General features: G+C 52.4%; 1 protein-coding gene across 7 annotated transcripts; it reads right to left on the minus strand.

Moving 5' to 3' along the window:
• Window positions 1-31077: 31077 nt before the first annotated feature.
• On the minus strand, window positions 31078-58804 carry MAB21L3 (mab-21 like 3). 7 transcript variants are annotated; one of them, XM_080647438.1, is made up of 9 exons: window positions 58623-58804; window positions 58183-58356; window positions 46804-46914; window positions 45195-45433; window positions 41266-41406; window positions 39553-39844; window positions 37340-37518; window positions 36667-36861; window positions 31078-31860 (listed from the first exon to the last, which is right to left on the minus strand). In XM_080647438.1, the coding sequence occupies exons 4-9, from the start codon at window positions 45273-45275 to the stop codon at window positions 31504-31506; spliced, it is 1245 nt and encodes a 414-aa protein (XP_080503564.1). In that variant the 5' UTR covers window positions 45276-45433; window positions 46804-46914; window positions 58183-58356; window positions 58623-58804; the 3' UTR covers window positions 31078-31503. The 7 variants fall into 7 exon arrangements, with proteins under 7 accessions (XP_080503564.1, XP_080503563.1, XP_080503566.1 ...); XM_080647437.1 differs by lacking the exons at window positions 58183-58356; window positions 58623-58804 and having other exon boundaries at window positions 37334-37518; window positions 45195-45280; window positions 46804-46875; XM_080647440.1 differs by lacking the exons at window positions 46804-46914; window positions 58183-58356; window positions 58623-58804 and adding an exon at window positions 45497-45621 and having other exon boundaries at window positions 36667-36801; window positions 45195-45401.
• Window positions 58805-60948: the final 2144 nt, after the last annotated feature.

Here is a 60948-nt window from a genome sequence, read left to right on the forward strand (position 1 = left end):
GTGTCCCCCAAATATCACTTGTCAACAAAATACATGGGAAACGGAATCCCGTGACATTTAAAGCCATTTAATGCGAACTTCAATTTGTATTCCTCCGCAGCGAGTTACTTCAAACACGGACTGCGGGAAGGAAGTGTGTCTGGGCAGCTCACGCTTTGGAACACGTTGGTTCTTGCCAGCACCCAGGGACACAATCTGGGCCTGCTTGACCTAGGACCCCACCCGTCCCTCCAGGCCTGGCCAAGACCCGCATCAGGGAAGGCAGAAGGGTTCCCTAAGGTGAACTGCATCTGCACTGGAGTGATGGCAGCTGGGGGAGGCAGACAGATAAATCAGCCTCAAGTCACCCACATAAATCAGCCTCAAGTCACCGACAGTCTACGCATCTCCTCTTCCCGGGAAGCAGCAGCAGCCTTAAAAGTGTGTCTGCAGTGATCATGTCAACCGGAGCCTGCCCACCTCACATGGAATCCAGAACCACGGCCATGTGTGGGAAAGCGTGTGCGCGCACAGCAGGGAGGAATGGGGGCAACCCAGCTGTTGGGGCACGGTGCACCCCAATGGCTATTCACAGCCTAAAAGATGGATGTGCACTTCCGCTGGAAACAGGAAGGGGGCCCCTTTTGCGGTGCTAGACCAGAGGTCAGTCAACTACAACCCGTGCTCTTTTTGCACAGCCCACGGGCTAAGAAGGGTTGTTACATGTCCAAGTGGTTGAAAAATCGAAAGGCGACTATTTCATGGCATGTCCGAGTGACATGAGACTCAAATGTCAACGTCCATAAAGTAAAGTTTTCTCGGAACACCGCCCACCCCTGTGTGTCTACCTGCAGTGGCCTCAGTTAGACCAGAGCTGCAATGGGGACCGCATGGCCCACAAAGCCCACACTGTGTCACAGGAAGACTCTGCCCGCCCCCCGCCGAGGCCTGCAGCTCGACGTCGATGAGAACGGCCTGTGCCAGGCTCTGGGCTCCTCCCTGGGCACCCTGAGGAGAGGAGTGCTGCCTCTGTGAGGCCCAAGGGCTCAGGACCACACGGGCTGAGCAGCCAGGGCTCTGTGTTCCCAGAGATGCCCTGGCCACCCTGGGACCCCCGCTTGGTGGAGGGACCCCAGCTTGAGGCCATGTGGCCCCTGCAGAGGGTCCTAGTCATTCATGACCCCACTGAGGGCACAACACGGAGGCATGTGCAGCGGCGCCCCGGGGCTGGGTACGGGCTGGCTCTCACATCCAGCTGCCGCCTGCGCCAGCCTGTTCTGAGTGGCTCTTTGCAAACGGGTGTGGGGAGATCCAAGCAGGACAGGTTGAAGTCCCTTGGGCCAAATCTCCAACAGTCCATGGGGCACCTGCCCTCGGCGTAGAGCTGTGTCCCCTGTTCCTCTGGTGGATTGTTTTATTGTTGCAATATTGCTGCTTTATTGTGGGCACTGCATGCAATCTGCTCTCTCCCTCTCACTCCCCTCCCGGCCTCGGGACAGGTAATGCCTCCGTCCCTGGGTGGACTCACTGTGTCTCTGCTGATGTCACCTTTGCTCAGAGGCTTCTCCTAGGGGGCAGAGGCAGAGCTAGCAACATTGAGCACCAAGCATGGAGCCGGAACAACAAAGGAGTGAATGATAAAATAACATTCAAATGCCAGCGGCCTGCGCGTACACCTGGTGGGTGCAGAAGCAAAGGACCCTTCGGCTCAGTGCGAGGGAGGAAGTCTAAACTTCAAGTTATACAGGCCCAGCCTTCTGCTTCTTTCAATGTCCACCTTCCCCTCCCTGCGTCCCCTCACCCCCTCCACCGGCCCTCCGCCACCCTGCGCTGCTGCGCTAAAGGGATTGACGAGCTGAGCTCAAAGGTAATGGGTGGGGCTGACTTAGGTGTGGAAAGTGAGCCTTAATGATAACTAAGGAAGTAAACGAAACTTCGGCCCTGGCTGGTGTGGTTCCGGTGGTTGGGCGCTGTCCCGTGCACCGAAGGGCTGCCGGTTAAATTCCCGGTCAGGGCGCATGCCCCAGTGGTGGGTTTGGTCCCCGGTTGGGGTGCACGCAGGAGGCAGCTGATCGATGCTTCTTCCTCACATCGATGCTTCTCTCTGCTCCCCAGTCTCCACTGATACCTGGCTGCCCATTCCACGGAGAACAGAAGACAACCTCCTCCTCGCGTGGGACTTGTACCTGGGGCTTCCTTTCGGGGACTGGGAGTGTCCTGCCTTGCTCCTTTTTAAGGCCGACCCCTACACCTGCGCACTCGACCTTCAGCTCTCACCTATCCAAGACCATCTCTCCAAAAACTGCTCCCCGCACCAGCAAACAGGCACTATTTTCCATCCCAAAACAACACCACCACCACAGAAAGCAAAACAAAACTCCCTTGACCTCAACTGTTACCTCAATTCTGTTTCCCTTTACAACCAAACTCTGGCGATCTCTGTACCCGCCCTCCTCACTCCCTCCTCTTCCTTCTCTCTGGAACGGCAGGCCCCGCTCTTTCATTGCTCTTGGCAAGGTTAGCTCTTGTCCTGGCGCTTAATTCCAGTGGCGATGTCTCCGTTCCCATCTTACTCAGCCCACTGGCAGCATCGACACACCTGCCGCTTCTCTCCTGGGACAGTCGCCATGGTTCTGACCACTGTTCTCTCTGGACGTTCCTTCTCCGTCTTTTCCCGCTGGGTTCTCTCTATAGCACTGACCGCTGAAGGTTGTGGAGTCCTGGAGCTCAGACCTGTCCATCTACACCCTCACTCTGTGTAGCTTCATCGAGTGTCGGGACTTTAAATGCCACCTACATGTCATGACTCCCTAATTTACACCTCCAGCCTAGATCTCTCCACTAAAGGGCAGATGCATGGAGCCCAGGGCCTACCTTCCATCTGCAGATATACAGTATAATGGGCATGTCAACAGTAGCACCCCCAAACTCAACTCCTGCCGCTCCCCAGAAACACACACACGTGGATACCAAGTTCTTCTCCCACTCACAGCAAAGGGAGACTTCATTCTTCTAGGTCCTCGCACCAAAAGCTCCAGGTCATCCTTGACCCCCCTCTTCTCTCCCACCACATCCAAACCATCAGCAAATACCATCACGTCTACCTTCACAATGTCTCTACCTTCTGACCCCAGGTCGCAGCTTCTGGAGCCCTGACTCTGGTCCAAGCCACTCTCGCCTCTTGCCTCTACTCATCTCCCTGCCTCTTCCCTTGCCTCCCTCTCCCCACCCATCATCCATTTTCAACACAGCCAGCCAGTGTGATGCCATTAAAATATGAATCAGATTATGTCATTCTTTTTTACATATACATATATATATATATTTCTTTATTGATTTCAGAGAGGAAGGGAGAGAGAGAGAAAAAAAAAAAACATCAATGATGAGAAAGAATCATTGACCAGCTGCCTCCTGCTCGCCCCCTACTGGGGATTGAGCCCGCAACCCAAGCATGTGCCCTTGACCAGAATCCAACCTGGGACCCTTCAGTCCGTAGGCTGATGCTCTATCCACAGAGCCAAATGGCTCACTCTTCAGCTTGAAATCACACCCAGAGCGAAAGCCAAGATCCTCCTGCAAGAGCACTGGCCCTGGATACGTCTCTGACATCACCTCCTCCCTTTTCCGCAGCCACACTGGCCTCCTTGCAGTTCTCCAAACACAGCAAATGCAAGTTCACCTTTCTACTTGCTGTGGCTCCACCGGGTACCCCACCTGCGGAAACCTCTGGGTCCAGCGCCTTCCCTTTCTGCTCCAATGCCTCCTGAGAGAGACAGACACCCCTGACATCCTTAAATGAAACAGAACAAACCCCTATCTGCATGTGTACCCCATCACTTTCTCTTCCCCTGATTCCACCTTCATCTTCCTGCAGCACGTACTACCACCTGATGTATTATAGACATAGCTGCTTATCATGTGTCTCTCCTCCCAGGAGGTATGCAGCATGAGGACAGGGGACTTGAGCCCATATCGGGACTCAGTAATGGAATTTGTAATGGGAAAAGGAGCTCCCATAATAAACCAACTAACTGGCAACTAAGTTATACTTTGGACTCTTATGAGTTGGACTAGTGGTAGTCCGTCCTATATTTCCAGACTGAGCTCCTGGATCGTCAAGGCCGAGAAACAGACTCTGGACCAGGGGTCCTCAAACTTTTTAAACAGGGGGCCAGTTCACTGTCCCTCAGACCGTTGGAGGGCCGGACTATAGTTTAAAAAAAAAAAAAAAAAAACTATGAACAAATTCCTATGCGCACTGCGGGCCCGGGACGAGTCGGCTGCTAAGCAGGACAGGCAGCGGCACCCGGCGGGCCGGATAAATGTCCTCGGCGGGCCGCATGTGGCCTGCGGGCCGTAGTTTGAGGACCCCTGCTGGACTATGCTATCCCCCTGTAGGTGCTGTCATGCCTAGAGACCCAGCCAGCCAGCCCCCCTCATCTTGGCTCGGATTCCCCAAGTCCTGGGTCCTTAGTATGTAAAGACACTTGTGGCCAATTCTTTTTGCGATGCACTTAATTGCTCCCTGATTGATCGAGTTCACAACCATTCCTTTGTGTACGTTGTTTTCCTCCAAGCTGGCTGCACAGGTACGCACCCACAAAGAAACGTGCCGAACATACTGCCCCCTCTCCTTTCCTGCCGCAAGGTAACACACACTCAGTGACAACACCTGAGAAGCCAGACTAGGACCATTCCGACGACGGTGTCCAGTTGCAGTCAAACCATGTGCACCTTGACAAGCAAATGGGTCGCTCTACCAGCAGGCCTCCCTCCTTCACGGCCAGGGAGGCGACTTCCTCCTTTGATGTGCGCCAGTGTTTTCCTCCTCCCCAGACAATGATGTTCTTGGGTTAAAAATAGAAGGAGACAGCATCCTGTGCAAATGGCAGGGATTCCCACGCGGAATGGTCTCGCTTGGAGCCCTGCCCGTGTGGCATTTGACACACGCCTGCGCGACCTAGAGTGACCTCGCAGGTGACCTTTCCCCTCTTCTGTGAAAGACTGCATTTCAGGTTTGGGAACAAGCCAACAGATCATGAGATTGGCAGGAAGAGACAGAGGCACCCGACCAACCGGAAATGAGGCAGGGTGGCGGCCGCCCCCTGCTGCTCCCCGCCACTGCCACCAAGAGGGATTCAACTGAAGAACTGGGTTGGAAGCGAAGGCGAGGGGTCTGGGATGCTGAAAGGGGTTGGGAAGGCTTTTATTATCTTGCCAGCGGTAATGCACAGGTGACCCTGGGTGGGAGCGAGTCACCTGAAAATAAGGCGAATTCCTTTCACGGGGTGAACTCTCCGGTGAACGGATCATTAATTCTCTACCCCTTTCGGCAAGAAACTAAGAGCCAGTTGGGGACATTCAGTTTTGAGCAGGTAGCTGAGCTGCGTGAAAGAAGTAATCAACACCGGAATGCCAAATAGCAGGTTCACCCTGACTGGCACTGGGCCAGACGCTGTGAGAATGGCCTGGGGCCACCGAGTGGGCGGGGGAGGCGTGAAGGAGAGAAAAGTGAAGCAGCGGGTGCCCCTGATGGTTAAGCTATGAGGGTTGGGTTTCCTTTACTTGTGCTGGACGGTTTTTAATAGATGGAGGACTAGCCTGAGCTCAAAGTGCTTCGTAAACTGCAAGAGGCAACAAACAAAAATCATTTAGTAAATTTAGTTACGTGTTTTCTTTGTCCCTTTCTTTCTCCTGAGCTCTAAGGGCCCTTCTCTTGCTGTAACTCGTTTCCTGAGCCTCTCTCTTCTCCAGCTCACTTCTCCTACCTCTGTGACTTTCTGAATAAACCTCCTCTTCTAGTTTCAGTCTTGGCTCTGAATTCTTCTCTTAGCCAGAACTCAAGGACCCAGGTTGCTGAACCGAGGTCCTATCACTGGTAACAACTGGTGTGTGTTTTGTTTTTTTTGCCACCAACATAAGCATTAACCCCACGGATACTGGGTCACAGGTGGCCACTGGGTGACAGATGGCCACGAATTCTCTGATCCTCCCAAAGGGACGTGGGCTCTGTGTCCCCTCCCCCCGATTCCAGGCGGCCCGGTGGCTTGCTTCGCCTGCAGCAGAAGTGACGCTGTGCCAGTTCTGGGCACAGGAAATGGGTGTTTGAGGCAGGGTCAGGGTGAGGTAGAAGGTGAGGAAGAAATTGGAAATGCTGGGACTCCAAAGAAAGATCTTTCCTAGGGTCTGGCGGGGGGCTTTGTGTCCTGGAACTCTTGGTGTTAGAGCCCTGACGGCCACCTTGCTGGAGGGACTGTGTGGGGAGGCGTTGAGTCTACATGGAGAAGGAGGTGCCCATGGAATCTATCCCAACAGCCATCCCTACCAAGGAGCCAGCTGTGTGAGTAATATTGTTTTGGATGCTCCGACCCAGCCCCACCACCAGCTGAATACCATCGTGTGATCCCAGTCAATGTCACCTAGAACGGGAGAGCCACCCTGCTGAGCCCTGCCCTGCTCCCTGGTGTACAATATCACAACACACAGCAAGACAATTGCTGTTTAAGTCTCCGAGCTCAGGGGAGGCTGTTACACAGCAACAGGTAACCAGAACATGGTGCACACAGCGTCATTCTCGTATGCGAGATTCTGTGCCACTTAACATGCAAATATTTGACACGTGGCAGAGGAAATATATACAAATACACACGTACATCACATGGGCTTGTGGATGTGAGTGACATTTGGTGCTAGTTCCACTGAATGTGATTTCTCGAGTCGATTAAATGGCCTGTGGATACATTTCTACAGCCACACGCACAACCACTAAACACGGTGCCTCCTGGGCGGTGGCGCCCAAGGGCTGCGACCCAGCGCCAAGGGCAAGGGCGGGCTGGCTAAGGACGTGGGAGAGCTGGGAACTGTAATGACGGCACTGGGAGGTGGCGCCCTCACACAAAGAGGGCTTTGTCTGCTCCCGAACACAGTGCGGCCATTTCCCGGGGTGAAATGTTCAGTTGGGGAGAGATTTGCAATGTGAAAAGGGGGGTTTGGTTTCCTCCTCTCCCCAACTAATTTCCACCTCTCGGATCCCAAGGGAGCTTTTCAGGCAGCAGAATGAGGACACGTGCAGAAGCGCAGCCTCTTTTCCTGAATGTGCTTCTTATGCAAAGGCCGCAGGAGAGAAGCTGCCCGCTGCTCTACACGTTAATTCTGCCTCTACACCCTGCCAAGTGGAAGCGCAGGGAAAGACACCTTGAGAACTCTTTGGGTTCCATCTGTTTTCCATTTTCACCTCAGGATGCCACACTGTTGGGGTTTTTTTTTTGTTGTTTTTTTTTAAATCTTTATTCTCTACATGAAGCATATTTTGTTTGTTTTGTTAGGAATTTATAATTTAATTGAGAAGCTACACACAATTTATCTATTCCCAAATAACTTAGATAATAAAGAATGCTAAATATGAATGAGCATAAATAGTTTTGAGAATAAGTTAAGCATATTGTGAAAACCATCCTCTGTTGAAAGGGAAATAAAGAAAATGATGATTTCGGTCCATTTAGACATACAAGACACTTCAGAATGATCTCACCATCTTCAAAATGCCGCAGTTCAGCCGGGCGGCCCCGAGCAGGGGGGTCAGGGGCATTTCGAGAGGCCCCTTCTGCCCAGCCGGCGTGGCTCAGCGGTTGAGCATTGACCCATGAACCAGGAGGCCACGGTTCGATTCCCGATCAGGGCACATGCCGGGTTGCGGGCTCGATCCCCTGTGTGGGGCGTGCAGGAGGCAGCTGATTAATGATTCTCTCTCATCATTGATGTTTCTGTCTCTCTCTCCCTCTCCCTTCCTCTCTGAAATCAATAAAAATATATTTAAAAATAAATAAATAAAAATAAAGAGACCCCTCAGAGGCTCGGTGGCCCTGCCCCAGGCCACAGTGCTTCTGAGGCAGCAGGGGGAGGGGGAGGGGGAAAGGGAGGGGGGGAGGGGGAGGGGGATGGGGAGGGAGAGGGGAAGGGGAAAAGGAGGGGGAGGGGGAGGGGAAGGGGGAGAAAAGGCCTGCTCCACGGACTCTTTCAAAAGATTTTGTTTCTTCCTGAGGCCCTTCCACTCCCCCGTCTGCCCTCAGGCGGAACTGGCCAGGCACTCGGTGCTGGTGGCCCACCCAGTGTGACTATCCACCTCACTGTACTGCCTTGCTCCGTCAATTCCCGATTGGGGACACACGGCAAAAGGAATAAGGAGGAACGACTGACTGACTGAATGAATGAACGATATGCTTGGGAACACAGTGCTTAGACAACGTTCAGTGCTGCCCTGCCGGCCCGGTGGGTGCTGGGTGAGGGCCTGGCAGTGCTGACTGCTCCCCACTGGTTAAGTCCCATCGGGGCTGTGGTTCTTGCTTCCCTTCCTCACCTCAATTTCTCAGGCTCTGCTCCTTGCCTGGGGCCTGCGGTGACCACAGTGGCCGCCATCTAAATTAATGATGAGAGACAGCAGCCTCTCCATCCTCAAATCCCAAACCGAGTTAGGAGCGAGAGAACAATAATCATTTATCATTCTAGTGAGCCACAGCCAGCCTAGGCCCCAGCCCAGGAAGGAGATGGAGAAAACATCCCCCCATCCACCCCCACACCCCCGCCGAGACTAGAGGTACTAGCAGGTGGGAGGGAGGTCAGCACAGGCGCAGGTGGGGCTGAGGCCGGCCTGGTGGGGTCACCAGGGCTGTGGCAGGAGGCGTAACTGAACCAGCCCTGATCCCTTTTTAAAAATATATTTTTTTTATTGATCTCAGAGAGGAAGGGAGAGAGAGAGAGAAAGAAACCAATGATGAGAGAATCACGGATTGCTGTCTCCTACGCACCCCCTACTGGGGATGGAGCCTGCAACCCGGACATGTGCCCTGACCTGGAAGCAAATGGTGACCTCCTGGTTCATAGGTTGACTCTCGACCACTGACCCACACTGGCCAGGTGCAAGCCCGGTTCTCAGGGCACAGGTGGGACCCGCCTGCAAGCTCCATCCTCTCTACACCCCGCCGTCCCCAGCCCAGCCTCTGGGTACCAGCTGTGTTCTCCTCTGTGCCTTCCTTGTTCTCCCACCGCCCCACCCTCAGCTCCAGCGCCCCCTCTCCAGGTACCTAAGGAGGATGGGGGACAGAGATCCCCATGACTGCAGGGAGGTGGGGGTCAGGGAAGAGGGGGCCAGGGCACGGGGTGTACCAGAGAGGTGCTTCCTTTGTTGTCCTCTTCCCACCCCCTCCCCTGGCTCCTCCTTCTTTCCTTTCCTCTCCCCCTCCCTTTCCTCCTCCCCTCTCCTTCTCCTTCCTCTCTCCTTCCTCTGCAGCCTCCCGCAGCCTGGGCCGCCCCAGAAGTCTGGTGTCACCACCCTCGGTCCCAGCTCCCGCTGATGTTTTCTGGCTCTGCAGTGAGAGGCAGCAGGAAAGACAGCTGGCAGCCAGCCCTGGCAGCCATGGCCCAGGAGGCCTGCGCCTGCCGCCGGGACCCGCGGACCCACTCCTGGGGTTCCACAGCCCGCACTGCCCTGTGTGCTCAGTTCAGGCTGGCCCCCAGCCCCAGGAAACCAGACAGGCTTGATGGTCCCCAGACACCGCCCCCAGAGCCCCTCGCTGGGGAAGAGAAAGGCACCAAAGCAGAGACGCCTTGCCCTGTCTCCACGTGCCTCTGGGGAGGGACACTCCAGCCCGGCTCAGGCCGCTCGCTCAGCCCACAGCGGGGGCAGGGGTGTGGGTACCCGGGGCTGGGGCTGGGAGGGGGCCCCTCACACCAAGTCTGCAGGTCCTCGGCCAAGGCCAGCCCAGAGCAGAGTCGTATCCAGACTCAATCCCGCACCCGAGTCTGACGTGTCCTCTGCTGCGGGGTGGGCTGCGCTGCGGGGCACGCTGCTCTGGGAGAGACAATAATCGTGATCGGAATTGTGGTGGAAAGCGCTGCCTTACCATCTTGTTAAGGTTTATTTTTAGAGCCTGCGTCTGCTGGCCTTATCACCAAAGACAATTCTGGAGGGGTCTCTGCTCTGTGACCTTTAAGAACAGTCTCCCGGGGGGAACGGGTCCTGTTGTGCGTGCTGCCAGCTCACGTGCCCGGACAGGGAGCAGCCCCGGGCTGGGGCCACCAGGCTTCCTGGGTGCGCTCACAGAGCCAGGACAGCGGGGTTCCTTTCCGGGCGAGAAGGCACTGCCTCTCCCCAATTCCAAGCCTAGAAACCCTACCCCCTGTCCTTTCCCCTCCCCCTCCCCCCCTCCTCCCCCCAATGCCCAGTGGACCCTGGGAAAGGCCAGACTGGCCTCTGGGACGGTCTCATAGTGACACGCCATCACAGGCTTCCTACGGGCCGGGCGCTGTTCCCATGCGCCACCAGTGACTCCCTTAATTCTCACCACAACCCCATTCCCACCCCCATTTCACAGATTAAAAATGGAGGCACAGAGGGCTTCAGCAGTTTGTCCAAAGTCAATTTCTCCAGAGCTTTCTGATTGTTTTCCTCATCATAGGAGAGCCCCGCCCCCTGCCCGGAGGCACCCCACTGAGCCCTCCTGGCTAAACAGCAATGGGGGCAGTCCTAGAGGAGACCTGGGCCCCAGCGCTGAGGACAGGGGAGGAAGCAGGTGCGGGGAGGAGGGGCGGAGGATGGAGGAGGCGGAGGCCGAGCAGGGCCGCTGCAGAGGCAGTGACTGTGCATCTTCGGCTGGATCCGTGCCAGGAGCTGCCTCTGCTGCCAGGCTGCTGAACCATCGCCCTGCCTCTTGGACTGCCAGCTCCTCTCCTGAGAGCCACCAGCAGCCTAGCATCTCCCTGTCCATCAGCCTCCAGAGTCACGGGCTCCAGCAGCCCCCGCAGCCCCAGTTCACCAGCCGCGCAGGGCAGTGCGGAGGCTGTGAGTGAAACCCCGACCCGGCAGGAGCCTGGCAGGGGCTCCGAGGGATGCTGCTCCCACGGGAAACAAGGAGAGGCAGAAAGACTAGCGGAGGCCCCACCATGACGGGTGCCCACCTGCCGTGGGTGAGGCTGGTCAGAGGCTGGGGGGGGGGGCAGTGCAGAAAGTCATGGGCAGGTCCTGCCACGGCTCTGGCGACTCCTGGGCACTGTCCTTTGTGTGGCTGAAGCACTGCCTCTGAAGCAAACGTTTGCCCACTCACTTCTGATGTGGCCAGGGGTCAGTCCACACAGCGGGGACAGAGCAGGAGAGGAGAGCAGAAACCAGTGTGGGCCCAGGGAAAGCTGGAGGGTCCATTCCCTGCAGGACTTCCCGGCTCACAAAGAATCAGCTGCCTCCCTCTACAGGGGGGCCCGGGTCGCCTGGGGGCACTGCCGGGGGCACGCGCGCGCGCGCGCACACACACACACACACACACACACGTGAAGCACACCTTCATGAAATACACATCTGATAATGCCGCTCACCAGCTGTGTGACCCTGGGCAAGTTACTTAACCTCTCTGGGCTCCAGTTTCCTCAACTGTGAAAAGAGAACAATGGTAACAACCACCTCCTGGGGCTCTTGTCAGAACTGAACGAGTCCATCTGCCAAAGGCTGCAGCAGTGCGCACCCCGGGGCCCTCCAAGGAGGGCAGGGCACTGGTGAGAGGACCGAGGCCAGGGGCAGGCGACAGGTGGCTGATGAGGGGAGGAGGGCGGGGTGGAAGAGATAAGTGGTCTGAAAAGGACTGCAGACCTGTGTCTCTGTGCTGTGAACTCGGATATGCTGGAGAGAAAATAAATAAGAGCATGGAACACAGTGTGCTCGGAACACAGGAACATTTTCTCGTTATTATATAATAATATAGAAGATGATGTCCTCCTCCTCGGAGCAGCCCAGAGCACTTAGAGATGGCACAGTCAGGGCCCGGCTTGCACAGGCCCGGGTTAGAGATGGCACAGTCAGGGCCCGGGCTAGAGATGGCGCAGTCAGGGCCCGGGCTAGAGATGGCACAATCAGGGCCCGGGTTAGAGATGGCACAGTCAGGGCCCGGGCTAGAGATGGCACAATCAGGGCCCGGGCTAGAGATGGCACAGTCAGGGCCCGGGCTAGAGATGGCACAGTCAGGGCCCGGGCTAGAGATGGCGCAGTCAGGGCCCGGGTTAGAGATGGCACAGTCAGAGCTGATGGCACAGTCAGGGCCCAGGTTAGAGATGGCACAGTCAGGGCCCGGGTTAGAGATGGCACAGCCAGAGCCCGGGTTAGAGATGGCACAGTCAGGGCCCAGGTTAGAGATGGCGCAGTCAGGGCCCGGGTTAGAGGTGGCACAGTCAGGGCCTGGTTTGCACAGGCTAAGAAAAGCTGTCCAGGATCAAATGCGTGTCTGGTGCAGTGAGGACTTGATACTTTCCTCCACTATTAAAGCCACTCGATACTTTCCTTGCAGGAGAGAGAGAGAGAGAGAAGCACGTGCCTCCCGCCTTGCCCTCCTGGGCTCTCAGATGCAAACACTTGTGCTGGGAGCTGGCCCCCAAGCGCCTTCAGTGAAGGATAGATGGGCCACTACCATTTCCTGAACATGGCAGCTGGCATCGGGAACCCACCGTTCTAACATTTTGGCCTGGATTTCTGCAAAATCCAGGTCTCACATGGATGTCATGAGACAAGTACAACCACTGTATTCCTGGTGCTTAGAGCCAGGCACATAGTAGGTGCTCGTGGCTTTTTGAGGCCTTCCCATCGCTGACAGCATAATCAGAGCCATGACCCTGACAGCAACAACAGTGCCCAACATCGGCTGAGTGCTGATTATGGGCTGGCACACTGCTGCACGCTTGAGTGTATTATCTCATTTAATGCTCTCAGCAACCCCGGGAGACAGGCAGATGAGGACGCTGAGGCACAGAAAGGTTAGGCTGTGTACTTAGGGCCACACAGCCGTCGAGTCAAGTCCAGGCATTTAGCTGTGAGCCACTCAGTCCTCTCTCCAGCTGCAGCTCCTGTCCATTTCTCTCTCTTCTCTGGGCAAATACTTAATTCCTTTCCCAGATTCCTGCCACCCCCTTCTGGAAGGCTCCCCTGATCTGAACTCCCTCTGCTCCCAAGGCCGAGTGGGGCGCCCCTCTTTGGTGCCTCCATACACACGTGCACGTGTGTGTGACCCCATCATTGCACACACTGCACTTGCTATTGGGGTGCAGTTATTTTCTGTCCCACACATAGCTATCGCTCCCTCAGGACCACAGTGACCTCTTACCCATCACGGCCTCACCAGCACCTGGCAGGATGGTTGGGACTTGCTTGTGGAGTTGTGAACTTGACCTTTAAAGGGCCAGAGGGTAAACACGGACTTTGCAGACCACATGCAGAGCCTACCACTTCCTCTCCTCCTCCTCCCCCCGACCCTCTGAAAACATGAAAACCATCCTTAGCACGAAGATCACACGAAATCAGGCCTTGGGCCCAGCTGTGCCCGTGGTTCACAGTCTGCCAGCTCCACTGCCACGGGGCACATTTCCCAACAAAAATTACCAGTCAAAGCCATGTAGTGATTTTCTTGTGAGGGCCACACAGGCATCTCAAAAACGGGGTAGAGGGTGGGCAGACATTTTTGGTTGTCACAGGACCGGGGCAGGGGGAGGGTCAGCCACATGTGGTGCCTGCCCCCAGGATGCTCGTGCCCCGGGCAGCCCTGCAGAACAGCGACTGCGACTCACCCAGGAGCACGGCTACCCATTGGCGCTTCCCTCCGCTTCCCGGCAGCAATGACACCGCCTTGGGAATTCACAGAAAGGAAAGACATTAGAGGAGCAATTCCCTCTCAGACCCCATTATTTCGGGAGGCAGGAGAGGAGAAATGAGATCACACGCCTTGAGGCAAGGCCCCTCGTGGTTCTCCATGGGCCCCCCCGCGTGGCGCCAGCACACGCGGCCTCTGTGTCTGTGAATGTCGTCCACGGTGCTCTGAGGCGTGGCAGAGGGCACTACGCATCCAATTAAGCGCTGGGAATACAATGCTTGTACTTGTCTACGGCATCCGCGTGAGGCCTAGAACTTGCAGAAATTCAGGCCTCAAGTGCTATGACGGTGGGTCCCCTGGTGCCAGCTGCAATGCATCAAGACTGCTGTAGCTTCTGTCTTCTGAGTGCCCAGAGCAGCGCTGGCCCTGAAGAGCTGATGTCACCTGCGGACAGCCGGCTTGTCCCTCTGTCTACCCCACTCCATCCCGCTCCACATCTGGACTCTGCGCACGTCACGACTGAAGGATCTCAGGGCAAACCCTCACATACTCTCACCATGAAAGCACATCCAATATCAGTATACGCCATTCCTCACGTGCTTGCAGGCACTTTAGAAAAATGTGCCAAGTCCAAGAGGGTTCCATCGCCTCTCAAATAGCTTTAATCAGTGTCTCCCCGCCCCTCGGCCACAGAGACCTGTTCGACCTGGACGTGGAAGACAGGATTCAAGGCTCCTTCCAGCCCTTCTTAGCAACGGGTGAGTTCTTCACTCGCGTAGCATCTTCACTTTCCAGCCTTTTTTCTGGGTGTGATTTTGGTAACCCAGGACAGATGAGGCCCGCTGAGGAGCTTTTACAAACTATCGAGTACCACCCTATCTAATAAAGAGGGAATATGCTAATTACCATCACTCCGTCACAAAGATGGCTGCACCCACAGCTGAAGCCAAGTTCCTATAAGGAGCCTTAACAAGCAATCAGCAGGGACCTGAGGCTACGCCCTCCCCCGCCCCCATAGGGTTTGACAGGGGACCTCAGGCCACATCCCCCACCTGGCAGGGCTTGACGGGGGACCTCAGGCTGGGGGATCTCAGGCCACACACCCCACCCCGGCGCCAAGCCAGGGAACCTGAGGCCATGCCCCCCACCCAGAGAGGCTTGACGGGGGACCTCAAGGTGTGCTTGGCGTCCTGGTTCTGGGCTAGGGGACCTCAGGCCACGCCCCCCCCACCAGGTGGGGCTTTACAGGGGACTTCAGGCCACACCCCCCACCCCAGCACCAGGCCAGGGGACCTCAGACTGCATCCCCCGCCCAGCGGGGCTTGACGGGGGAACTCAGGCTGCGCCCCCCACCCAGCGGGGCTTGACAGGGGACCGCAAGGTGCAACCCTAGTGCTGGGTCAGGGAACTCAGGCTGCGCCCCCCACCCAGTGGGGCTTGACAGGGGACCTGAGGCTGCACCCCCCTGCTGGTGGGGCTTGACGGGGGACCTCAGGCCGCGCCCCCCACCCCAGCACTAGGCCAGGGGAACTGAGGCTGCGCCCCCCTGCCTGGCTGGGCTTGACAGGGGACCTCAGGCCGCACCTCCCGCCTTGGCACCAGGCCAGGGGACCTGAGGCCACACCCCCCACCTGGTGGGGCTTGATGGGGGACCTCAAGGTGTGCTCCCCGTCCTGGTGCTAGGCTAGGGGACCTCAGGCTGCTCCCCCCACCCCAGTGCCAGGCTGGGGGGCCTCAGGCCACGCCCCCCGCCCCAGCACTGGGCCAGGGGACCTGAGGCTGCGCCCCCTGCCTGCCAGTCCTTGACAGGGGACCTCAGGCCATGCTACCCACCCAGCCGGGCTTGATGGGGGACCTCAAGGTACACCCCTAGTGCTGGGTTTGGGGAACTCAGGCCGCGCCCCCCACCCAGCGGGGCTTGACAGTGGACCTGAGGCTGCACGCCCCCACCTGACAAGGCTTGACGGGGGACCTCAGGCCATGCCCCCCACCCAGCGGGGCTTGAAAGGGGATCTCAGGCCATGTCTCCTACCTGGCGGGGCTTGACGGGGGACCTCAAGGCACGCCCCCACCCCGGTCTGGGCTGGGGGACCTCAGGCCATGCCCCCCATCCTGGCACCGGGCCAGAGGACCTGAGGCTACATCCCCTGCCCGGCGGGGCTTGACAAGGGTGGGACTGGCCAGGTCTGGATCTAGCCCAATGGGGGCGGGGGCTGGCTGGGTCTGGGTCTCACGCGATTTTGAGGTGCATGTGGGTGGGCAGGGACTTGACTCTGGGTCCCGTGGTGAGCCCCAGACTCTGACAGGAGGAAGGTTTTCATATACATTTTACTCATTTTCTTTCATCTCTGACACTTGCATTATAGAGAAAGGGCAAATAGCAATATTAAATTATTTCCTCTAATTAATCCCCTTTTAATGTGCACGAATTTCGTGCACTGGGCCACTAGTAAAATATAAAATCCCTTAGGAGGTCTTCTTTTGGAAATGAGTCGATCTGGTTCTTCCTGAAAACCCTTTCTGCCTGCCCCACGATCTGCCAAGGAGTAGCTTTACTGTCTGGAGTCCTTGACTCCTGTTTCTTAGCTTAATTTCGGACAAAATGGAAGACGGGACTACATCTGTGAGGGAAGCAGAACACTCCTTCTTTGCTGTTGTCCCCTCACCTTCGCCTCTGCGGGCCCAGAAAAGACTGACCATACCCGTTTCTCCAAAGGCTTTCGGAGAGGCCTTCAACTCTTGGAAGAGCCTTAGTCTAGAGCCGTGGTCGGCAAACTGCGGCTCGCGAGCCACACGCGGCTCTTTGGCCCTTTGAGTGTGGCTCTTCCACAAAATACCATGGCCTGGGCGAGTCTATTTTGAAGAACTGGCGTTAGAAGAAGTTTAAGTTTAAAAAATTTGGCTCTCAAAAGAAATTTCAATCGTTGTCCTGTTGATATTTGGCTCTGTTGACTAAATGAGTTTGCCGACCACTGGTCTAGAGAGTCCGATTAGTTCACGCCCCAGAGGAGTGTGAGTTGAGCAGGCCGTGTGTGCCGTGTGGCAGCAGGCTCAGCTGGGCTCGGAGAGGAGAGGTGTCCGTTGCCAGGCAAGGTTCCCTCTAACTAGAAATGGCCCTCCCCCAAGACCTTCATAGAAATCCTACCATTCTCAAAGCCCACCTCACACTCTTGACCTTGACCACCTCAGTTGCCGCGTTGAGCTGCACTACAAAGATGCATGTATTAGAGACGAGCATGCATCCCACCTGTTTGCATGAGCATCTTGGTTTCCCTCCTGGACAGTCAGGTCCCTGAAGGTTGGAGCTAAATCTCATGCAGCCGTGGTGCCCCAACAGCACCTACCCTAGTACTCTGCACACAAAAATTGTTCAATAACTAATTCAGTTTTGTAAATAATGGCTACTTTAGATATCTACTGTTTCCCTAGGTTTAATGGCTATAAAAGCATCTGTCAGGAAATCTCTAAATACTTGGAAATTAAACAAAACACTTAAAAAATCCATTATTTAGAGAGGAAGTCTCAAGGAAAATGAGAAGCTATTTTGCACTGAATGAAAATGAAAACATAACATTTCAAAATGTATGGGTTGTACCTACAGCAAGGCTTAGAGGGAATCTTATAGGATTAAACGCTTATGTTAGAAAAGAAGAAAGGTATCAAATCAGCTTACACCTTAAGAAGCTAGAACAGGAAGAACACAATTAATCTAAAGCAAGCAGAAGGAAGGAAACAACCAAATAAGAGCAGATATCAATGAAATTAAAAACAGAAGGACAATAGGGGATGCAAGGAACCCAAAGGATGGTTCTTCAGAAAGATCTATAAAATTGATAAACATCTAATAAAAAGGAGAGAACACACATAGTACCAATATTTGGAATGAAAGAAGGATATCACTAATTGGATGCTGTAGACATTTATCAATGAGATAATAAGGGAATTATTATAACCTACACACATCTGCCAATTTAGATGAAATGGACCAATTCCTCGAAAACCACAAACTACCAGTTCAGTGATGATAAAATAGAAAATCTGAATAGTCCTATACTAAGTAAAGACATCGAGTTCATAGTTAAAAACCCTGTAAAAAATAAATCTCCAGGCCCACATGGTCTCACTGGTGAATTCTAGCAGACATTTCAAAAAGAAATAAGAGTAAGTAGAAGAGGAACACACTGGACTTAGCAAGGTGATCACTCTGTAAGGTATATAATCTAGTCACTATGTTGTACATCTAAAACTATTATAGTGTTACTAGAGGCCCAGTGCACGGATTCGTGCACCGGTGGGGTCCCTCGGCCTGGCTTACCAGGATTGGGCTGAAACTGGCTCTCCAACATCCCCTGAGGTGTCCTGGATTGCAAGAGTGCACATGCCAGGCCGAGGGGCCCCCACTAGTGCACAATTGGGGCCAGGGAGGGACCCTAGGAGGGCTCCAGGGCGTGTCCGGCCCATCTCGCCCAGTCCCAATCAGCTGGACCCCAGAAGCAAGCTGACCTACTGGTCGGAGCGTCTGCCCCGATGGTCAGTGGGTGTCATAGCTACTGGTCAAACGGTGGGTCAGAGGGACAATTAGCATATTAGGCTTTTATATATATAGATATGTCAACTGTAAACAAAAATTTAAAAACACACAAGAAAAATTCTCCCTAGCTTATTTTATGAGGCCAGTGTTACCCTGATACCAAAACCATACAAAGGCAGTAAAATAAAAATCCAGAAAAATCCAAATCAATATCCCTCAGAGCCCTGGCTGGTGTGGCTCAGTTGGGTGGCTCAGTTTGTATATAGCCCTCATAAACATAGATGCAAAATCCTCAGCAAAATATTAGCGAATTAAATCAAGTGACATATTAAAATAAAAGTATACCAGGACTAGCGTCCTTCAATGAGTCAATGGAGCCATGACACTTTTCCATATTCTCACTGTGGTGATGGTTACACAAATCTATACAAATCATAGAACTGCATAGGCACACACGTACATGCGCGCGCGCACACACACACACACACACACACACACACACAAACACACCAGTCAATTTTACTGTAAGTTAATTCCTAAAATAAAGTTTAAAAAGCGCGTTGTGTGTGTATATGTGTTAGCTCTGTGATAATGGTCACTAGCATTCGTACTATCCTTTCAACACAAAGTCCTTTCAAATACATTTCCCAGAGCTTTCTCCACAACAATCATGCTGGGTGTGGATTACTGGCCTCTTTTTTCACAGGTGGGAAAACGGAGTCTTAAAGAGGTGGGATGTCCTCACACATATCAGTGAGCAGAGCCAAGCCACAGCCCACAGGGTCCCGGCTAATTGAAGGGGCCAGGAAGAGTGGGTGATGTGCCAGCGACACACTAAGGAGAATTGTGCTAATGAAAAACGGTTAGTCTCTGTATCTCTCTTCCCGTCTTTCAATTCAATTAATATTTATCATATATATGGAGGGGTATGTGTCCAAGCAATTATGTGTATCCCCTCTTCATCAGAGAAGTGGATCTTGATGGCCAAGGGCCATTTTTAGGGGACTTCATTTTAAAAGAGAGTAACAGCTCAAGATACGGCAGGAACTTTTGCCAAAACCCTGGAAGCCATCGGGAAACTGTGAGCAAGCGAGGGGCGAGTGCGCTTCCCAGGGTCACCAGCGCCTTCGGTACCCGAAGGCAATCCCTCTTTGTTGGCTTCGGGGGCGTGGTTCTGGCTGTGACATCCCGAGGCTGAGTCATTCCCTACCATTCCGGCCCCACGGGAATACGTCTGGCGTGGGGGATGAGTGCGTTTTGGAAGGCACAGGAGATGTAAAACTGAGTGTGAGACTACGTTGGAGGGAGCCGTGGGCTAAGGGAGAAGCTGGCGGGGCCTCCACAGGCTGTGTGTGGCGGGCAGAGTCCGGGCAGGCCAGGTATCGCAGACTGACACTAGCAAAGCATGACAGAGGTGATCCCTTTATTTTTACTGGGAGCGTGAGGCATGGGGCATGCTTTTTGGGGAAGCAACTGTGGGCTCCTGTGCCTGAAGCAACACACCCTAATGGTTGAAAGAGGTGCAATGCTAGGACATACTCCAGGAAAGGGTAGGAGGGAGCCAGGTGCTTCTCCGGCAGCCTGAGCTTATCCCGGGAGCCCAGGAGCCCTTCTTCCCTGAGGATCCAGAAGGGTGGATTTTGAAATAATTTTTTAAAATATCCCTGTATCCAGAAGGCTGCTTCTTCTGGGACAGACAGCCAGTGCAAGGTCCCGGGATGATGCTGAATGAAGCTCATGATGGCGAGGTGCTTTCAGTTTAGCTTAAGCAGCAATTTCTCAAACGCTGTCTCATTTGGTTTCCCAGTTCCGTGAGGCAGGTTCTGTGACCCCCATTCTACAGGTGAGGAAGGTAAGGCTCAGAGAGATTAAGGAACGTGCTCCACCCTCTCAACAATGACGTGGTGGAGCAGCGACCAAATTCAGGCCTGCCTCCTCCCCTGCCCTGTGTCACCTCTCCTTTCTGAGGGGCAGTTCTCACACTGCAGAGCCATCCCTAGGGATTGCGAAGTTGACAAAGGCAAGATGAGAAAGTCCTTTTGTTTTAATTCTGCGTTTAACAAGGAAAGGTATTAACAGAGGCCTCACTGCTGGCTGGAGGTGTTTGTTTAAATGTTCCCCAAGTCCACGTCCTCCTCCCTCCCTTCCTTCCACAAACACGCACGGAGGGGCTGCTACCATGAGCTGATGCTCGGCTTGTGGAAGTTACAGGAATCGGTGAGACTCAGATCCTTCCCTCGAGGGCTCACGGGTAGTATTTGCTCACGAACAGGCATCGTACCAGTAGACCTAATGAAAGCCAGGGGACCCACCAACAGCAAGCTCCCTGTGAGCAGGGACACATCCATCCTCCTCCCCACGGAATTCCCAGCGCCAGCCACGTAGCTGGCGCTCCACAAGTATCTGTGAATTGCATGCGTGAGTGAGAAGTTGATCCTCACTGGGGGCCTCCGGGAAAGTTCCCAGGAGGAAGGGGTAGTTCATAGGCAGGTGGCTGTCGAACATGAGAATGTGGGGACAGACAAAACAGCTGGGCTGTGAGCGAGGACGTCAGCTCGGCCGGAGGGTAGGGTACGTGTGGGAGGGGAGCCAGGCTCGGCCTCCATCACGGAGGCCCCGGATGGCAGCTGACTGTTCAGGTGGCCACAGCAGGGGAGAAGCGGGCCAGAGCTGTGGGTTATGCGCTGGATCTGGTGGTGATCCTTTGTGGGGGTCAGCGTGGAGAATGAAAGCAGGGCTGCCGACCGGGGGTGTTCAGGGCAGCAGAGCCCACGCGTGAGGTGACAAGGGCCTGGGGGGGCAGACGCTGAGAGCACGTCACCACCAGAGTGTGAGGTCACAGGAGCCATGTGAATGTGGAGGCTGAAGAACATCAGGACTGCAAAACGGATACTAGGGTTCCCTGCTCAGAGCCGGGAGGATAAGGGGAGCAGTCAGAGGGGTTAGCTAAGGGAGGGGAGGGAGCGACGGACGATGAGTTTGGTTGGAGCACCTTAAGTCGGAGTGCGTGGTGGGATGCCTGGTGGAAATGTCCAGCCAGCTGTCAGCACGCAGAGATCTGGGTGTGGCCTGAGCTCGCTAATCCCTGAGCCTGAAACAGTCACGGAGCGCGGCTGGCCTCTGGTAGCAGCCTGCGCAGCACTGGGGGGAAGGGACCTCGGAGCTCACGCCTCCTCTGCACAGAAGGGGACCTGGAGGCCTAGGGAGGTGGGGTGACTGGCCTAAGGTCACACAGCCAACGTGCCCTCCCTGATTTTTAGAATTAACGTTCAGGTGAATGGAAGGTTAAAACTGAGCATCTCCCCGTGTGCAAAGCTGATTCGGGGACGGCAGTCATGAAATAAAGAAAATGCTCTCTGGACTGACAGCTGCCGGAGGGGAGGGGGTTTTCGGGGCTGGATGAAAGAGGTGAAGGGATTAAGCTAAACAAAGCGGGAAGCAAACAAACCCACAGACACCGACAACAGTAGGGCGATTGCCAGAGGGGAAGGGGGTGGGGGAGGTAGAGGAGGGGAAGGGGGGATAAATGGTGATGGAAGGAGACTTAACTTGAGGTGGTGGACACACAATACAATATGCAGGTGATGTATTATCTCATTGTACTCCTGAAACCTATCTAATTTTATTAACCAACGTCACCCAATGAATTCAATTTTAAAAAAAATAAAAAAGACAGAAGGATCTCTCTTGGTAAACATAGTTGCCACCCAGAAGAGAGCAAGGCCCTAAGGAATCGGCAGGGTGGGTGCGGCCGGGACATTGGTTTGGGTTTGCCTTTGTCTGCCAGGGTCTCGGGCACGCAGCGCCCCTAGAGGCCTGCCTTCATCTCATAACCTCTCTCAGAAAATGTCTGCAGCCTCCTGGGAGACAGAGGGCGGCAAGAAAACCCAGCCGCGTCCTGCACCCCGAGTCCCGCTCTTCCTCACCTAAAGGACATCGGTCCCATTACAAACTCCAGGACTTTTAAGAAAAGCAAACAAAACCCCAAGCACATGGCAAAGGTCAACGGGCCCGTGGAGAGAGTAAATAATTAACTCCCGTGAAAGTGAGTTTTGAGGATTTTGTTTTTTACAGCGGTCCAAGGTGCAGCTAGAAAATGTTCGCCCAGGGCAAGTCCTAAGAGCGGCTCCCTCTCCCACCCATCACCCCATGTGCTCCCCTGAGGACCGTGACCCAGGTCCACGTGAGGCGTGTCCTGTGTCAAGAGCAGAGGCCCCTCCCGGCCGGCTCCCGCTCCCTTGGTTCCTGCCAGCTCATCTGGCTGCGAAGCCGGCAGGAAGGCTGAGGCTTCCAGAACCTGGGGCCTGGCCGGCTCTGTCTGTCCCTTTCCTGTCACCTGCTCTGTGAGAAATTCCTAGGACAAACGCACAAAACCTGGCTCTGCTCACCTGCAGCAAGGTGACCGTACAGGTGGCTCCAAATGCTCAGGAGCAAAATGGGCTTCTGATGCCCCCTGACCTGGAAGCGTTGCTGAGGGGGTTAAAAGAGATAAAGGACAGCCTGGCTGGCCTGGCTCAGTGGTTGACCTATGAGCCAGGAGGTCACAGTTCGATTCCCCATCAGGGCACATGCCCGGATTGCGGGCTGGATCCCCAGTGTGGTGTGGGGTGTGCAGAAAGCAGCCAATCAATGACTCTCTCTCATCACTGATGTTGCTATCTCTCTCTTCCTCTCTGAAATCAATAGAAATGTATTTTAAAGAATGAGAGCAAGCATAAAGCGCTCCCAAAATGTGCCTGGCACATAGGACGCATCTGACCACCTTTCCTTTCCTGGAGCGGCGGCCCCTCACCCCTGCCCCCCAATTCCCTTCTCACCCCCCGCCACCAGGACACCCGGGTTGCCACTCTTCCCTCTCCTCTTCTGCTGACATCATGTAAGCCCAGCAGCGCAGCTTTCTGCCCTTTCCCGGTTCCCTTATCCTGCAGGGGAGGCGGCTGAGTTGCTGCGGTGGCGCAGATGTGCACGCAGGAGCCCGTGTCTGTGCTGGCGTGGCCTTGATCCCCTCATGCAATAAACACCCCCCACTGAAAAGAGGGGCCCGGGGAGCCGTGTCAGCCCTGATGCCCGGGAGATGCAGGGTCACCCCACAGGTGCGGGATCGGATGGGGGCCGCTGTGGGCGGGTGCTGCATGCTCCCTCAAGAGCCAGCGTGGGCGGAGGCCGCCTGGCGAGAACCCGCGAGCGAGCGGCGCAGGGACACGGTGACTCTGCAGAGCGGGCTGGCGAGGTCCGCAGTGTCCCGGCCTGCTCTCGGTGGCGGAATTTTCCTTGCGGCTGGAGCTCTGCGCACTCACGGCTGGTGCAAGAGGAGCCGCGGGCGCCCCCTGCTGCCTCAAATGCGCAGCGCTCCCCAGACCTGTCCCTTTCCATCCCAGCGGGGCTGGCTGAGGACGTGACCGACACCCGCCCTGCGCAGTGGGGCGTGCGCCCTTTCCCCACCCTCTCTCTTGCTCCTCCTCATCCTTTCAAGGGCCCATGTCCTGGTCACCAAGGGCACAAGTCAGTCATGGTAGCCCCTGGACAGAGAGTCAGGGGCAGAGAGCTTTCTGGATGCCTCACAGGACAAAGAACGCCTTGGAAGGAGGCAGGAGAGGAGAGGGTGGCCCCACCCCGGGGGCTGTGATGATGGAGAGAAGCTCAGGAGCCCAGAGCTCAGTCCCCTTGTCCCCTCCCCCGACTACCACGACCCCTAAGTGTCCCAAACCATGTTTTTCACCACCTCGGGGCAGCCTGGCTTGCTCCCCTCGAATCAGGTCTGAAACCACACAGTGGGGCACTCATTCGTGAACGTGCCATGTGTCGGGTGCTCCAGCAAATAGCCTAACATCCCTCTGTGCCCTGAGAGGGAGGAGACTTTAATTGTTTGTATTGATTTCAGAGAGGAAGGAAGAGAGAGAGAGAGAGAGAGAGAGAGAGAGAGAAACATCTATGATGAGAGAATCATCCATCAGCTGCCTCCTGTGCGTCCCCCACTGGGGATCGAGCCTGCAACCTGGGCACGTGCCCTGACTGGGAATCGAACCTGGTTCATAGGTCGACGCTCAACCACTGAGCCACGCCAGCCGGGCAGGGTGACTTTTCACATGATCACCAAGAGCGGGCACTAGAGTGAAGGCGTTTTGCTCCCTCACAAAGACCTGGGCGCTCACAGGAACACTCCTCACTTGGTCATTTGTAAAGTGTTCAGGAGTTAGGCCCCGGCGGGAGGTGCACGGGTTACAAAGTCTGAGAACCGAATACTTAAGGGCACAAACGAAAGTCCCACGGCCGAAGACAAAGCAGGTTGAATGAGAGGAAATGAATGGTCTAGACTCGGAGACAAAGAGAAGGCAACAGAGACCTCCTGCCAGCACCACCACCGTTTGTCCCCACGCTTGGCAGGAAGGGAGGGGCCGGGCCTGAACTCCTTTCTGACGTGCTCTGTTTACACGCGTAGTGTGTGTGCGTGTGTGTGCGCGTGCATGTTGCTCCAACGGTGCACAGGACGCAGGAGCCGGACCTAGCTGGGCTGGCCGTGTCCAGCAGCACCGGCCACAGCGTGTGTGCTTGTGTCCCCGCTGGGGGAGGTGGAGGCCAGGAGGCCGGGCCCCTGCAGCGTGAGTGTGCGTCCCGCGGCCAGGAGAGCTAGGCCCTGCCTGGAACCAACGCTGCCGGAGCCAAGGTCATTTTTCTTTCTCTGCAGCTAAAGATGTGACTCTTCCACCTTCAAGATGGCACGTTGTAGGGGAAAGAGCCTGGCCTGAGTCAGAAGACCTGGAGTCAAGTCCAGGCTCTGCCACGAAGCAGATGCCTGTCACGAAGCCCAATCGTTCCTTCCTCCCTCCAATTATCCCTTCCACTAATACTCACTGGGCGCTTGCTATGCACCCGACATTGTTCTAGGGGCAGGAGACACAGCAGCGAACCAGACACCGCCCTGCCCACAGGGAGCTGACATTCTAACAGGGGACTGGGCTCCCCACATGGGCAAGGGACCGGCGATGAGGCGCTGTGTTAGACTGCCAGGGAGGAGCGGGCTTCGACACGTGGCAGATAAGCACAAAGGCCCTGGGCAGGAAGGAGCACTGTGTTGGAATGAAGTGAAGGAGAGTGGTGGTAGGCAAGGGCAGAGAGAGAAGAGGGTAGAGAGAGAAGAGGGCAGAGAGAGAAGAGGGCAGAGAGAGGGCAGATCCTGGGGGCCTGGTGGGCCACCGTAGAGCGTTTCAGATGTTTTCCTAAGAGGGGTGGGAACTACTGGAAGGATCTGAGCAGGGAAACACCATGGCTCCATGTGCATGTTGAAAAGAGCACTCTGGCTCTTGTGTGGGGGACACCTGGGTGGGATGGGGTGGGGTGAGGGTGGGTGTGAGGAGACCAGTTAGGAAGCCCCTGCGGCAGTCCAGAAGGGACAGGAGGAAGGCGTGGCCTGGGGGTGGGGGTGGAGGCAGCTGAGGGCTGCGAGGCAGACTTGCACTATATTTAGAAAGCGGAGCCCAAAGGATTTGCTGGTGGATTGAAGGTGTCGGGTGATGGAAAGAGAGGGTTCAAGGGTAACGCCTGGGTTCTGGCTGAAGCGAGTGGAGGAATAATGATTCCAGTTACGGAGGTGAGGGTCACACTAGAGAGGAGAAATCAGGAGTTCTGTTTGGGCCTGGGTATAGCTCAGTGGTTGAGCAGGAGGTCATGGTTCCATTCCCCATCAGGGCATACGCCCTGGTTGCAGACTAGATCCCCAGTAGGGGGCGTGCAGGAGGCAGCCAATGGATGATTCTCTCTCATCAATGATGTTTCTCTCTTCCCCTTCCTTCCTCTCTGAAATCAGTAAATATATATTTATTTAAAAGGAGTTCTGTTTGGGACAGGATACATTTGAGCAAATAACTTTTTCTCCTCTCTTTTGCCCTCTGCCTTCTCATCTGTAAAGTGTGGGGCTCCCCACTTGGTCAGCAGAACCTCTTGGTGGTGATAGGGTTATTTTCCCCCATTTTTCCACGTTCCCACCTCTTTTGAACCCACCAATATAGTCCAAATTCAGAGAAAAAAAGTGACGGGGCTCTTTAAATTTTCTTTTCAGGAGAGAGAGGAGGAGAAGTGGGGAGCGAACAGCAAGTCCCCACCTCCCACGAGGGGTCCTGCCCACGCCGCTGTCCTGATGACCAGGAAAGAGGAAGCGGGGTGGAGGGCACAGGGTGGAGGGTGCAGGGTGGAGGGCGCAGGGTGGAGAGTGAGGGGCACAAGTCCCAGCCCAGGGCACAGATGAGGAACAAGAGCCAGAGTTCGAGTGAGACTGTGAGCTTTCATTTCCTCCAGGCCTCAGGTTTGCACTGCACAAGTTCAAGGGCTTCTGAAAGGAAAAACATCTTAGCGTTTCCATTGCAAACCACCTCCGAGTCTGGGCTTTGAGGTCAGTCATTCAATCGGCCGGGACCCCGCTCTCCTCCAAGCTACGGGCAAAGACCTCCACCATCTCTGCAAGCTAGAAATTCTGTGATTCTGCTGCTTTTAAGGGAAGAAACAAACCAAATACATGGAAAAGTCCAAGCAGCTTGAGACCTGAATGGATCGTTTTTGAAGGAGTTTTGCATCGTTTTCATTCACGGTACATGTGCTGGACACTCACGATGGCCCGGGTTGTAAAATACAGCCCTGAAAATACAGTCTCTTCTTCAGAGAGCTTTCACTCTGGTGGGTGCAAGACAGACAGACAGAGGGTGCTACGGAGAGAAATCAAGCAGAGAAAGAGGGTAGACCATGTCAAGACCAGGTTGAGGTATATAAAGTGTACTATTTTATAGAAAGCAGCTAGGGAAGGCCTCTAGACACAGGAAGCCATAAGCACAGAAGTCCCGAGTCATTTTTGGTGTGTTCTGGGAAGAGCGAGGAAGCAGTAGGAGTGAGGATGAGTGTGAGGGACGGGATGCCAGTTCAGAGGTGGGGCTCAGGGTCATTTAGGGCTCTGGCTTCAACATGAGCGGGATGGGCAATGGTTGGAGGACTGTGAGCAGAGGGCTACGTGACCTGAACAACTGAAAGAGGCCCCAAATTCTAAGTGGTCCACGGAGACAAGGGAGTCCCTGGGATACCAGACACCATGTTGAGATGCCTGAAGCTCTGAAGCTATCAGGCATATTTGTTCCAGCAAATGCTTAAACCAAAATCGTTGGCCCTGGTGAGAAACCCGCGCCATCCCCGCTGGAAGTGTCATCTGCTCATCCACGATAGGGTCGGTGAGTACTGGGGACACCCGGGAGAAAAGGCATAATCTCTACCCAGTCTGCAGACAAAGAACTTGAGGTCTCGCCAAGTTGAGTAATAGCCAAGGCTATGGGCTAGCTAGTACGTGGCAGAGCTGAGTTCCAGCCCAGGGCTGTCTGACTCTAGACAAGGCAACCAACATTCGCAATGCTAACTGATCTTCAGACGAGGAAAAGCATTTTGAGAAGCGAAGAGACATGCGCAAGATCACAAATCTGTGAGTGGCAGAGCTGGGTCCCACACGGACGCCAGGGGACTGTCCATGTGTCCTAGCTTGGCTTCCTGCAGAGCAGCTGCCGTGGAGAGGGCAGCAGGATGTCAAGCAGGGACTGATCCTGAGACCAGCACCAATCAGTGGAAGACGTCAGGGAAACAGGCAGGACTGAGCTGAGGAGACAATTGAGCGGTGACAAAGGAAGCCTACGAGGAAGGAGGGAGAGAAAGAGAGAGAGAGAGAGAGAGGGGAAGAAAAGGAGGAGGCGGAAAAAAATTAAAAGCTGTCAGAGAGAAAAGCAGACACCCTGCAAAGAAATAACAATCTCATGACTGACTAGCAGGCAGCAAAAAAATGGAAGCCAGAGTCGTACATCAAATAGGGGACCATGCTTACCTATGTCCGGGAGGGAGGGGCTGGGGAACGGAGGCGCACCTGGGAGAATTCTGAAGTTCTGGCTGGTAATGGGCCATTTTTTCCACCCAGACAGTGAGCGTGGTGTTCCCTGTGATTCTTTAAACGCTCAGACTCTCTCCGTAAACAGAAGTATGAAGAGCTGAGGAAGTGGAGACACGTACAATAACTCGGGAAACTGGGTCGTGGAGAGAAGAGAGGGGCGGGGGCTGCAGGAGGATGTGGCGATGCCACCGGAATCAAAGGGAAGTGGCCCTGAGAAGCTCCCAGGCGTCGGTCCACCGCAGGCTGGGACTCCCCACGAGGAGGGATGCTTCCCCACATCAACAAGAGGGACAGGGAAGAGATGGGTGTGCGGGGTTCGTACTGGAATGCTGTGCCTGCTTTCCTGGTGATGGTTTTGTACATGGGGTGGGGTAGTTACCAGGAATGGCAGAGATGGACGGACAGCCGTGCGGGATAGGTGTCTACAATACTAAACATGGATTCGACGAAGCACCGTTATTCCTCTGGTTCTCCTCATCAGTGAGGAGGTGTGGCTTCTCTCCCGGGGCCTGCATTCGTTTCACCAGAACAGAGCACCACAGACTGCGTGGCTTAAACCAGTGGTCGGCAAACTGTGGCTCGCGAGCCACATGCAGCTCTTTGGCCCCTTGATTGTGGCTCTTCCACAAAATACCACGGCCTGGGCGAGTCTATTTAGAAGAAGCGGCGTTAGAAGAAGTTTAAGTTTAAAAAATGTGGCTCTCAAAAGAAATTTCAATCGTTGTCCTGTTGATATTTGGCTCTGTTGACTGATGAGTTTGCCGACCACCGGTTTAAACCACACACGCACACACACACACACACACACACACGCACACACACACACACACACACATGCACACGCACACACACACACACACACGCACACGCACACGCACACGGCTTTCTCCCAGCGCTGGAGGCTGGAGGCCAGGATCAAGGTGCCAGCAGGGACGGCTGCCCCTGAGGCCTCTTGCTGAACCTCAGGGACACCAGTCCTATTGGATTAGGGCGCCCCCCTACAGGCCTCATTTCCACTCAACCACCTCTTTACAGAGCCCGTCTCCAAATACAGTCACATTCTGGGGTGTTGGGAGTTAGAGCTTCAACATATGAATTCTGGGGGACACCATTCAAGCCATAACTCAGTCCATAAAGAAACTGAGATTCAGGAAGTTGGACGACTTGCCCAGGACAGGCAGTTACAGGGTCAGAGCCGGATGCGGAATCGAGCAGGTCAGTTCCCGCGGCTGAACACCAAGCTTCCCCCCGTGAAACAGCCCTGCACCCAGAAGACCGGAGATGCACAGAAAAGGCCTTCTGGAGAATTAAAAACAAAATAAAGCAAAAAGCTGACCAGAATAAAGGAGTAATATTACCAGGCTTTTCAGAACTATGAGCAGAATATTCCAGAACCCCCACGATGGACTACACTTGCATAGGTTCCCTTTGTAAACCTGAGCTTTAAGCAGAAAGATGGTGAATTTTAGCCAAAATGGCCGGAAAGGTAAACAATTTTGCATCCGCTGAATCCTCTATCCCTGCTTCCCTTTCTGGAGAACCAGGTTCAGGCTGAGGAGGGTGACACCTGCTGGCTGAAAAGGCGCTGGGTGGGAACCCGGCTCCTTTCAGTGTGGTGTCCGCCTGCCCTCTGCTGGCCAGCAGTCGGAACACTCCGGAATCTGCTGACAGCCCTCCTTCCTTCCTCCAGAAACCAGATCTACAGGGGAAGGTGGGAAGAATCTACCGGGAAGCAGCCAGCGGGCGCAGTGTGCCAGGCCCACCCTCTCTCAGTGGTAGAGGCGACTTACACCTTTTGCGTTCTGTGACTGCAGAGCTGTTTCGAAACTTGCTTCAGCTGTTTTCATCGATAACATTCTAATAGACACTTGCTAGATCTGCTACCTTCTTGTTTCCCAAGATCTAAGAATAGGAGAATTTGAATGCAAGACTGGATGCTTTAACAAAACATTGGTCTGCTCATCGGTTCGTGTTGTCAAAATTATAAACTTACGCTTCGAAAGATCTCCATCATTTTGAAACCATGGTTTCCTATGTGACAGCCCAGGGACCGCACCATTTGGTTTCAGTATTTTTGTAAAAATAATTGTTTTCCTTTTCCGATGTGACTTTTCTTTTTTAAAAACCAGTGGGTCATGCTTATAGGAATGCCACTGTTGTATATTTGGGGGAAATGTTCTAAGTAATAAAGGTTCCCTTGAACGGAGAAGCAGCACATAGATGCCAGGAGAAACACTGAGCTCACCAAGAACTCCTAGAACTCCCGGCCCACATGCTGCACAGGGTGTGTGGCCTTGGGATCGCAGTGAGATTCCAAAGGTGGGGCCCTCCGTGCCCGACGCCAGGGCGAGCCCCACACCCTCTTTATCAGATGCCAGCATGGGAACTTAAAATGCAAATCGGATCACGATGCCAGGAGAGGCCAAATGCCTCACCTTCGACTTTACAATAAAATACCAATTCCTTACCTGCGTTCCAAGGCCAGGGGATCTGGTCCTGCGGCCCCTCCACGCCTGCACTTGGCTCCCTTTCCTTCCCTGTCAGTGTTTGCATCCTTATCCTTCTGGATCTCTCTGTGGCTCTACTTCAGTACGGTTTATTTCCTCCGGGGCACTCGCTCTAATTTATAACCACTTGTTTATTTATCTCACTGTTCATTTCGCGTCTCCACCACTGGGCATCGTCCATCGGGTGGGCCTGGTCCATCCTGCTCTTTGCCGCATTCCCAAGCCCAAGGAGCATACATGTATCAGTGAATGAGGGAGTGAATGACGTGAGCAGAGGAAGGTGCTGAGAGGCGAGTGGCACCCAAGTCATTCCATGCAGGTCACTGTACCGAGCTCCTTCATAAATACAAGGCGGTCCCAGCCCTGACCCACGGCGTGGGAAGCAAGGAGGGGCCAGTGGCTGGGATCAAGGAGGCAGACAGATCTGCCCTTTCACCTCTGATTGACACCTGTCATCGAACCTCTCTTTCTCTACTAGGGACCACCGGTGAGACAGACAGAACCACAAGGAGAGCTGGCGGGAAACACACGCAGGCCAATGCAACAGACGCACTCATTTAATCAGCGGTTAGGTACCCTCCAGGATGCGAACACCGGCTATAAACCAACAGCGGCACGGAGTGCTGGTCCGATGCCTTCTCCTCGGAAGGGCACTGCACCGTCCACGGGCTCTCGGCCCTGCCTCAGGGAGGCCTAGTCACAGTCCCATTTCACAGATGGAAACAATGGACCCGGGGCTGGCGGACCAGGGCTGGGGAGCAGGCTGAGGCCTGGCTCCCAGGGGGCTCTGTCTCCATCCTCCCCGTCAGACCATCAGCATCTGAGCAAGGGAAACAGACTCAGAACGGTCATCAGTTTGCAATGTGCGGCTCGGGGCAGCTGGATGAGGGCTGTCCCCAAGAGAGGTAGCTGGCGATGGCGAGGGCAGAAACGCTTGCATGGCGCAGGGAGGCCTGGTCAGGCCTCTGATGTGCTGGTGGTCGACGTGATTGCCTTTGCCGCCCGGTGCTTTTCTCCTGGGCAGGGACCTGGCACCTTCCTGGACCCATCCACAGAGATCAGGCCTGAGTGGAAGGTCAGGAGCCTGCAGGCGGACCCGGGGTCCTTCAGGAAGAGGGCCAGCTTCTGGGCCACGGCGTCCAGCTCGGAGGAGGCGGCGTGCTCAAGGAGGTTGCTGCTGCGCACGAAGAAGTGCTTCAGGAAGCGCTGGCGCACGCACTTGTGCAGCTTCCTCGCCAGGCGCAGGAGCCCTTTGCTGAAGAGCCGCCAGTCCTTGGCGTGGGGATACTTCTCGCAAGTCCAGAAGAGCACTGTCTGCGGAGGGAGGAGGGGGTCAGACACGTGGGCCCGAGGAGCATATCCTCGGAAACACTGAGCTCACGTGACCTTGGAGGCGGCGGGGAAGTGCCCCCAGGGCCAGCTGGTTCTGCCCTGAATTCCGGATCCCCAACCTCAGTGGGTTCTCGGCCTTGTCCGTCTCCTGCGCCTCTCTCTTCCTTCCTTCGCTCCCCACTAACACGTCCAATGATCACAACTCTCCCCACCCCTCTGCCTCTGCCTTGCAGGGAAAACAGAAACGCTCATGCCCAGACATCAGCGTCCTCCTCGCTGCCCCTCCGCTCCTCCCAGCTGGCCGAATCCCTCCCCTTCCAGAAACTGTATGTGCCGGATCTCCCGCTTCCTCGCTGGCTTTACACCTGTTCGAAACGCTCCTGGCTCCCCGCCAATCCCCCCTCTCCTGCTGCCCTAACTCTCACCTCTGTGGATCCAGGTTTCTCCAGTCGCCCCGTCTCTTTTTTTTTTTTTTTAAATAAATCTTTATTGTTCAGATTATTACAGGTGTTCCTCTTTTTTTTCCGCCATAGCTCCCCTCCACCTGATTCCCCACCCCACCCCATGCCCTTACCCCCCACCACTGTCTTCATCCATAGGTGTAAGATTTTTGTCCAATCTCTTCCCGCACCCCTCGCACCCCCTACCCCCTGAGAATTGTCAGTCCACTCCCTTTCTATGTCCCTGATTCTATTATATTCCCCAGTCCATTCTGTTCTTCAGATTTTTTATTCAGTTGTCCCGTCTTTGTCTTCATTTCCTCTGCACCGATTCCCTGCCTCAGTCCCTGCAGGTGGCCTCTCCCACCGTCAGTCCCCACAAGCTGCTCTCCTCCAGGGCCAGTGACCTGCACACTGCTGAACCCCGCAGGCCTCTTCCAGCCCTCGCTTCACCCGACCAGCCGGCAGACTCTCCCCTCCACGACCTCCTCTTGGGTTACTCTTCACGTGGCTTCGGCTTTCTCCCAGAACCACAGCTACTCCTGAAGCATGGCGTTCCTCGGCTCCAGGCCCTCCTACCCTACTTCCTTCCGCAACAGTGGCTTTCATCCCACGAGACACAGGTGACTCCCAATTCTCTTTCTCCAGCCCAGACTGCCCCACTGACCTCTTTATCTGGTATTTCTTAAAAACCTGAGAGTCACCTTTCACCATGTCCCAGCTGAGCTCACGGCCTTCCCCCCCGGCCTGGTCTGCCTCCAGAGCTGCTCATCCAGCCAGTCATGCAAGTCACTGACCTGGGCTCACCCCCTCCCTCGCCAACCCCAGGCAAGCCCTGCCGATCCTGCTGCCGACGTAGGTCTCAAATCCACCCACGTGTCTCATCCTTCACCACATCGCGCCCGGACCTGCACAACAGCCTTCCCACCTGTCGCCAAGCGCAGGGAGCCAACGAGGTCTTTCTGAAATGGCCGTCTGTCTGAAGGACCTCCGAGTCTCCTCACCGCTTTAGTTAAAAACATGAACCTCACAGTCTGGCTCACAGGTTTGGTCCAACCTGCCTTTCCAGCCTCGTCTGGCCCTACGTTCTCCTGGGCTTCTCCTTCTGGCCACACTGCCCTCGTTTCTTTTCTTTAAATAGATTTTTATTGATTTCAGAGAGGGAGGAGAGGGAGCAAGACAGAAACATCAATGCTGAAGAGAATCATTGACTGGCTGCCTCCTGCACGCCCCCCACTGGGGAGCGAGCCCACAATCCGGGCATGTGCCCTGACCGGGAATCGAACCCTGACCTCCTGGTTCATAGGGAGACGCGCAGCCACTGAGCCATGCCGACCGGGCAACACTGGCCTCATTTCATGCTCTCTTCTTCCTCAGAGCCTTCCACACCCTACTTTCACTTCCACTTGGAACACACTGCCTTCCCTTTGCCCAGGAAACGCTTCCATCACATCCAATTGCCCTCTGACACCCATTCAACGCCCTCTTTGTCACTTATTTCTCATCAGCAGCAATGAGCCCAGTAGTCCTCGTGTTCCTACGTACTATGGGGTCCCTACTAGGCAGTGACCTCCCTGAGACAGAGGACCGTACCTGCTTTAGTCACTGTTCTGTCACCAGCCCCCAGCAGGGGGCCTGGCCCACGCAGGGAGGCACTCAGGAAATGCTGACTATAGTCAATGAACTAATGTGATGGTTTGGATGTTGGGTGTGTTTAACATACAGACTTCACTAAGAAGAACAGTTTTAGGGTCACGGCAAGATACTGACTACGTTTTGACTTAGATTAAGTTGTTTGGAGTGAAGAGTGGGAGGTAATTTCATGCTGGTCACGGTAACCTGGATACAGAAGACAGGGACGCGTTCCTCTCCTGCCGTTAGCCTTCCATCTCCCAGGCACACTGAAGCCAGTCAGCCCGTGCTCATCGAGGCCCCGTGCCTCTGAGTGGGTTTTAGGACTAAACAAGCCAGTGAAAGGGAAGCTCTTGCTTCACGCTTTGGGGGAGAGCCTCTTGGGGGCGGAGGGGAGGGCCCCAGAAAACAGGGCCAGGCTTCTGGTGAGGTGAGCGTGACTGGCTCTTTTGCAACCCAATCTCTTCCACGTTTCCCAGACGGACGCCTGCAATGGTCCTGCACGCTCGAGCCCTCCTCGGGGAAAACCCCACACCGCCACCAGCCGCGGCCATCACACTGCCCGCTGCCCAAGGGGGCAGACTGGAGGAAAAGGCAGCTCTGCTTCTGCTCATCCCACCCTTCCAACGCCTGACTCCCTTTTCAACGCCCCTTCCTGAGCGCACAGTCTTGCTCTGTTCTGTGGGTGGGCAGGGAGGACCGAAGCGGAAACCCTGGAGGGAGTTTCCCTAAGACTCTAGATCAGTGGTCGGCAAACTCATTCGTCCACAGAGCCAAATATCAACAGTACGATTGAAATTTCTTTTGAGAGCCACATTTTTTAAACTTAAACTTCTTCTAATGCCACTTCTTCCAAATAGACTCGCCCAGGCCGTGGTATTTTGTGGAAGAGCCACACTCAAGGGGCCAAAGAGCTGCATGTGGCTCTCGAGCCGCCGTTTGCCGACCATGGCTCTAGATGATTAGAAGCCCCTGGGATGAAAGTGATTCGTGGGCGGGATGCAATTTTGAGAGCAGTCATAGCCGCGAGGCCCACGGCGCCCTCGCCAATCTTGCCTTAAATATTTATGCCACTTAAAGTGTCTCTATCCATCTTAATTGTGGAGCAAGGCCATTGGGGTTAAGATTACGAGGTTTCGCTCTGAGACAGACTCGAGTTTGTGTCTCAGCTCCCCCTCTTCCCAGTGTAGAAAGACAAGCAAGAGAGGAGGTGAGGCCCCAGAATGACTGGACTGTCTTCAGACAGCGCGTGCCCTTCCCCAGCACAGGTGTGTGCTTTCAGGGACATGTGCCTGCGATCATGTTAAGAATGTAGACACTTGAGGGAAAGGTCCCAGACATGAAGAGACTTTCACCAGACCCAGGAGGACAGATTATCAGAACAGATAAGAAGGCGGAGCAAAGGCCAGTGGTTTTGTGAGGGGTGTGGGGAAGCCGAATCAGATGTGGAGTCACTCATGCACTCAGCCGAGCAACCACTAGGTGCACAGCCCTGGGTGAGACAGGGGCTCAGGAGTGAGTGGGACCAGCACGGAATCGTTGTCCATGGAAGGAGGAGGCACAGGTAGGAGCGTGCAAGGAAGGCACCACATAGACGGGTGACTACGCCAGCGACCGGTGCTCCCCTGTGCAGGGCTCAGGGAGAAGCCTGAAGCTCCCAATGCACTAGCTGGGCTGGGGCTGTGCTGTCCGTCAGAGTCTGACACCTCCCAACCCCAGTGAGCGGCACACGGTGCCACCGGAGCGTCCAGTTCACCGTGTGCGGTCGGAAATTTGAGAAAGAGAAGTGAGAGAGGGTAATCAAAGGCCACTCTCCAGGAGGGGCGCCCTGGTTCCCGGAGCAACGTTCTTTTTCTCCCTGGTGCTCCCTGCATTGTGTGATTCCACCTGCAAAGCTGCCTGATCCACGCCCGTCTCCCCTGCTGGCCCGGGAGCCCCACGAGAGCAGCTCCATGTCTGTGTTTGTTCCCCGGGTCCCTCCAGGTGCGGGGGCAGGGGTCTGGCTTGTAGTCATCTCAATGCACCTTTGCTGAGCGAGTGAGTGAGTGAGTGAGTGAAGGCGGTCCTGAAGGTGCACTGTTGGGTTTGGGGCAAGGGGAGGCAGGTGCTGGCAGTGACGGGAAACCATGCCCGATGTTGGAACCCGGAAGTCACGGTGCTGGTCTAACCTGATCGTTTCCTCCTCTGCACGGAGCGTGTGTGTGCGGGAGTGGCTGCACCTGGTCTGAGTGGGGACTGAGTCAGAACACGAGGAAAACAGGACTTTTGTCTGAGGTTTGAGCAGCTCGCACGATTTCCCCGGAGTGAAGATTTCTCACGTGCAGAGGCCACATGTTGCAAGTCATTCCTAACGCTCAGCGGGGCTTCGGGCACACAGTGGGCACCCATGGTTGAGTGAAATAAAAGGAGAGAGAGAGAGAGAGAGACAGAGGGAAAAAGGAAGGAAAGGCACAAAGAAAGAAAAGGGGAGGAGGGGGAGGGGGGGAAGGGGAGGGAGAGGCGGAGGAAATGGTACCCTGGCCAGGGGAGTTGTGGGCACACTTACAGATGGTTTCTCTCGCTCCCTGAGTGATCACTTGTGGTTGGCAAATCGGGACACTGGAAGCCATCCTGAATGCATCTCACACACACAGGCCGGTTCCGTGTGGCCAGGCCAGGCCCTACCAGACGCAGAGGGGACCCACCCCGGTCGTGGTCACCCCGGCCGCACACTCACCTGCAGGTGGTGGGACGTGATGACAGGCCTCCGCCCTGGACACCAGACGTCCTCCTTCAGCTGCCGCAGAGCCTGGAAGCACCGCCGGCGGCAGCCCCCGTCCTCGTCCAGCTGCTCCAGCAGCACCCGCTCGGCCTGCAGGAAGCTCAGCTGCCAGTGATAATGCCAACGGGCCAACAAGGAAAACCCAAATGACTGGAGGGAGAGGGAAACGGCGGGAACGTGAGAAGGATGACGCTGGCCGGGGGAGAACGCCGTCTCCGAAGCATCCACTAGCCTGGGGGCCAGCCCCGGGGCAGGCGGCTCACCCCACGTGGACACAGCAGGAGCCTCGGGGCCCGCCCCTCGCACGTGGGCAGTTAAGGGCAGAGGCTGCGTTCACGTCCTCTGGGGAGGGTTCTCCGACTGGAACCTGCACCGGAATCACCTGGCGGGCTTGTTAAAACCCAGAGGGCGGGGCCGGCCCACCCAGCCTCGTCCAGATCAGAGGGGCGCGGGGATCGGCATGTCTAACAGGTCCTCAGGTGCCACTCCCAGGTGTGGGCCCCACTGGAGAGCCACAGGTCTGGGGAAACCTGTTTTCTTTGGGAAGCTGGCTGGCTGGCAGGCCGCGATGCCGCGGCTGGCCGGCTGTGAGGGCTGTGCGCCGGCCAGGGGCCCTGCTCACCGGTACCTTGATGCACTTCGCCCTCTCTGAGGAGGGCCAGCGCGACAGACACCGAGGCCACGGGGCTCTCTTGGACCAGGCGGTGGGGATCTCCACTTCGGGGGCCAGCTCTATCTCCACCTGCCCTTCGGCTGTTTCCATGGCAACGTGGACTGCAATGCTGGTGGTTAGCATGCTGACCTTTCCTGGTGGGAAATGACGAACAGGCTCAGTAAAAAGCATTCAAAGAGGGAATCTGGGAGCAGCGATTCTGACCAGCACCCGCGGCCGCCAGGCCATTTTCAGAGTGTCAATAGCACACCCAGGGGGGCGCGGTTTATATCAAAACTAGACAATTAGCCGAGTAAATATTGACAGAAGCATTGCTAGAAAAATCTCATGGTTGGTGGCTTTTTCTTGTATGTTCCTCCTCCCTCCCCCAAGGCTGTTATGGTACCTTTTCTTAAATTAATAGATTCTTTTCAGGAGGCTCAACTGAAAGAGACGCTGAATACAAACAAAAGGTAGAATATTCGCTGTTGTAAGATGAAATCCGACCATTCTTCTACATCCCCCTCATTCCACGCAGAAGCTGACCTTGTCTGAGACAGCCTTGGCCCCCGGCTTATTCATCGGCCTGTGGTGGCGTTCGGTTTAACCGTCTCTTGTCCGGTCACAGGCTCTCAGGTGGTATCTGTTCTCACCATCGTCACACCAGCCCACCCCCGGCTGCATTACCATCCTAAGCCCTCGCAACCATAACCTGCTTTCCAGTCACTGGCTTCAAGAGTCCAGTGAGCCGCCCGGCTGACGTGGCTCAGTGCTTGAGCATCAACCTCTGAACCAGGAGGTCATGGTTCGATGGGCACATGCTCCGGTTGCCGGCTCGATCCCCAGTGTGGGTGTGCAGGAGGCAGCCGATCAAGGACTCTCTCATCATTGATGTTTCTCTCTCTCTCTCCCTCTCTCTGAAATCAATAAAAATATATATAAAAAGAGAGTCCAGTGAGCAGGAGGAAGCCCGCACGCCGTCACTTCCAACCAGGCGAAGTGGGGGAGAGAGAGAAACGCACCCAGTCACGTTTTCCAGCTCAGAGGCTAGAATCCATTTCTGATCTGTCCCCCCTTCTTTCAAAGGATGCAGGTTGTTGTTGTTTTTTTAATATATTTTTATTGCTTTCAGAGAGGAAGGGAGAGGGAGAGAAACAGAAACATCAATGATGAAAGAGAATCACTGACTGGCTGCCTCCTGCACGGCCCACACTGGGGATCGAGCCCGAAACCCGGGCTCGTGCCCTGACTGGGAATCGAACCCTGAACTCCTGGTCCATAGGCTGGCGCTCAGCCTCTGAGCCACGCTGGCTGGATGCAGGCTTTTTGTCTGCCTTCATGAGAGAAGGCCGAGCTCCGTGGGTGGGCAGCTGGAACTTTGCTCCTTGCCTGGAGAAGAGAGCAAAAGCTCCCTCGCTGCCTCTGTGGGCTGCTCCACAGGGAACGTCCTTTCCTGGCTGCGGTGGGAGGAAGAGCCTATAGTCTCCTCTCAGAGCCGCCCAGACTCGAACGCGATGCCTGCCACTTCAGCATGATTTACTGACGGCTTCTCCTCAGCCCGGCTGGGTGTGACTCTCTCAGACCCACTCTCCCTGTGGGCAGCGTGGCAAAGCGAGCAGGCCAGCGACTGCCGGCTCCGCTCACCACATGGTACTTCTCTCCACATCTCATTTCTTTATCTGTAAACAGGTAGAAAAGTAATCCTTCCTCTCTCGGGGTGCTATGCATATTAAATTAAATAATCCACGGGAGCATTCTCTCCATGGTCACAGTCCATTAAACATGGGCTATTTCCATCATGGAACCTTCCAGAATCCTTGTGTCTAGACAAGGAAATGTGCACAGACACCCATGCCTTTCTGTGCAGAGGGAACAGGCATGGCTCAGCTCTCTGGCTCTTCCCTTACCTGTCCGGCGCGGGCAGTTTTCACCCATGTGTGCGTCAGGGCACCTCCTCCTTTCCGAAGGCTGCACGGGAGTCCCCGAGGCCGAGGCAGCGGGATTTACTCGGTCAGTGTTCCTTTTTCGGACCCTTTCTAGCTCCTCACTACTACACAGCCTATGACCGTGGGGGTCCTTGTACATATTTCTTTGAGTATCTGTCCAGAATTGGAATTACTGAATTGCCAAGTAACCAGGTCACAAGTTACCCTTTAAAAAGTGGACCCTACTTTTCTTGATCCTCTCACCTGACAGGTGACAGGTCTCGATGGCGTTTTCCACCAGTTTCCGGAACACCTGGAGCACCTTGGCGGGCACAATGTCCCCCTCGATGCTCACGTCTGTCTCGTGCCACTGCCACAGGTTCTTCACGAACTGCTGCACCTCCAGCCACTGCTGCAGGCCCTCGGGGCTCCGCAGGGGGCAGGGGAGCCTGGCGCCCTGCAGCGTGTAGTACCGCCAGCGCTGCTCCCTGGCCTCCCGGTACCCGGCCAGGCCTCTCACTGGGACCGTGATGAGGAACTGGCTGGGGGCCAACACCTGGGGTCCGGAGAGGAGAGAGGGAGCGAGGGTGAGTTCACAGACTTGGGAGGTCACAGGCGTCCCCTGGAGCCACCTGCTAAGCCAGGCAGCGCCATTAACCACTCAGCCCTCAGCCATGTGACGAGGTGGACGGGAACTGCACCTGCCTGTTGTGAGAGGGCCCATCCTGTCCTGCCACTAACCCCCTGTGAGGCCTCGAGTAGCACATGAAGTCACCGAGCCCTTGGCTTTGTGAGTCTGCAAGGAAGAGGCATGAAGGAAACCTGGGCTTTGCAGGGCACCTCATGTTTACGGGGAGGAGTTTTCTCCCAGAAGGAAATGTCCCAGGATGTACGGTAGTTCTAGGAAAAGTAATGTTATGCTTCTATTCCTAGTCACGGGTCTACTTTTGTCTAATTTAGGAGGCAGTGGAAGTGGGTGGGAGAGGGGGGCAGAGATGTGCTGACATTCTAGGATCTAATCTAGTTTTAACATTTGCATCCTGGGGTGAATTTCCCAAGATCTTACTGTTTCAAAATGCAACAAGTCCCAGAATCTTATGGGTGGTCCCTACACCCACTGACCTCGAAGTGTACTGGACCAGTACATCATGTGCTCATATACTAATTCTTCTGCTCATTCGTTCATTCATTCATTCAACAGAAGTTGAGTGTCTACCGCAGGCTGCACCCTGCTGGGGGCTGGGAACGGAGCCATCAACACAAATGGTCCCTACCAACGAAGGACTTACTCTGGTGTGAGAGAGGGGCATGAATACAGAAAACTGTAACACAAATGAAAGGGGTTCTTGTGTGCCGTAAGAAAAATCCAGATCAAGGGGCACGGGGATCCAAAATAATCCAGAGCCTCGCTTCACCTGTCCCTGAAAGGCAGAGAACCTTCGTGTCTGTTCGGTGAGATTGTCTGTAGGTGAGATCCTTCTGTGGGGACGGCTTCGCCCACTCCACAGCGGTGCACAAATGCGGGCTGCTACCCTGGCAGCCTGCAGCTCTGGGGACTCCTCAGCAGGGACAGGGGTTCCGAGGCGGCCCCTGCAGTTTCTAAAGGCCACCTCTCTCACTGTCTTCCCTCCCCCACCTGCAACCCATGAAATACCTTCTACTATGTTCTCGACAATTCCCTCTGCCCAGCCCCAATCTATTGTTACTGGGAGAGTGGCACAGCCCTGGCTCAGGGCCCCAGGGTGCGTTCTGGCTTCCACGCCCCATAGAACTGACCACGCCCTGTCACTTCCCTGTCTCAGTCTCCATCAGCTGGAAATTGGAATGTGGGCGCTCACTCACATGAGTGTGGAAGTGGTAAAAACTCAGTCCCCGAGGAAACAGGCGGTAGTTAGTATTCTCAGAGGTGTCCGCGCCTGTCACCTGCGGTTCCCGCGAGCCCCGGGTGGGCGCCCAGAGACGAGGGAGGCCGCTCACCGTGATGTTCCCATTGTACATCAGGGAGTAAGGGATGGCTTGGAAGCGGATGTCCTGGTTGCTGATCTCTGTGGTCAGGTGGTAGACGACCTTCTGCACCTCCTCCACCGTCTGGGAAACCCACTGGCGCCTCCGGTCCACCTGGTGGGCGGGAAGCAGCACAGGGGTTATTTCTGGGACTGCCCCGGGCACTGGCGTAAGGAAGGGACGGGACAGGACACAGTGGGGTGACCACAGGAGCAGGGCTCCGGGAGAGGTGACTTCAGGTCTGATGGCACCTGTCAGTGCCTCTGAGTTCAATTCTAAAATAGAAGCATCCATTCGTCTGGATGGTGTGGCTCAGTGGTTGAGCGTCAACCTATGAACCAGGAGGTCACAGTTCGATTCCTGATCAGGGCACATGCCCAGGTTGCGGGCTCAATCCCCAGTGTGGGGTTTGCAGGAGGCAGCTGATCAATGATTCTCTCTCATCATTGATGATTCTCTCTCTCTCTCTCTCCCTCTTTCTTCCTCTCTGAAATCGATAAAAAAAAATATCTTAAAAAAAATAGAATAGAAGCATGCGTTCAAGTGTGAGTCCACAGACTCAGGAGGTCACAGACGTCCCCTGCCATGTGGTTGGTGCCCATTTCATGTGTATATATACATACAGCGTGAGGCAAAAGTAGGTTTACAGTTGTTCATATGGAAAAATACAATAATTAATAAGTAATAATACAAGGATAAACTGTTTTGCATGCTCACAACTATAAACCTACTTTTGCCCCCCCCACCCCCCCGTATGTGGGTATACATACTTCATGTGTGTGTACAAGTGTTTCCAGGTAGGGTAAGTTCCATGAAGGAAAATCACACGGGATGAGGGATTAGAGAATAAAAAGGCGACTATTTTGGAATCAGGTGGCCGGGGAAGTCGTGACGTAAGGGGGCGATAGCGCCTGCTGGCCGGGTTGGTGACTGTGAAACGGGTTAGCCCGTGTGGAGATTAAACAGTTTGACGTCCAGCGACTGCTTCCCGCCATGTCCATACACCACGGCTCCCTTCTCCTCGGAACTCACCCCTCCTGGACCTGCTGACTCTGCACAGCAAGTCTCCCCAAACTGAGAAATACCCCCAGAAAACGGAACACCAAAAAAATATGCCTTTAGAGATATGTAAGGTTTAGGGAAATGGATGTTTGTGGGAAACACAATGGAATTTTTAGTAAACTCTAGGAGAGACAGAAAAATCCACATAATCTTTGGACGGGAAGTCTGTATGTTTTTTCCGAAATAGAGGCGTGGCTCTGTGTTTGAGTGTCGACCCATGAACCAGGAGGTCACGGTTCGATTCCCAGTCAAGGGCACATGCCCAGGTTGAGGGCTCTCTTCCCAGTAGGGGGTGAGCCGATCGATATTTTCTGTCATCATTGATGTTTCTATCTCTCTCTCCCTCTCCCTTCCTCTTTGAAATCATAGAGTATATATATATATATATATATATATATATATATATATATATATATATATATATATTTTTAAAGAGGGAATGGGAGACAAGCAAGTGAAGACAGAGGTAAGTAGCTCCTCCGGGAAGTTGGCTAGGGAAGGAAAAACAAACAAACAAGGACACCGACAGGAATTTTCAAAACGCCACGCAGGTTCAAGCACGTTTAAATGCTGACGGAGAAGAACCAGTGGAGGAGCAGGGGCGGAGGGCAGAGCCACTGAGTCTGAGTGAGGATTTCCCGGCCAGGAAGAGCTGGGCAAGTGCAGAAACCTGGTGAGGAATCCACCGGGTGCAGAAGGAAGGAGAGATGGATGCAAACACAGAGGAAAGGGCAGGGAATGCGGGGAATCCGAGGCTTCCTGTCTGGTGGCTGTTTTCTTTATGAGCAGGAGTCCAGGCCATGGGCTGAGAGGGAGGACGAGAGGTGGGAGGGAGGGACTGCGGGGTGACAGACTTTGGAAATAGCTTCTCTAAGGAAGGAGGGGCCGGCTGGGCACATGTCTGAGATTGCCAGGCAGTGGCCAAGATAGTGGCGGGTGGGCCCACGCGGCTGTGGGTGGGCCCACGCGGCTATGGGTGGGCCCGTGCGGCTGTGGGATACCAGTGGGCCCCACTGCAAGATGCTCTCAGCACAAAGGTAACAGTTGAGGGGCTAAGCCTGGGGTTTGCTGGGCAAGATGTGCAGGTGGACAAGAGCACACGGGCGGGTTTCAGTGGAGGGCCATGTTTTGCACGCTGGGTCAGAGAATGGACGAAGCCAGGTTAGGGACATCGGATGACCAGAAGTCTGACGAGGAATAGCAGGGAAAAGGAACCCAAGGCTGACGACAGAACGCTGTGGTCAGAGTGGTTGGGAACCGCACTCTCACAGTAAAGTTCTCAGAGGGCTGTGAGCACTGAGGCTAAGCCAGCCCGCCCACTGCCCTGGCCATGGATAAGCAACGCTACACTTGTTGGCACGCAGATTCAGTCACTCTCCTGGAGCAGAGTTTATACAAAAGCAGCCACGAGAGCGCCCATCCATCCCTCAAGGGCGCCATCCATGGTTGGCCCCCTCTCTCCAGGGCAGCTCTGTGTACGCGTCCCCATCCAGGGCTACGTCCCTCCCGCCCTCCCGGCCCCCCAAACCAGCGTCAGGCCCATTGTTGTCCCACATGTCACTTGCTACTATTAATAGCTCAAGTCTGTGGACAACTTTTACTGTTTCAAATATAAATTATTTGGACGTCAAGATGGTTCCCTATAATAACATTCTGACCCGCTTGCATTGCAACATGCTTCCTTGAGAGAGAGGTACGGAGATGGCACTCAATAGCATGCCAGGAATGAAATGTCACACAGGCCTGGTCACACCCGAGCATGTGGCCCGTGCAGATGTCACCCAAGATCAGTGCCACTGGGGAAAATGCTGAGAACTTCCTTCCCGACAACAGGAAGTCAGACTTTTAATTCTGGAATTGCATTTAAATCCAATAGCCAGTTTGTTTCTAAATGCCGGCCGGTGTGGCTCAGTGGTTGAGCATTGACCCAGGAACCCCAGGAGGTCCTGGTTCGATTCCTAGTTAGGGCACATGCCCAGGTTGCGGGCTCGCCCCCGAGCAGAGTTTCTCTCTCGTGGCAGACCCATCCCAGACCTGTGTTTTGGGCACAGTATTTTGCACAAAGCAGGTGCCCCGTGTGTTTATGGAGAGGCGCACAGAGGGGTTTAGCAGAAGAAACATGGCTTTGGGGTAGAAAAAGAGGAGGCTGAAACCTCAGCATCCTCTGCCCAGCTGTGTGGCTTTGGACGAGTTACTTAACCCACACGAGCCTCCGTTCCCTCCTCTGCAAACACGGAGGCGATGGGCGTGCACCCCATAGTTGTTGGTTCGATTACATGAGATACTGTACGGGCCTCAACCTGCCAGCACCTTTCACACTCTTCCTGCATTGACTTCAATGAGCCCTGAAGATAATTCCGGCCACATATGTGCAAAGAGACCGTGTGAATTTCAAGGGGAATAAAAATATCCAAGACTCTCTTCTTCGCCCCAGAAACTGAGCAACAATAAAACAATATAACATTGAAGTTACCACCCCAAGATACTAACAAGAACAGCCTCAGGAGTCAATATACAATGGATTGTCAAATAAATATGTTCACTGATAATACGAGGGGAGTCCCCGGGAAGGCAAACACGTTTTGTGCTGCGGCGCCAGGGACACTGCTGTTGAGAAAGTGGACTCAGCTGAGTGTGATGGGTGACTATGGGGCAGAAAAGTGGGGAGCAGAGAGGCTTTCTCCCCGGGGGTGGGGGAAGCTGGGGCCTGAGACCTTTCTCAGAATAGTTCTGGTGGGGCAGGAGTGGCAGACAGCCCCCTGCAGGGTGAGGAGGGGTGGGAGGGGTAGAAGGTGAGGAGGGGGGGAGGGGTGTGTGGGAGAGACGGTACCCGTCCTCACCTTATCCAACAGGCAGGCTTCGAAGTTGTCCGCGACCAGGGGTTGCATGGCTCCCTGCTGGGTCCCGAGTGGAGGCTCCATCCTGGCTGCTGGAGGGGAGGACAACGCTGTGAGCGGCTCTCCCCACCGTGTCAGCCTCTCCGCTAGGTCCTCTGGGGACGTGCACGTGGACCAGAGACTGGCCTTCTCGATTCTTCACTTAAGCTCCTATTTCCAAACAGTGAGCATCCATCTGTTATCTTTGGGAGGATTTAGAAACTCATTTAAAAAGGAGAGCTGAGGAAATGGAGCTGGAGCCCAACCTAATTTCATTCCACGTCGCGCTGTGCTTCGGCCCAAGTGGTGTTCCCAGTTGTCTCTCCCATCCGACACGTGGGGCAGAATGCCCTGCACCTGGCGTCCCCACCCTTTCATGCTCTTGTCCTACAACCAGTGCCCCTGGGCTCGGTACCTTATATCCCCTGGTCCTTCTCCTGTTGACAGTAAATACCTCTTGCCCTCCCCCCAGAAAACCCCGCGGATTGATTTTCCTTCTTTACAATAAACAAAACCGGAAACTGCCCAACAACCCGCCTGGCACCACCACTGCGCCCACAAACAAGCGATCAGGTCTTGTCAACCAGGTCAGGGCACGATTTGCATATAGAAAAGTGCACACACTCACACACACGCACGCACACACACCCATGGCAGGACAGGGACCCTCTGCTCACCTGCTGACCTTTCACTATAACCTCCCTCTTCCCACTTGAAAGCTGGCAGTAAAACTTAAGTCAGTGTAAACAGGCCCCCGGAGAGTGGAGGAAGCAATCCCGCCTGGCTTGGCCAGCAAAGCCGTGGCGGGAAGCAGCTCAGGCGGTAAATCCCCAGCCTGATAGGAAAAAACCCCACAATGGTCTGATCTGATCTCCCCGAAGCTGTAAACATTAGGTCTGCTAAGGAAGCAGCGCGCCAGGAGCCGCACTCTGCCCGATGTCCAAACCCACGGAGTGCGCCTCCCCGTGCTCAGCAGGGCTGGCTGCCCAGCAACTCCGCCTTCCCGAGCCTCAGAATTTGCATATCTCACCTCCTCTGCCCGGCTCTGCCCGGCCCTGCCCTGCCCTGCCCAGCCCTGGGGCCGGAAAGCCACCACAGAGCCCCCTGGCCGCTCTGTGCTCTGCCCACTCCCTCATCCCAGGGTGCAGCCCAGCTGCTTCCCACAGGTCCCTCTGCGAACCTGCCTCTGACGGGAACGGGGAAAGCCACCCTCGGCACGGCCTGGAGTTTCCATTCCCTCCCATTTGTCATTCTGTCTCCTCCTGCCATCAAATGCTCCGGGTATTCCTCAGCTCTCTGACCACTGGCCAGGTGCCCCCAACAGCAGATGGCCCCGAGCCTCTCACTTGGGGCTTCCCGCAGCTCAGAATCCTGCCCCACCCTAGTTGTAACTGGACCCAAGCCCTCCCGTTTCTCCCATGTGCTCTTCTTTTTGTCCTTATTTCTGCTCCATCCTGGTCATTAACTGGACTCTCTCGCCCCTGGCAGGGCCTTTCCTCTCGTTCCGCGGTCACCCCAGATACTCGTCCCCAGATGCGCAAACTTCGTTACTATGTGCCTGCGGCTTTCCTACCGAGATTGCTCCAGATTGCAGCTGATCACAGAGAATCTTCTCTGGCACCGGGGCCAGTGGCACTTGCCAGATATGAGCAGGGAAAACCGCCAACAGGGCCAGCGGAGGAGCCTGGGAGAAGAAGAAAGAGGCAAGTGCTCAGGGTGGCTTACTACCGTCAGGCCTGGATGTCAGACCAGGAAATAGGGGTGTTGTACAAACACAACCCATTCCTTACTCCATAACACGGTTCCTTACGGGCAAAGGTTCCAAACATCGGGCCCAGCCTCTGACGAGTGGAAAAGACACACTTTGTTGGCAGATACCGATCTCCGGTTAATTGGATATTGGGTCAGCAACTATGCATTGAGCAACAGTCTGCCTAAGGCACCACGCTGGGCCACTGGGAGGGATTCAATGTTGACTCAGATCCCTCTCCTTCCTCGGGAAATATGGCTCCTCACTTCTCATGACTCACACGACGCAAGTAGGCACAGGTCAACCAGCTCGACTCAGCTCCTGCCGTGAAGACCAAGGAGATATGTTTTCAAGGCAGTTTAACAAGGTGCTCACAACACTGACCCGTCCAGATGCGCAGTCCCGGGCAGGCACGCGCCCTGGCGCACCAGCAGGGGCGTCTGTCACTGACTGACCTAGTGGCCCAGATATTTATTCCAAGAAGGTGAAGGGTTGGCCTGATCCAAATCAATCTTAAATACACACGTTCAGCAAAGTGCACCAAGGCTGCAAACTCTGACTTATTCTCTCAAAGTTTTTCCTGAATCCTGGGGTGTCTCAACTGTGACAGTTCAGAGGCCCAGACAGAGATAAGGGTCCATGCCGGAGGGAGCCCCTGGCCTTGAACGAGACAGGGACCCTGTGTGCTCCGTGCCCCCAGGGTAGCTGAGCACCTAACACGTAACTGACCCTCAGTTAACAGTGGTGAATATTTGATTGCATTACACATTGACGTGACATCCTTATAGATGAAATATTTTGAGATGCACGGAATCACTTTATAAAGTATTAAGCTGGGGAACCTTTTCACGTTTTCTTTGAAAGGACGCTCTCTTTGGCATATCCGAATTGCTAGCATCAGCACTCTTTTGCTCTGGGGCCATTATTATGGAAAATAAGGGTTACCTGACCACAGCGCTGAGATACCCTGACAGTCCATCTGAGAAGCAAGACAGCTACTAAGTGACTGACCGGTGGTCACGTATACCGCACTGACACTGGGAAAAAGGATGAGGAGCGCCTTCCCCAGGCAGGACATCCCAGGCAGCCCAGCACGGGATGGCGCCAGATTTCATCACGCTCCTCAGAACAGCGCTCCATTTAAAACGTATATTTTATTCATCTCTGGAAGTTTCCATTTAATATTTTCAGACAGAGGTTGACCGCCGGTAACGGAAACCACTGAGAGTGAAACCGTGGATACGGGGGGGATCGCGCATTCGGAGGAAACTCTCAGTCATTATTGTTGCAGATATCTCTTCGGTGTCTTTCTCGGATTCTTCTCCTTCTGGTCTTCTCATTGTGTGTTACGCCTTGTGTAGCTGTCCCATAGCCCTTAGACACTTTGTCTGTGTTTCACAAGCGGGGTTCTCTTTGCTTTTCGGTCCTGGAGGTGTCTGCGGAGAGGGCCCCTGGCTCAGACACTCTTTCCTCGGCCCGTCTACTAAGAAGCCCGGGCACTCCTCTCTCCTCTCCCTCCAGCATGTGTCTCCAGCATTTTTCCTGGATCTCTCTCAGGACCCCCACCTCCCTGCTGGCGTTGCCCACCTGTTCTTGCACGTGTCTACTTCACCCGCTAGGGCTCTTGGCATTCAATCATCGTGGTTCCAAATTCCGCATCTGATAACCCCAACACCCCGCCACGTCTGATACCAATTGTTATTTACTGCCTTTCATATGCCTGGCAGTTTCTCCCCGATAGCTGGACATAATGCACGGGGTGAAAGCATTGCTGTCATCAGGCATGTGGTAATGGGGTGTGAGCTATAGAAGAGGGGGAGCGTTCTCTAGTCCCAGGATGAGGTCCCAGTCTTTTAGTGCGTTTCTGGTCTGTGAACCTCACTACTGTTTTCCTCCCTCCTGAGTGGGACGGCAGGGCCGGAGGGGGCTGCAGCTGGCTGCTTTCCTCTCCCCCATGGAGAGAAAAAGGGGCTCTAGTTAGTTTTGTCAACATGGTTCTGCATAATAAGAAGAGAGTCAATCTTATAACATAAACATTTGAAAGTTGGAAATTATTATTAGCCCAACTGTACAGTAATATATCTGTGTTAGTTTTCTTTATTAAGACGTATCACGCTGAGACAGGAAAGATACAAGCAGAAAAAGAAACAAAAATATATGTAGGTCAGAGGCAGTAAGAGAACACTCATAAATCATTTCGCAGCGTACGTCTATGTTTTCAAGGGAGCTACACACCTTCAAGGGCAAGCATTTAACAGAAATATCTGAAAGCACACTGGGAGCCTGACCGGCACGGCTCAGTGGTTGAGTGTTGACCTATGAACCAGGAGGTCACAGTTCAATTCCCAGTCATGGCACATGCCCGGGTTACGGGTTCAATCCCCAGTGTGGGGCATGCAAGAGGCAGCCAATCAATGATTCTCTCTCATTACTGATGTTTCTATCTCTCTCTCCCTCTCCCTTCCTCTCGGAAATCAATAAAAAATATATTTTTAAAAAATTAAAGAAAGAAATGGGGTACAAATGCCTCATGAGTGGGGGACAACGAGAAAAGTGGCCAACTGCAAGCCAAGGAGACACCAAACTTGATGGCACCTTGATCTTGAACTTCTAACCTCATTAAAATTCTCATTGTTTAGGCCACCAGGGCGTGGCATTTTGTCATGGCCGCTCTAGCCGACGAAGACACTTCTGTTGAAGGACTCCTTGGGCTTTGCAGGGCTGGACAGAGAGGCATCTAGACAGACAGACATCTCAGTGGCACCATCCTCTGCTGCCTCCCCTGCTACCCGTCAACCAATTGCCCCAGGAAGGGGCAATAACGCTCAGAGGGCGCCTTCTGAAGGCTGATTTTCCTGCTTTTCTGGGACACATTTCTGCTACCCTTCCTACCTGCACCAGAGGTTGGGCCAGCTTTTCTATCTTTCTCTTTTACTCGAGAGTTTCAACGCTAGAACCATAGAAAGCTCACTGATCCCGGCACCCCCGTGCCCCCTTCACCATTTCTCTTCAGGAGGCCTAGCAGGAGCTCTTCACATGAGCCCCCTGATGATCAGTCTTGGGAACGAGAGTTCTTGGCTTAGGCATCCAAATTAGGACTCCACCACAGGAAGGTCCTTGGAGCTTTCCCTCAGGACTCCAGGAAACCCAGGAAGCCCACGAAGGCTGCCTGGGACAACCCCTGGCCTTCCCGGAGAAAGGGAAACCCTCTCAGAGGCATGCTGGAGGCGGCCCCCAGGACGCGCAGGCCCCACCTCTCTGTCTCACTACTCAGGAGCCACAATATTTGCTCTTGAAACACGATTAAGGAAACCAACTGCCCAGGAACACGTGGCCTCCTCCCATAGGCTCCTGGCGGTCTGTCACCCACAACCAATGTTGAGAAAATACAATGTGGCCTCCTGGGCAGGAGCTCCAAGAAAAGTGATCAAGGTCAGAACCGCCAGACCGAACAGTATCAACAATAAGAAAGAATAGAAAAGACGTAAATGAAGCTTGATACTTAAACAGCAATGAGTCTTCTTAGTATGAAACATTTCATAAGAAAAAAAAACAACAAAAAAAAACACACACAACCTGGTGGAACTAAGTGCCAAATGACGTAACAATTGAGATAACTCTTTAACATTTGGCTTTAGTTCCTAAACGTGTCATATAAACACTTACATTTTTCTTGCTACCACGTCTTTGCCTCAGTGTCTAAATCTCCATGGGGTCATGGAACAATGGAGTGAGGACAGAAACAAGTCTGGTTTGCAGGATGGCAGGACACTTTTACTGTCTTCATTTGCACTCTAGCATCATGAAGGACAACAAGATATTTCAAGCCCCGGTCAGAGGAAGGCTACGACCAAGTCCCATTAACAAAGGATATGTAGGTTAAGTCCACAGTGCAATGCCTATCGCAGCCACCTCCTAATTCATTCTCTCCCATCACCATGACAACCAGTCACAAGCAGCCAGAACACTAGCAGCCAAGAAGTAACTTTCCAGCCTGGCTGGTGTAGCTCAGTGGTTGAGCGTCGACCTATGAATCAGGAGGTCACGGTTCGATTCCTGCTCAGGGCACATGCCCAGGTTACGGGGTCAATCCCCAGCAGGGGGCGTGCAGGAGGCAGCCTATCAGTGGTTCTCTCTCATCATTGATGTTTCTATCTCTCTCTCCCTCTCCCTTCCTCTCTGAAATCAATAAAAATATATTTTTAAAAAACTTTCCAGAAAAATAATTTTTTAAAAAAAGAGCTCAGGGTCAAATGGCTTCACAGGTGAATTCTATAAAACAATTAAAAATGAACCTCAGTCACTCACAAACACTTCCCCCTAAAAAGAAGAAAAAGAAACACTTCCCAACTTATTTTACGAGATCAGTATTAACCTAACACTAAAACTAGACAAAGACATCACAAGCAAAGAAAACTATGGACCACTATCCCTATGACTATAGATTCAAAACTCTTCAAAATACTAGCAAACCAAATCCAGAAACAATTCATAAGGACCATACACATGACCAAATCAGATTTATCCCAACAAGGTGGTTTCAACATCGGAAAATCAAATAACGTAACACACCTTATTAGTAGTATAAAAAACAAAGCCACATAATCTCAGTAGGTGTAAAAAAAAAAAAAAGTATTTGACAAAAAGTCCAACACATTTTCATGATAAAAAATCATCAACAAACTATAGTTTAACAAGGCCATCTATAGAACACCCACAGCTAAAAGCATACTTGGTGGTACAAGACTGACAGCTCTGTCCCTAAGATTAGGAACAAGACATGATGTCCACTCCCACCCTTCTATTCACCATTGTTCTGGGGGTTCTAGCATTACTTTTTTTTCTTCCTGAAATTTAATTCCACAATATCTTCTTCACTCCTCAGCAAACAAACATTAGCAGCCTCCTGGTGCCAGGCATTCTGAAGCCCTAAGGATGCAGTAAGAAGTAAGGTAAAAAGGTTTCCAGCTCATTTTTGGAGGGGGAGGAGAAAATCATAAGCAAGTTGACTAGTCAATAACCAAGGTATTTTCAGTTAGTGGTAAGTGCTGAAAAGAAAATAATGAGCCCTCGCTGGTTTGGCTCAGCGGATAGAGTGTCGGCCTACGGACTGAAGGGTCCCGGTTTCGATTCTGGTCAAGGGCAGGTACCTCTGTTGCGGGCTCCTCCCCAGCCCCAGGCCCTGGTCGGGGCTCGTGCAGGAGGCAACCAATTGATGTGTGCTTCTCTCACATTGATGTTTCTCTCTGACTTTCCCTCTCTCTTCCACTCTCGCTAAAAATCAATGGGAAAATATCCTTGCGTGAGGATTAAAAAAAAAAAAAGAAAAAGAAAATAATGATGGAATCGGTTGCTTTAATAGTGGATAAAACCTAAGCTACTATACAGCCGAGATTCTGTTCTATTTTGTTCACCTTATCCCAAGTGCTTAGAGAATCACTCAATAAATATCGAATGGAAGAATGAACAAATGGATGAATGAAGGAAAAAGAAATATATTCCTCTGATGGCAGAAAGACAGCAGCTAGCCAAAACCGGTTTGGCTCAGTGGATAGAGCGTCGGCCTGCGGACTGAAAGGTCCCGGGTTCGATTCCGGTCAAGGGCATGTAACTTGGTTGTGGGCACATCCCCAGTGGGAGGTGTGCATGAGGCAGCTGATCGATGTTTCTCTCTCATCGATGTTTCTGACTATCTATCCCTCTTCCTTCGTCTCTGTAAAAAGTCAATAAAATATATTAAAAAAAAAAAAAAGACAGCAGCTGCATAGAAATGTTCAGTTAGAGGACCACTGAACAACAGCAGACTTCCAATCAAATGGCAAAACAAGAGGCATCCCCTCTTAACCCAAACAACAAAATGACAAATAAAAAAATACATGGTTTTGCCCTAACCGGTTTGGCTCAGTGGATAGAGCGTTGGCCTGCAGATTGAAAGGTCCCAGGTTCGATTCCGGTCAAGGGCATGTACCTTGGTTGCGGGCACATCCCCAGTAGGAGGTGTGCAGGAGGCAGCTGATCGATGGTCCTCTCTCATCGATGTTTCTAACTTTCTATCCATCTCCCTTCCTCTCTGTAAAAAATCAATAAAATATATTTTAAAAATTTTTTAATCTTAAAATTTATCGAAAGGAAACGTGAGGTATGACAACTCCATATGCCTCCTTTACAACAGGAAGAATTGGACCTAAAGTAAATAGTTAACAATTGGACACTGGCTAATGATACATCCATATGACGGAAGACTTAAAACATTACCCACACATGGAGAAAAGTTTAGGAATGGTTTTCTCTGGCTGGTGGGATTACATCTAATTTTTATTTTCCATGTTAGCTTTTTTTTTTTTTTTTTTTTTTTACAATTAACATACTTCTAGTTTCATAATCAGAAAAAAGAGATAATATACAAATAATACCACTCCATAGTCAGAGTAGAGGATGCTGGATTGCTCAGGGAGCAAGTAGAAAGGGCCAAGGGCCAAGGGTAGAACCCAGGTGACCAACTACCTATCAGTGAGTCTGGTAATATGTTTGTGCCCGCAAAGCAATGAGCCGTCCACCAACATCAGGGTGGTGTATATGCCGTGTAACCGAGTTTGCTTCCTGCTCATTCACCTAAGGCTCCCTTGGATTCCATGACTGAAACGCAGAAGACACTCCAGTCGGATCCCTCTTTCTGAGCACAGCTGCAGCCAGAAAGAAGCCTCAGGGACCACCTGCTCTCCCCCAGGCCCAGAGAGCAGTGCAGACAGCGCTCCTAGCTCCCTCCCCACTTCCCCAGAGAGCTCTACATGGAAACACACACCCTCCCCAAGTCCTCGGTCCCACACTTACCACCCCTCTCTGGCTCCAAGGACAGAAAACCGCTGACCAGGGTGAGAGGAAGAGCTTTTGTATAAGCCTGCACTCCTCCCACCAGAGGCTCCTGCTCCCTCCCTCACCCCAGCACTTCAGCAAAGTGGGAGGGGAAAGGGGAAGTCAGCTCTCAGGCATTTTTCTATGGGAAATGGCAAATCTTCAAGGACAATAAAGAGGAGGAAAGTGGTCTCATAAAAGTCATATTTCTCCAGTTACTTCTTCATTAGCTAGCAAATGAAGTGGATCAGGTGAAAATATATTTTCTTGAAACATGTCATATCAATTTCAGTTTTGGAAGAACATGGCACCATGAGAATTCACTTTAAAAATATCTTTTTAATGGGTGGATTAAGTCCTTGTTCTAAAATCTTTGGTAGTTCCTAATTGGTACGACCTATTGAAGCTGTCCCACATGGCAGTTGGACTTTTACATATATATTACTTGGAAATCAGCACAACAGACTTAGACTTATAATAAAAATGAGGTTAACATTTCATGTTAAAGAGAAAAATGAGAATGACAAATAAGTCTCCCTGATTCTAAAACTATATTCATGAGATATTGTGAAGACTTCAGAGGATATTTAAAATGTCTTCTAAACTACTCCAGAGCTAAAAGTTATTAAGCATCAAATAAAGTTTAATGAGAGGTGTGTACGCGCGCGCGCGTTGAGACATGGTGGCAGTTGCTCTGGGCTTAAAAAAATGCTGCTAATCTGCCTGGCCTGTGTGGCTCAGTGGTTGAGCATCAACCCAGGAATCAAGAGGTCATGGTTTCAATTCCCAGTCAGGGCACATGCCCAGGTTGCCAGCTCAACCCCCAGCAGGGGATGTGCAGGAGGTAGGTGATTGATGAAGTTTCTCATCAATGTTTCTATCTCTCTATCCCTCTCCCCTTCCTCTTTCTCTAAAATGAATAAAAACATACTAAAAAAAAAAAAAAAAAAAAAGGAAGGAAGGGAGCCTAACGGGCACCCCAGAGATTTTTTTCTCATCTTCTCTATGAGATTGTGTAACTGGATTTGGCCCCAAAACAAGGAGTTTTGACACGCTTCTCCACCCATATTAGTTACTGACAAAAATTAAATTTCGATGGATTTCATTGTGAAGAAAAAAACCTCAGCGATTGTAAAACAGAGGATGGAGGATCGTTACTTTACAATCCTTCTTACAATGGTCTGCCCCCAGGGGGAGCCTCATCCAAACATCTGAGCTTGGCTTCACCGGGTTCCACCAGCGTCCCCTCCTCTCAACGTCCTGTCCTTGTCCTGAAAGCCAGGGAGAAGTTGGGACTATTTCTAACCGTCTTTGAAAGAGAAGTGTCCCCTCTTCTCCTGAACTAACTCTCCTTCACGGGAGGCGGGTCAGAGGGAGAGCGAGGTGCACGGGTCGTGGCACAGGACAAAACGGGATCTAGGCCTCGCATTGCCACTTACTAGCTGGGACCTTGAGAAAGTTACTTAATGCCCGTGAGCTTCGCTGTTTTCATCAACAGAGTAGAGATTACTAATCTAACAGACTTGTGAGAACTGTATGACATAACCCTAGAATGAATGTATTTAGCACGGCGACACGGTGCATGACACTCAATGAATGCATGGCAGTTACCATAGCCATCAACATCATCATCATCACAACAACCCACAGAAAAAGCAGGCCTGGCTGAAATGCAAGAATCCTTCAAGAATCATAGCAGTATACCACAGTCACTTAAGAAGTGACATCTGAAGTCAGACAATCGAGGCTTTGACTTGGGAAAGTTACTTAATTAGGGCCTCAGTTTCTCACCCATAAAATGGAACCGACAGTAAACGTTTCAGTTTTCTTCTGAGGATTGGATGTGCCAAGGAGTATAAACTGTTTAGAACAATGCTCAGTACATGTTCTCTCCTTTAACCCAGCACCTCGAGTAGGACGCAGCAATAGCAGGTACTCAAAATATTGGATGAATAAATAAATGTGATCTTTCCTCCCCTGAAACAATCTCTTGACTATGAGAAACGACTTAAGGAAATCTTTTGATGTTTTGTGCACGTCTTCCTATAATAAACCTGAAGCTACTTGGGAGGGTTTGAAATGCTTGAAAGGAAATTGACAGCTGGACAAAGTCTAGGTGGCCACTCCATTTCTCCTGGGATGTCAACTTTATGACACCTTTGTCAGCTCAACTTGCTAATGATTCTATTCTTTAACTCAAATACTTAGTTGCACAAGAGAAAAACAACATGGACTTTGCTCTTTGACAAATAATCCCCGCTCCCTCCCCCCTAAATTCTCTGCTACTGCCCCAGGTCTTCACCTGTTACACAGTCACTGTTCTCTGGTCAGCTGGACCCTTTCCCAGCCTTATCCCCTCCCCTGATGGACCGGGTTGGGACGATCATAAATTCTTTCACTGGGAGAACTATGCTGCTTTGTCACGTTTCTGCTTGAGGATGTTTGGGAGCCTACTCAGTAATAAAGGGCTTCTTCTGAGATGTGTCAGGAGGGAGAGATAAATTCAACTACCATAACTGTCCCACTTTCCCCGTAGGCATTACTTTCAGACATTCCTCCGACAAAGCATTTCTCTGATAAGTCAAAGGTGACCTACATTTTAGTCAACATAGGAGAGTCAGTTTTTCAGCTACCTAGCAAACAGAAAAATCGAGACATTGATCCAAGACCTAATGATTTTTTTCTTTTTTGTTAATCCTCACCCGAGGATATTTTTTCATTGATATTTAGAGAGTAGAAGGGAGGGGGTGAGACAGAGAGAAACATCGACATAAGAAAGACACATCGATAGGTTGTCTCCCACACACGCCCCCAACCAGAGACAGGGATCGAGCCTGCAACCGAGGTACATGCCCTTGACGGGAATCAAAGTCTGCAAGCCGACGCTCTATCCACTGAGCCAAACCAGCTCAATGATTTTTTTTTTTCTTAACGTGCTGATCCCTCAAGTGCCTGGAGTCCAATTGACAGCATTTCCAAACTCTTTCCATGTTGTTTCCCTGATGAATTATTTTAAGAGAACTGAATGTTATAACATTGATGGTTATGCCAAAATTTCCTCTCAAGAATACCTTCATAGGGTAGACTGCCTCTCAGTGGGGGCAGGGAGAGGTCTCCGTTAAAAAACCATCAAATTCATTTATTCTACAACCAGTAGGATGAATGGTACTTTAGTCATGTCTAAAAGTGCATGGACAATTTATTTAATAATCAGTCCTTCTTTGCTTACTTCCATTGTCAAGGTAGAAACCCGAGACCTTGCTAAAAGGGATCCTTTCTCTCTTAAATGTATTCTAATCTTAACTCTAACTTTGCACAAAATGGTGAGATTAAGGAATAAGAAGGTTACGTTGGAATGAAGGTTTCTAGTTATCTATAAGGAGCTTTCCTGGAGCTAAGTAATCCACAGGCCTCCCTCTCAAATGGATTTTGGGGAAGTGTCCCTGGGCATGCATTCATTTAAGAAGTTAATAAATACCTACAGTGTTCTAGATATTGTGCTAGTTCTTAGAGTTACTAAGATGAATACGATACAGTCTTTGTTTGCTTTTCAATGTGAGGTAGCAATAGAGCTCATATGGAAAAATGGTGAAAGATTTATGTGTTCCTTCAAAAACATTTGAATACCTGTGACACACTAGGTCCATGCAGTAGGAATGAAGGAAGACATGGACCCAGTTTTCACAGAGCTTATGACCTGCCAGGGGAGACATCATGATGTATTAAATCACAATAAGCACTATAATGGAAACCTGAGGATGCTTTAGAGCACATAGCAAAGGTAGAGGTAATAACAGCACTGATTTTCAAAAAAAAAAAACTGCTGAAAATTGTGACGATACAGCAAAAATAAAACTCAGAAACGAAGGCTTAGTAGGATTAAAATTCATCCTTTCCAACAGTAAGTGGGAATCAATAAGATCAATAATAGATGCAGATTTGAGGCTGTTACCCATGGTCTGGGTCTGGCTTCTCCTGACAATGACGAGGTTATTTTATAAAACTTTTAATTATGCACTGAAGACTCCAATAGGTTCCATCTAGTTAGGATCTCTTGCTGATACACATAAGACACCTGTGATATCGAACAGCAGGGTGGTGGTTGCCAGAGGGAAGGGGGTGGGTGGGGCAGGGGTGGAAGGGGCCCAATATATGGTGAAGGAGGATGATTTGACTTTGGGTGGTGGGCACACAGTGTGATATACAGATCTTGTAACACAGAAATCCACACCTGAAGCCTATATGACCTTCTTAACCAATGTCACCCCAATAAATTTAATTTTTAGGATAGGCTAAATAATGGCCCCCAAAGAGATCTCCATTCTACTCCCCATAACCCTTGAATGTTACCTTTTATGGCAAAAGATACGGATCTTCAAATGGAGCGATAGGCCTGAGTTATCTCGGTGGGCCCTTCCTTATAGGGGGAGGCAGGAGACCAGAGTGAGTAGAAGGCTAAGCGACCACAGAAGCAGAGACTGGAAGGATGAGGCCAGGACCAAGAAATGCTGTAGCCTCTAGGAGCTGCAAGAGACAAGGAATGGGTTTCCCCCTGGAGAATCCAGCAGAAACCAGCTCTGCTGACATGATCATTTTACCCCCGAAAGAGTCATTTGTCGTCTGACCTCCAGGACTGTAACAGAGTAAGTTTGTGTGGTCTGAAGCCACTAGGTCTGTGGTCATTTGTTACAGCATCAGTAGGAAACTAATACAACCCTCGATTATGATGTAAATTAAGAAGGTCCTTGGGAGTCTTTATGGAAAAGTCAGTGTGATTGTTACTTCCTAACCTCAGTTTTCTGCTGCCCTTCTTCCTGTACAAGCGAATGATCTTCATCCTCCTCTTCTCCCTCGGTTATAGTACCTGATCAGAGGAAACTATAATGGAAAAATTAATTACAATAAGAAGTGGGAAGAATATTAACTCAAAATGAACTGCTCTCTGCTTTTCTTCCCTATAAACTTTAGAATTAAGTTTTCCAATCTATGTTGCACTAGAAGCAAGCATATGATAGACATACTTCATTGCAGGTCATTGTTTTTTCGTTTTGTACTATCAAGCAAATAGGTGTGAGACGTTAACATATTTGCTGATGATAGTCAATCTGTTTCCTCAAAAAAGGATCATCAGTGAGATGTTGTTAGTATTTCTTCAGTACCATTGACCTTGAGAATATCATGCTAAGCAAAATAAGTCCGATGGAAAAAGTTGAGAGCGATATGATTTTACTCATATGTGGGATATAAAACAGAAAGCAACAAACGAACAAACGAGACAAACAAAAAAACTCATCGACACAGACAACAGTTTGGTAGTGACCAGAGGGAAAGGGGGGTGGAGGGAGGAAAAGGGGGTCAAATATATGGTGACAGGAGACTTGACTTTGGGTGATGAACACACAATACAATATAGAGATGATGCATAATAGGAGTATACCCTTGGAATCTATCTAATCTTATTAACCAATGTTACCCTAACATGTTTAAGACAATTGTCAGAAAAGTAAAAAAAGAAAGGACTAGCGTGGAGAAGGAAAGCTGCTTGTCAGATCACACTTCAGCTGTGGGCAGCGGGCCACGTGCTCTGCACCCGCTTCTTTTACATTCAGACACGTACAGCTTGATCCTGCTACACGATTAAGTGGATGCGTGCCACCTGCAACAGCAAATAGGAGAGCGAATTCCTATCTGTGGTGAAATGCATTCATAATAATTAAAGTGGCCCTAGGAAGCCAATGAACCTGTTGTATTATCACCAGCAAGAATAGCTTAGCTTCAATGATTTCAAAACCCTAATATAACCAACGTCACCCCAATAAATTAAATTTAAAAATTAAATGTAAAAGTCTGTTATCCTAATGTATAACATCAACCAATGTTCTAATGTTAAGTCTTCTCTAAATTAACAGCATAAACTGAATTTGGCTAAAAACCAACCAACCCCCGACGTGACAGATGTTCACCTACTTTCAAGTGCCTCCCAGTGCTGAATGTCTCCTGTTGACCGCCCTGGATGCACCCCTGACCCTGTGCTGTGCCCAGGAGGCTGACCTCCGTGGACTACAGCAATGGGCTTCCTTCTGCATACTGCCTCTATTGTGGTTTCTGCAAGCTCCGTCCACACTGGCAGTCACTTATTAAACTTCCCTCCAAGTTGGGTGTACTTTTTTTGCCATCTTACACAATCACTTCATTCAAGTTCTTGAAGTTATATTTTGAAGCGAAGCGATTCCATTGGAATCTATTCTATTTGAAATCAATTGTTCTGCGGGGCCTAGACTGAAGTTACTGTGAGACTTGTTTGGCTTCGTCTGCCCTTAGCCATTTTTCAATAGATAAGTAATCTCTCCAAAGCTTTAGCCTACAGAGCTCTAGGGTCTCAGCTGAAAAGTTTTCTAAAGGTTTCCACGATGCAGAACTCTTGTTCAAATGAAATTCAGACCCACAGGGAAGAGGAATAACTCTTCTTTGGGGTGGGAATAATAGTGAGACTTCTATATTTTTACAAGACAGTATCAATAGTCTTAATTGTAAAGTATGACATAAAAAGCATTTGAATCTCTTTAATGAACAAGGACTTCAGTCATTCACTAAATAATTTAACCTTGAAATGACTTTAACCTAGCAAAAATTTGCTGCATTTGGGTCAATGCTGTGGGGATCCATCCACCTCAATACACAGAACTCCTATGTTACTCATTCCATTCTGTGAATATAAAGTAGTATCTATACATTTGCTTAGGGAAGGTATTTAATGTCATTTTCTACTAGAACTACCGTGGACATCTTTGAACACACCTCCTTGCACATGTGGACTAGGTAAGTAATAAGGAAAATATCTGCATGTTCTGATCTGCTTGTGAATTGTGAAATCACTTGGGTGTTTTCACCAGAATTCTTTTCATTTTAAAGTAAAATAGCATAGAAAAGACAATACAGAATACAGACTAAGTATTATTTTACAAAATTTTGTAGACATACCACACACACACAGATAGGTATGTAGGTTTGTGTACTGTATGTGTCATAGTGTAAAACATTTTTCTTATGATGGGTTACAGTCAAAATATCTGAAAATGGATTCACAATATAGACATAGAAGCAGAATTTCTATAT

This window comes from Plecotus auritus (assembly GCF_963455305.1).
Source record: "Plecotus auritus genome assembly, chromosome: 12".
Classification (NCBI taxonomy): Eukaryota; Metazoa; Chordata; class Mammalia; order Chiroptera; family Vespertilionidae; genus Plecotus; species Plecotus auritus.

Coding starts and splice junctions, on each gene's coding strand:
- MAB21L3 (XM_080647434.1), bottom strand. CDS start 45,608: ATGAAAGGGTGGGGACGCCAGGTGCAGGGCATTCTGCCCCACGTGTCG. Junction 45,284..45,496: donor GCGACGTGGAATGAAATTAG/GTTGGGCTCCAG, acceptor CCTCCCCTCCAG/CAGCCAGGATGGAGCCTCCA. Junction 37,519..39,552: donor CGAGACCTGTCACCTGTCAG/GTGAGAGGATCA, acceptor ATTTCCCACCAG/GAAAGGTCAGCATGCTAACC.